This window comes from Peromyscus leucopus, chromosome 6 (genome assembly GCF_004664715.2).
Source record: "Peromyscus leucopus breed LL Stock chromosome 6, UCI_PerLeu_2.1, whole genome shotgun sequence".
Lineage (NCBI taxonomy): Eukaryota > Metazoa > Chordata > Mammalia > Rodentia > Cricetidae > Peromyscus > Peromyscus leucopus.
Window position 1 is genome coordinate 61,565,492 of NC_051068.1, and position 71,793 is coordinate 61,637,284.

Genomic DNA, 71,793 nt, shown 5'->3' on the forward strand with positions numbered 1-71,793 from the left:
AGAAGTACAGCCTCAAAGGTTCAACATCACTGTTGTGTCCAGTCACCACCTCTGGGAACACAGGTCCTCCTGCAACTGCCCAGGGACTTAGCAACCCGGGACTGCCATCCATTGACAAAGCATACCTCCACTGTTTGAAACAGCTGGTTCTGGGTTGACTAGGGGGCTCCTGAAGGAGCAAGGCGACGTTGTTGAGTGTGAACAACGTTCTTTAAGTTCGTGCAAGACATAACTTAAATGCCTCCACAGTTTGTCACCATCAGCGTCTATCTTCATGCTCATGATCAGCTGAGCCGGGCTGCCCTACGTTGGATTCTAGATTTCTCGTTGGAGTCAGTATAACATTCTGGGGCTCATGTTGGCAGCTCCCAGAAGGACAAGGTCACAGGTACACAGCTGGGAGAATTCTTAGCCTTCTGCCCACACTGTCTCTTCCACTCAGAGTTCAGTGATGAGAGCAAGACTGCAACAGCCTGGCCCAACGTGAAGGAGCCAGGGCCTGGAAGAGCTAAGGCTCCACAAGGGGATGCATGAACAACGGTCATTTGAAAAGGGAGCACCAATCCACACCCTGAAAGGGGCAGCGTTTTCCAAAGAGAGAGGACTTATCATGACATATATAAGCCGCTGACTCCTTGCCGCTGAGGAGAGTTGCAGCTGACCTTTGGGTGCTGAAGCATGTTGTTGCCACCAGGGCTGGGCGGCCTGGGTGGCTGTAACGGAAATGATCACACTGCCCGACTTGCAAACGGGTGTTCTTAGTTTCAGATAAGCTCTGCACCTGTTGCTTCATGGACCGGAAAGGACTCACCTCACAGCTCCTTCTGCTCTGTTTGTTTATTTCCTTCCTCTTCCCTTGGTTTCACAACCGTGAGATTCTGTGACCCACCGTGGTGTTTATGGTTTTAGGCTACTTGGCTTCCTCCTTTCTCTCACTTTTATTTTGGTGTGGGGGAAAGCTCTAGATCTTGGTGATGATGGGAGGCTCAAGAACCTGGCTGGGGCCATCAAGATGGCCCAGTTTGTGGAAGCGCTTGCTGCAAAACCTGAAGATCTGAGTCAGGTTCCTGGGACCCATATGGTGGAAGGAGAGAACTGACTCCACACTGTCCTCTGAACTCCACATGTGGGCTATAGTGTGTGCTCCTACACACACACACACACACACACACACACACACACACACACGGATAAAAATATTAAGAGGTGGAGGTGGAGGAGGAGGAATCTGGCTGGCAGGTGTTTGCAGTAAGCCTGTCTAAGCTGAGGCCTTCCTTTCCTCTGGAAACTCTTCTCTGATGGCCATATAACATGTATAGAACGTACAGAACCTACAGAACCTATAGCACCTATGCTGAGGCTCTGGGGTCTTAGCCAGCCCTGTCATTGTAGTGGGTAGCTGTTCCAGCTTTGACCTTGAAACACTGCCCCTAGTGTGGCAGCAAGTAACTGCCACACCTGCCTATGACCCGCTCCTGGGGTGTGGCCAAGAGGGACCCCTTAAGACCTGAGATGTGTATGTGTTTGCTTTCTTAGCTCCTCATGGTCCTGGAGGCTGGATTTGCAGACCAAGTCAGAGTTCCCCAGAGAACTACGCTGGACTGTACCTCATCTCTCCCGGATCCTGTAATTGACCCCTTATTGGCTGTAAGTTACCCCTGAAATAAACCTCTTTTAATTACCAGATAAACTACATGGAATTGCCTCATTAGTTAGAGCAATATGTCATTTCTCCTTTTTTCAAGGTTTATTTTTATTTACCTGTATGTATATGTCTTTATGAGTATATATCACGTGTGCATGCAGGTGCTCGTGAAGGCCAGAAGAGGAGGTTGGATCCCCTGGAGCTGGAGTTACAGGCAGTTGTGAGCCACCTAGCATGGATACTGGGAACCAAACTTGGGTTATCTTAGCAAGTGCTCTTAACCACTGAGCTATCTCTCTTCAGTCCTGCAGTTTCTCAGAAGATCTAGTCAGAGAAAGGAACGAAGATTGAGGCCGCGGACTTGTGACTCTCAGTTCTGTGGACCAACAGTTTATCACTACATCCATTCCTCCCCTGGCAGGAGTTTGCTGGGTTGCTGCAGAAATGACCACAACCACTGCAGTAGGGTGGTGTAAGAGAGCCCACAAAGATGGTATGTGCTTGGGGGCCCCTGGACACTTTGTTTACACCCAAAGTAGCAAGTGACACCATGTGGTCCAGAGAGAGAAAGCCACAGATAAGATACAAGGATAAACACAGAGTTCATTTGGGCTTTTGCTTTTGATCGCCTAAGGTCGAGAGCTCCATTTTGGAAACCGCTTCCCTTGCCGATTCTTTCAATTCCCAAGGCAATCCTAGAGAAAACACTCCTAGGAGAGTGGAGTGTGTGAGTGGACCCCTGAGATAAGTGAAGCTGATTCTGAAACATGGGAAATCAGTGCTCTGGTTGTGTTTGAAAGGGACCCTATCCAACTCATCATTGCAGGATGTGCTGGAGTTCAAAAGGGATGCTGTCAAAAAAAATAATAATAAGTTGCTATTTCCCCACACTTAAGCTGTGACAGGTGAATACTGTGTGTTAAGGGAGCTGCAATACCAACTGCTAACAGCAGGAATGAGTGCAGAACTATTACATCACCTGCTATGTACAGGAGAAAAACCCACAAGGATTAAAAGAATGACTTTGGGGCTGGAGAGATGGCTCAGCAGTTAAAAGCCCTTGCTGCTCCTCAAGAGAGCAAGAATTCTATTTCTAGCACCCATGTCCTGTAGCTGACCAGCACTTTTAACTCTAGCTCCAGGGAATCAGTTGCCCTCTTCTGGCCTTTGCAGGTACTGCACACACACACACACACACACACACACACACACACACACACACACACACACAGAGAGAGAGAGAGAGAGAGAGAGAGAGAGAGAGAGAGAGAGAGAGAGTTAAAAAGAATGAGCTTGGAATTTATGCATTCTTATCATTTTGCAAATATGCCTTGTATTTCTTTAAGGGAAAAAAGGTTCTTTTATTTCTTCTGCAGTGTTGGAGACAGAACCCAGGGCCTCTGGCATGCTAGGCAAGTGGTCTGTCACAGTGCCACACTCCCCGGTATATTTTGATAAAAACAATAGTCATTCACTACTTTCCACTCCCCTCCCTGTGGCTACAACATCCTCCGAAGTGTGGCTTATTTGTGGCACTGCCCACACAAGCACTCTGACATTGGAGGTGTTCCTCGTAGCAGCTTCCTTAATTCTTTCCTCATTTGCCGTATTCCCCAAGCCTTGGTGTCTTTCTATTTTGGAGTTCTGTTGGTGTTGAGGATTTAGCTGGCTGGGATGCCCTCAGCTGCAAATGTGGAATGTGCAATGAAACAGAAACAGGGACTGGGGCAGAACTCTTGCCAAGCATGCACAATGTCCTGGGGTCCACCCTCCCACTGCACACCACACAAACGTTGACAAGAGAAGAAGATGCCGAGATCATTGATCTGTACACATGTTCCAGAGCAGACTTCGGTATCAATCCTAGGGATGCCTTACTTGCAAACTCATTTTAAGAGACGTGGGAGTCGGGGGGAAGACAAGATATAATCAGAAAGGAAACTGAGTGGAAGGAAGCTTAATTCCCTCTAAGAGGTGTGGGAGGCCACGGGTGACTAAGACTGCTGGGGGAGGGGGGCCGGGTAAGAGATACAACAGATAGATCTTCTTGCTGTATTCGGATGGGTCTCACAAGGAGGTTAGAGGAGGGGGCATGTTGGCCCAGCTTGGAGGTTGGAAGGGAAGCTGCGAGGGGGTTTGGGGAGGGAGTTGGGGAGGGGGTTTGTGGAGGGGGATTGTGGAAGTGAGTTGTGAAGCGGAGCTGTGGAGGGGGACTGGAGAGGGGATTGGGAGTGAGGTTATAGGGGGTTATGGAGGGGTTATGGAGGGGGTTGTAGAGGGAGGTTGGGGAGGAGGTTGTAGAGGGAGTTAGGGAGGAGGGTTGTGGAGGGGAGCTGGACAAGGCTTGGGGAGGGGAGCTGGGGAGGGAGGTTGGGGAGGGGAGCTGGGGAGGCACTTATCTGAAAGTCTCTCATCTTGAAAGATCGTCCAGTAAAAAAAACCTGAGCAGATGACAGTCACACACCATCTCTTTTAGTTTCAAGCTCCCTTTAGTAAAGGCAAATGGGGAAAGAACGGCGGCTATTTAGTCCCTGCTTGTTGAGAAAAGGGACACTTTTTTTTTTTTCCAGGAACTAAAAATGAAACTCTAGAGCAGGTTTCTCAGATTTATTTTTAGTGTATAAAAACCCCCTCAACATCGTTAAAAATGCAGAGTTCTGGACTGCTGCCATGGAGATCGTCACTCAGTATTTCTAGGGTGTAGCCCAGGCCTGAACTCTGATAAGTTACCCAATATAACTCTAATGTAGGTGTCCTCCCTAGGAAAGTCCACTTTAAAAAACCACACTATCATAAAAGCAAACTTAGTCACTTACTCATTTGTCCTAGTGCTGAGGACAGACTGGAGCAGACAGGAAGTCCCAGCCTTGGGAAACTAGCAAATCTCAGAGGAACATCAACTTTTGGGGCCAGCTCCCTGATACCCTGCCATGCTGCCCAAGGGCCCCCTGGACCCCAGCTCTGTACTCCATTCCACAGGCCAGCTGCCCCCTTCACCCCTGTTCCCAACTCTTTCCCTTTCATTTCGTGGTAGCCAAGCTGTCCTCTCTGCCTTGGAAGATGTTGTACTGAAGGAGGCCAGGGCTGGGGTCTGTGGGGGAAGCCCCCCCGCCCGGCTGTCATCAATGAGCTGCTGCAGGTGGAGAAACAGTTCCTTTGTGATCCCGGGTAGTGCAACTCTCGAGTTACCACCCTCAGTCTTGGGCCTGAGGTCCTTCTGATTCGGAAGATGTGAGATCTCTCTGGAACCATTCCGGAGACTGGGGCCTGCGGGTCCTCCGCTTCTCTGGCTCCTGACAGCGCCTTACGCTTTTTTTTTTAAGCTGTCCGCTCTCTCCTGTCAGCTCTCTGCTTCTAACCGGGTGAGAACAACCACGCACTGTGCAGGACAGTGCCAGGGCGCTGGAGTCCCACGTGATGCCTCCAAGACCTTTAGCTGTCCAGTGGGAAGGAGGTGTGCGCATGCCCACACAGCGCGTCCACAGCGCCTACAGATCCACGCCAAAGCCACCACACCTTTGGTGGATGCTTGTTAAACTGCAGAGCTGCATTCTCTGCCACTGTTTCTGTCTTCTTGACCAGCTCAGCATGCACCATTGGAAGCAGGGAAGGCAACAGCACTCCAGGCCCCAAGGCTGCTGCGCTGGGGGGCAGCACAGGAAAGCACTGGGCGGCGGCCTGAGCCTCAGCAGCCTGCTTTTGTGGCCACAGGCTGTAAGAGGGAGAGGGAATGCTTACGCTCACCACGCTCATTTGTTTGGCCTGTCACAGCTGCTGCTTTAGAACCAATCAGGGTGGCGAAGGCTTGTGTTTGGGATCAATCACGGCCTTGTGTCGTCGTCGTCGTCGTCGTCTCGTCCCCCCCCCCCGCCCGCCCACTGCCCCAAGTCATAGTAGTCCCTCTACCAGGGGAAGTGCTCCCTCTCTGGCCAAGGTGGACATGGACCAAGCGGCTTAGTCCTCTGTGGAAAGTTCAAGGTGCTAGCATCAGGCTGGTCCAGCTGGCTGTAAAACCTATAGTCCCGTTTGCCCAGGGCAGCTTAGACAGCGAGAAAGCGTTCAGTACCTGCTAATTCGAGGTTCAGATTGTCCCCCGTGTCTTGGCTTCCTTAGGGAAAATGAGCTTTGGCAGGCGTGCTTGGAGCAGTAAGAAAGGGCAGCTTTAGCCGTTGTAAAGAATGCGTCACCAATACCTAACCCGTGCCCAGAGCCCGGGGAGAAGTTAGTCCCCCTCATCCATCTCACAAGGAGTCCGGCCCCCTAGATGACCAGCAGGGCATGTGGGACCAGAGGGCTGGCAGCCAGGATGTAAGGACAGGGACTCCAGCGGTGCAGCTGGACTTGGAAGAAGCTGGCCATGCAGGGTCAGGTACTGCCCCTCCAAGGGCAGAGGCAAGCCAGCCTCATCCCCTGCAACAACTCCCCCCCCACCACACACACACACACACACATACACACACACACACACACACACACACACACACACACACACACATACCAGCTCCCTGCACATGCTGGGGTTTCTTCTCCTCTTGTTGCCCCAGCCATTACCCTCACCTGCCTTCTCTGGCATGTCTTTGGTTCCTGGGGCCTTCGTTGCCCCCTCCCCCTTTCATGCTGCCTTCAGGAGGATTTACAGCCTCTGCTGCTGTCGGTACCCTTGTCTGAGGGTCTGCTCCTGGTTAGGACGTACCAAGGAGCTGCCAGCCCCTTCTCTGGACACAGAAAAATGGTCTGGAAAGCATGCATTCGTGGGCGCGTTTTAGAGTGTGAGAAAACTGCAGAATGTATGTGAGCGTGCATGGGGTGATCATAGGAAGCCGGACATACAAACGGCACTACCAGATCGTATGTGCAAAAGCACTTGGACCTGCCACAGCCCAGGAAACCTCCCTCTTGTCCCCAGCAGCCAGTTCAGAAGACAGCCTGCTCTAAAGCGACGTTGCAGGGCGGTCACTATCTGACGGAGACTCGGATTTTTATCCCACCGCCTGAGTCTGGAGACACCAAGGGCAGGCTGCTCATCGGTTGCTGAAAACAACAGCCTGAACTTGCCATTGTTCCTGTGGCCAAGAGCCTTCCTCGCAGCCCGCCTGCACGCAGCCTTTCCTTTGCTACGCTGGGAAGCTTTCCCAGCCCCAGCCCGTCTGAAGGTTTCTGCCAAAGATCGGAGCCAGCTCCCTTGCTAGAATGAGCTTGGAATTAATTGGCCACTGTGGGTTCTTGTTTGCTCCGTCCCATGGTGTGCGGGAATGTGTGTGGAGGGGGAGCTGTGAGTGCAGTTATGAGGATGTGAGGGAGAGTGTGCACGAGCATGGTGTGTGTGGTATGTGCACCACTGTGTGTGTGCACGAGTGTGTGAGGTAGTCCTGCATGTGTGTAACACTAATGAGTCAGGACAGGAAGCAGTGATGGTGGCAGAGAGTCACCTCTGTAGACTGAACAGATGACTGGAAAAGCCTCTCTCCGGGGAAGGGAGTAGGCAACCTCAGAACCAAAGCCAGACGCCGGCTCACCTCTGTGAGCCCTTGAGCCTGGTGAGGCCTCAGGGCATCTCCTGGATGCCCACGATCCCTTTCTTCTTGCTGTTCCACAGCTATCCTCAGGCACCCGTGGGCCTGCCAGTCACAAAGATCAGGGCCTCGGGGGTGAGGACTGAGGCCCTGATTTCCTGCCGAGAGTGTACCAGAATTTAATCTGAGGCCCTGGCAGTCACTTTCCAGAATGAATGGGTGGTGAGCTGAGAACAAACAGAGGTAAACAGCCCTTTCCTGCCACACAGTCCCTGGTGATTTTAGCTGCAGTGGGCGGCTCTCTGGGCTGTTGCCACTTTCCCGATCAATGATGGTAATTTTCTTCCCCTTAAGATCCAATGCATCATGCTGAGGGTCTTAGTGAGCACAGAGGTCAAAAGAAAACGAGGCGCTGGGCGGGGGTTCTCTGCAGTCTTGCTTTACATTGTCCATCATTCTAACAGGGGGAGACTCTCACGCTACTCAGAACTGACACAGAGCAGCCTGCCTGTGGAAACTCAACCCTCAGCCCATGCCTGGGGTTCGGTGGGAGACCTGTAGTTCAGCTCAACACTGACTGGAAGGAGTCGGGCAGACAGCCTCGCCCTTGTCAAATGTGTGCCTCAGCCGAAGAGCCAAAGCTGTGTTAAGAGGATGTCGATGACACAGTGAAGCTCTGAACTCCCGGGTCCCGGGCCTTCTCTTCTGCAGGTGTGTGTGTCACAGCTGAAGAAAAACTCACTCCCACAGGAATAATTGCCACCCAAACTCTGCGCCACAGTGTCTTGGAGTCAGGGTCCTATTGACTCTCAGCCAGAGTGATGAATAGTTCCTTCTCGGCTGCTTTCAGATCGATCATCCAGTTCCAAACACATCTCTTGTCTCTTGCATTGTTCCCAACGTGCAAAAGTGTGGTGTATCAAGAGTGGCTTCAGTTGTCACTTTAAGATATTAAAACGCATACTGTCAGTCCACGAATGCACCGATTGTCATGTGAATCACCACTCTTTATGGAGACAAGAAGTGAGGTAAACACTGAAAAGCAATGGGCTGAAGAACAAGTTCATGGCTGTGTCAGGGGCTGCGGAACCCAGGTCACTTGGTATGTTCACACCTAGCAGCTCACCTGGGACAGGATGGGACAGAGGTGACACTGGGTATAGAGGAGTCTGATGCTCTTCTTTGCTCCCCTGTCTCTAGGCACCACAACAAACGCAATGAGGAACGTAATCAGCAGTGTGCATCGGGACTAATCCAACCAAGGGAAGGGCTCCAGCGCACTCTAGCCACTGGAGTATGTAAAAGAGTCGCCCCCCCCTTCTTCATTGTTTCCGCTGGGTAGGATTTCCAGCCTTATCCTAATCCTATTCAATCCTGTTTTGCTGGTTAACAGCCCCATAGAAACGCATTGCTGTGTAAAAGAAAGGTCAGGAGGTACAGGTCCACTTCCCACCTGCACGCCCCCTGTGCAAAGTCTTCCTTGCAAAGATATTTCTCCCGGGGAAGCAAGGTGCAGTGCTATCCGTAGACCCAAATGGGGCCTCTGGGGAGCAGGCACTGGAGGGCTGAGGTAGGGGAAAGAGCAATTTTCCAGTGTTTTTTTTTTTTTTTTTTTTTTTTTTCCAGTTTTTTCAGCCGTGTTGTCCATCCCAACAGCCATTCAGTGCGTGAAGTTGTTCAAATTTAAAATTAAGTTTACTTCATGCAAAAGTTCACTTCCCACGAGGCTCAGCCCAGTGCCCAGGACAATGTGGCTAATGCCTATTCCCAGACAGCGCTGATCTGAGACAACGCCATCAGCACTGAGTTCAGGTCAGCGCTATCCAAGGCTCTGGACAGCTCCAGAGATCGGCCAGAGAGATGTGCAAACTTGCCAAGTTAGAACGTCTTTGTGGTCCAGGCCCCCTCCAGATGCTGAATGGCACCTGAGCAACGGCCTGGGTTTCTCAGGGACAGAAAGGTGGAGGCCCAGACTCCCGAGGGCTAGGGAGGTGCTAACTGAATCAGTGCTGGGCCAGCAAGCAGCTCCTCTGTTGCAACCCTTGCCAGTCTGACAGGCTCCTGCAGAGGAGTTACATCACTTCCTAAAAATCAGGCAAACACCTCTCCTTCAAGTGAGCACCGACCCAAAGGAGCAGGAAACAGGAAATGTGCGCGTCGGAGAGAGACCGGGGCTCCGCAGCATCCTGAGCGCGGGGCGAGCCAGCTGACATGACCGCGCTGTGTGTCGCCCTGGTCTTGGCCCTGGGACTCGCGCTCTGTCACTCGGACCAGGGTAAGCGACCTCCAGCTGGGAACGAAATACGGAAGCCTGTGAGTGCCCGCGGCTACAGGACTCTTTCGGGAGGGTTTCCCACCCAGAAAACCTAATCTTTTCGGTGAAACTTAAAAGCAAAGAAAATGAAAACTGTCTTTTCTGGGAGGGCAGGGCTGGAGGATGGATCTTGCTTTCCTCGCAGCCTCTCGCTTGTTCTAAACCCCCGGCTATCTTGGCCTTTTATGATCCTTGTAATTAATCAGCTTTACTGGGCATATTAAGAAAACCATAAACTTTTTGGCAGTTCATGGAAAAGAATGTTCCAGTCTGCTAAAAGACAGAAGTAATGATTTCACTTTAATAGCTGAGAACTCTGCTGCTTCCAAAAACCTCTTGGAGGAAAAAAAAAAAAAAAGGCAAACAACTAGGGTATGGAAGTGTACTCCTGGAAAGGATTTGGAAAAAGATGTAAATAGGAAATAATTATCAGGCATCCATTCGTCCACTCCCTAACATCCAGATAATTCTTTGATCTGCTTTTCTTTGATCTTGGGACCTTGGGGGGGGTTTTCTTTGCACCCATTGTTACTAATGAACATTTGCTCTAAGGGCTAGTATGACTGCAGGCAGTCAAGGTATTGGGCGAGACAGCACCACATCTCAGTACTTCAGGCTGAGCAGCCGTTGACCGGCTCTCTCTGCAGTTGCTACAACAAGCAACACTCCCTCAATGGCCTCTGAAGGTTCTGTTAACTTGCCCTTTGTAGATACACTTGCAGTCTCTGGTTTCTGTGGATGGGTAGATAATGCCTGCTTCTAGGGAAGGGCTGTGTCTAAAGCAGAAGGAAAATGTGCTATTGTCATTTAGATAGGGTGGTGACATCAGACACTGATGTCACAGAGATGGCAGCTTCCTAGAGGCTGGCAGGTACGTCTCTCCCAGTCTCTCAGGCTCTCTGGCAGGGCACTCTGTGTGGTGTGCCCAAGCGTCTGAAGCAGCGTGTGAGGGGTGTGTGTGTGACCTTCCAAGTGAGATGGGAAGTCCATACTTGTGTAGTGCACTGTATGTGCACTTGTGTAGTACACTGTGCTTTGGAGCTGGGGGGAAGCTGGAAGGAGCCATGAGCATATGCAGGAAAAAAATATTCTCTTTATCATTGAATTTCCTAAACTCTGCCAGAGCTTAGCATATACTATGGACTCTGTAATTGTTAGTAGATGTTAAATGTTAGTAGATGTTAGTAGATGTTAAAATGACTATGAGGCTGATCTTTAAGAACCACAGAGCTCTGAAAGCAGGCGGTACAGAGGAAAATCCGAAGTCAGAGATGAAAGCATGCTTGCAGTGCTGTTCAGAGAGAGTCTCCATAAGCCACCATGCTGCTTGGGGCCTGTCTGTATCCTTACCGCCTAAAAAGTGCAAAATACCACTTGCAGAAAGCTAGATGATAAAGGCTGCATACTTGGACATTAGTCCAGGGAGAGGCCATTCCACATTAAAGCTTAGTTTTTAAAGCAATCAATGCATATCCTTTTGAGCCAATGGTGCTTAAGAATATGAATTAGAGCCCAGGTTATTTTTTATGTCTTTAGTTATTAAAAAATAAATTGTCTGTGGATGTTTAGTAGAAAAGTCCAGACTCCTGAACAGTGCCACTCTCTCGACGGCAAGCATCTTCTAAGGTCGACCCCAAATGAAGCCTTTGTAACAACAAGCATATATAGTATTTACTCTTGCAGGAGGTCGGCCTCATTCCCTGTGTGTCAGCCTGTCTTTTGATGGACAGCCAGGGTCAGAACTGAAAACCATCTCAAGTGAAATTATCCCCAGGGAAACAAACAGGAGGCAAGTAGGAAAATAGCTTTCCTTGGATTTTGACCAAATCAATGAGCATAGTTGAAACGAACTCCGGACAGCACATCTCAGCCAGTGCGGGATCTTCAGGAGGCTGGAGTTGAGGTCTGTATACAGGAAGGCCAAGCTTTGCGGTTCCTGCATGTTAGTAACAGAATGGTATTTGCTTGCTGTGGCCAAGACCTGTCCACGGGAAAAGGAACGGTAAGAGCCAGGTTTATTGTGGGTCGCTGTAAGGGAAGCAGGAGCTGAAAGAGGTGTAGCGTGATTAGAGGAGCTGGGGGCTAGCAGAGTTAAGAGCAGAATCAAGAAGAGCAGGATGTTAGAGCCTTTAGGTGAGAGGCTTTGGGGTGTGGGAACCGGGAGAGAAAGGATGGCCATGCCCAGCCGGGAACTGACTCCAGGGGTGATTAGGGATATAAAAGTACAACGAAAGAAAAGAGAGGGAAGAGAGGAGAGAGAAGACTAAAAAAGAGAGTACAGAAGAAAAGACAAATACTGGTGCTGGTGGTGAATGCCCGAGATCCCAGCACTGGGGTGGGGTGGGGGCTCAGAAGGACCGAGGTCAACGTTTAGTGGGGCCATACAGAGAGACCCAGCCTCAACACCAATAGCAACAGAAACCACAGCCAAGCAGACCCAACCCAGCAGGGGATGGGGCTCAAAAGAGTCTACAGTTCCAGGTTCCGGGAAACCGGGAGGGGGGGGGCCTTTCGGGATGAGTTCAGTTCTGTGAAGACACCGCGTGCCCCGTACTCGGCCCGCCTGCTACCGTGTGCACCACCCTCACTCAGAGGCTGCCCACGATGTGGGGAAACAGGAACTGTGCACAGCGATCTGCAGCTTAACCCGCCCACTGAGCTTTTGATTCTAGTGAGCACTATTTGCATTTCTAGAAAGTCTAACATATCTGTGTTTTCCTGAGTTTTTGCTTTAAGCTTGGCCTCCTGTTCTCTTTATGTCTGCTGTTATCTACCGGATGATTTTCTTCTAACGTTCGTAGGGACTGAATCTTGCTACTTGCTACGTGGCTTCCCAGTCATGAGCAAAGTCTCGAGGACGCTGAGGGCAGAGCCTGGGCATGCAGGGAATGGCTCACCTGTTTAACTCCAGACTCTCTCCATCAACCCCTAACGCCTTGAAAGTGCAACATCCTCCTCTATACGACACACGAGGAATGAAGCCAGGGCTGTGTTGAGCTTAGAGGAAGGTATGACTGGACCTCAGGCTTCACTTCAACCACGGGACAGGCAGACAGTAGGACTCAGTCTCTGAGAGCTGCATGAGGAGGGTGTCAGCACCTCTGGAAAGATGTGAGCCATCACAGCAGAACCAACAGTGAGGCCAGTCAATAACCAGGAATAACCATAGGGACAGGGAGGTGGCCGGTGAGAAAGGTAACGATTGCTAACAGGGTCGGGGTTGTCCCAGCTGACATGAGGGCTGAATACTGTTATCCACTCTGACATACCCTTTAGGCCATGGCCTGGTGTTGTGGCTGTAACTTTTGACACAGTTATTGGAGAGGGGTTCCCTAAAAGCATTGCATAGTCTCTCAGATCCCTGGAGCCCAAGTCTTTGTCTGAGGCAATCCGCAAAACCAGGTAGGCTCTGGGTTTTCATTTCCTCTACAATCTTGTTGGTATTTAGGGTTTTTTAGTTGTTGTTTTGTTTTGTTTTCATGAAATAGAGTCTGTCTCTAGCTCAGGTTAGCTCAAACTCACAGTCTTCCTACCTCAACTTTCTTAGTGCTGGGATTACCTGTGACCTCTGCCCCTCCAGACATGATATCCTTGCTTTCTTGAGATTTCTTTAGACATTTAAAAGCAGCTTCTCTTATTTCATCTGGTATTTCTAGCTGTTGCCCACTGGGAACGTTTTCTTAAATGGATCGGGTTGCTGGAGAGGGGAGTTTTTCTGTGCAGCCTTTCTGGAGGGTGGCTTGGAAACGTTCTTACTCTGCCATCCTGAGGGTTTAGTCCAGATCACTCAGGAATGTGCAGCAAAGAGACCAGGCCAACAATGTGGACTGTGCCATTTGTAAAACTAGGGGAGAAAAGAAAATCTAATGTCCATCCGCAGAAGAAGGGGGAATAGAGATTTGGGAGTAAGGGATAGAAATGATGTCAAGTCTGGCCACGGCTGTTTTGCTGAGCATTCTGTCAGTGCAATAACATAGCCGAGGAAGGGCTAGGGATAGAGCTCGGTGGCAGAGTGGCCCAGCACGTGTGAAGTCCTAGTTTAAACCCCAGTCCCAACCAACCGACTGATAAACAAAAAGACACAAAACCCAAAACAAACAAATGAGCAAAACCAAAGTAAAACATCTGAAGAAGTGAATTTCTACGGAAGAAAGGCTTATTTTAGGTCACGGTCTGAGTCCAGAGTCAGTTGGCCCATGTTGTCTTTGGGCCTGTAGTGAGAAGACACACTATGGCTAGGAGTCTCTGGTGCAGAAAACTGCTCACTGTGGGCAGCTGGGAAGTGGAGACGGGGAGTAGACTGAGTCCCAGCATCTCCTCCAAGGCCATGCCTGCAGTGACCTAATTTTCTTCTACTGGCCCCCACCTACTAAAGGTTCCCTCACCAGGTGAGAGTGCCACAGCCTGGCAACCAAGCCTTTAATACATGAGATGTGGGGACACATTCTAGAGCTGTACTGCAACAATATCTGTGGTACTGTTTCCTTCAGACGAAAAGCATGACAAAGCCTGGAGAGACGATGGCTCAGAAGTTAAGAGCTCTTTGCTTGTTTTTTTTTGGTTTTTGAGACAGGATTTCTCTGTGTAGCCCTGGCTGTCCTGGATCAGGCTGGCCTGGAACTCAGAGATCCTGGTGCCCCTGTCTCCTGACTGCTAGGATTAAAAAAGGCATGCGCCACTAAGACCTCCCGATAGAGCTCTTGCTGTTCTTGCAGAGGACTGGAGTTTGGGTCCCAGCACACAAGTCAAGTAGCTCACATTTACCTGTAACTCCAGCTCCAGGGGATCTAATGCCTTCTTCTGGCCTGTGTGGGCACCCAGCCAAACACAACACAACACACACACACACACACACACACACACACACACACACACACACACACACACACACGAATAAAAAGAAAAAAGAAAAAGAGAAATTTAAAAAAGATGATCCAGGGCCTAGCAAAATCTGAGTAATGGGGGCTATTTGGGATCCATCCTACCCTCACCCCTGCTTTTTACCCTGGCCGTGGAGCTTCAAGTAGCCTTTATAGTCGTGAATGTTATATGACTGAAGCCAGCCCTCTTCCTTGGGTCTTATGATGCTAGTTTTTGTAGGTCTCCTTTTCAGTTTGGGATTACAAATCTTTCTTTTCCAGCTGCTCACTTCACACTACTGTTGCTCCCTGCCCCACTTTGGCCTGCTCCATGTTCCTGGGCCGGCATACCACCGTGTGACTTCCGTCCCACTCTTAGGCTGAGGTACTTCCCGAATACTCACCTCTACCCAGGGCATCTCCATCCATCTGTAAACTTGATTTCATCCTCAATTCCCCTTGGGTACAGCATGGGTGCGGTCAGCTGAGCGCGTCGGGAAACAGGACTCATTCTGTGCTCCCTGGTGGCTCGCACCCACCCTGCATCTTATCTGGGATACCCTGCTGACATCTTAAGCAGCCTCATTAACTCTGGTATCATTTCCATCCCATCTCACACAAATTCAGAGCAATCATTCTGCAACACAAATGCAGACACCTTCCTGTACTCACCCGCTCGGTGTTTTTCTCCCGGGCTAGACCCCACATGCTCTGACGTCATGACAGGACACCATGTGAACTGGGCTTGAACTCTTGTTTCACTTAACCCTCATCACTTCCCGCCGTTTGCCTCATGGGGCAGCCACTCAATGGTGCCAAGTTGTGTGAGAATACTGGGCTTTTCTGTGTGCCCGGCCCTCAGCTCTGCCACCTTCTCCTGTGGTCTTTGCTCAATGGACTATTCAGACGCCATCATTTGTGAGGATGTCCTGAGTGCAGTCCCATACCCTCTTTGCCTTCCATACCCTCATGACTCTCTGTACGCGAACACAGTCCAGTTTTTGTTCGTTGGCCCCATAATTCCCGATCTGTATGTTATTGTCCTGACTTAGTCATTGCCCTGGGAGGCAAGGGCCTGGTCTGCTCTCATTTACTCTAGTAGCCCAGATTTAGTTCAGTGCTTGGCACTGGTCCAGCAGACATACAATAAAATGTGGTGCCTGACTGGCCGGGTGAATGAACGACATGAAATTTATCTTGTAACCTAAGACTTGCTATAATCAACGTCTATACTAGTAATACCTGGCTCAATATTATTTCTAGCTTATCCAGTTTCCTAATTCTATTCCAAAATGTTAATTATCCTCAATCTTAGCCAGATGTAGTACTGCATACCTATAATCTCAACAATTGAAAAATTGAGGCAGGAGGATTGTTGGTTTGAGGCCAACCTTGGCTACCCAGAAAGCTCTCATCTCAATAAGATGGTTGACACTAAAGCAACAATCTCAGGGCTGGTGACGTGGATCAGTGGGTGAGCTGCTTGCTGGGTGATCATGAAGCTGTGCAAGCATGAAGCTGTGCAAGCATGAAGCTGTGCAAGCATAAAGACCTCAGTTTGGGTCCCCAGCAACCATGTAAAAGCCTGGCATGGAGGCATGTATGTCTGTAACCTCAGCGATGGCAGGTAGACACAGGTGGACCCCAGGGACTCGATGGTGAGCCAGCCTCTCCAAAATACAAGCTCCAGGTTCAGTTGGAGATCTTGTTTCAAAAGATAGGTCAGAGTGATAGAGAAAGACTCCCAACATTGACGTCTGACCTTCACACATACGTGCACTGGTGAGGCACACACATGCTTACAACATACACACACATACAACACAACAATCTCAACTCTTCTAATGTGTGAGAGTTTCCATTCTGCATCTTCAGCTCAGAACAGTTATTGCCTCCTCCACCTCTGAGTTGCATAGAACAAACCTTTGTACTCACCTCCTTGAAATGGAAAGAACCTCGGACCCAGAACATTTGCATTGAACATTTTTAGAAAGGACAGTGGTTACTGGCATTTTAGGGGGAATCTTCTGCAAGAACCACACTGGGTATAGGTTCCAGAGACATTAACCTTCAATCTGGTAAAAGTTGTTTTGAAAACTTGAAATAAAGTGTATGGAACATGAAGCGGATGGGGAACTCTGCCTGGGTTGGTGAGGCATCACAGACATCATGCCTGGAAAATGAAAGGAGGTAGAGGAAGAGAAGGCCTCAGTGCCGGCCTCTGTCTCCTGTCTCACTGCTTTTTGAGACAGACTTTCTTGTACCCCGGGCTGGCCTCCAACTCACAATGCAGCCAAGGATGACTCTGAACTCCTGATCCTCCAGCCCCCACCTTCTGAGTGCGGGGTTTAAGGCATGTGCAGTTTCATACAGGGCTGGCCCACAACCAGGGCTTCGTTCAGGCCGGGAAAGCGTCCTACCAAGCTTCATCCCCCACCTCCGCTCTGTTTCTTTTCCTTACAACAGAAGTCGTTGTCTGTCTTGGTTTTAGAATTTCTCTGTTTTAGGTCAGTTAGCCCTCATCTTCCTTATTCCTGCTCCCTCACCGCACTTTGAATTTCAGAAATCAGATCCCTGTGGTTGTCAAGGTTTGCCATCAGGATGTTTTTGTGCCAGGACACCAGTGACTGATTTACTTAAAAATTAACTTACTCTCTCCAAAAAATTGTGCATGTTTATTTATGATTAATATTGCCAGATTTAGAAAATAAAAATCCCAGAGAACCAGTTAAATGACTCTCAGACAGCGTAGCCCAGAGCTTATTACACAGACTAGATTGGTGGCAAACGTGATTTTCCTGCCTCAGCTTCCTGAGTGCTAGGATTGCAGACAGGTGCCACCATGCACATCTGCACCTTTCCCAAGTGGAGAACTCAAACGAGAGTCAGCCTTGGGTTCCAGGAAAGTCTGGTTAAATCTAAGCAAGCTTTCTCAAAAGAAATAAATAACAACAAAATACTGAAAATGAAAAAGGCATCGGAACACTGTGGGTCTCCTGTGTGCCTGATCAGCTCTCCACACCTGACGGCGGCTTCCACACTTCTTCCTCGCCTCTCCTCAACTGACTGTGTATTCCGATCACATCTTCTTCAAGGACATGTGTCAGGGCAAACATATTGAGTGACTTCTGTCACTTCATAAAAGTTATGGAATCCACGGAACTCCAGAGTGTCCAATGAAAACAGCAATGCCTCTGTGCCAGAGGGGAGGGATCGCACGGCCTTCACATGGCAGGATTTTAATGAAGCACCCCGTCTCTCTCACCCCCGGGGCACAAAAGCCAAGGACATAACCTTTCATCACAGGGGAGTTATCCTGATGCTTTAAGCTTTTGTTGCCCATATTTTGTTTTCTCAGTCCTGGTAGCTTTTGAAAGAAAACCACTGCTCTGTTCCTCTGTGAGTAGGGACATACCACTTGCTTCCAGGAGGAAAGTTATTAGAGTGAGGAAGGCATCCACCTTGGTAGCCAGGAAACAGGGGGTGACTAACAATGCCACCCCAGCCCCACCTGCCCTCCCTCTTTGGCAATTCTGGCCATGGAACCCAATGCCTCACACGTGCTTCAAGCACTCTACCACCCAGTAGCAGTCCCAGCCCCGTGGACCTATTGAACATTTCCTTCAGTCATTCAGTCTGCAAACAGCTATTTATACCAGACTCCCGGGTGCCAGGAAAGTACCAAACAGCCAAAGAGCAGACCATAGAGACATGCATGGTGGAAACCATTTCAGATAATACACACACACACACACACACACACATATACACACACACACACACATTAAGATAGGGTTTCTCTGTGTAGCACTGGCTATCCTAAAACTTACTCTCTAGACCAGCCTGGCCTCGAGCTCGAAGATCCTCCTGCCTCTGCCTCCCAAGTGCTGGGATTAAGGGCATGTGCCTGGCATGGATAGTAATAATTTGGTGCTGCTTTGTGGGCAGTGAACTGGGAAAGGGCAGGGCGCTTTGGGCACCGTCCGAGGTCCCTGAGCAAAGCTGCCCCACTGGTACCATCCCTCTACTTGGCATAGCATCTCTATGTATCACACACAGTCATCCTCCATAACCAGGCTGGTACCAGTTAGGTCTGGTATGGCCATTTGTTCCTGGCCACCCTACAATCAGGTTGCACAAATACTGAATTATTAATTCTTTAAAAGTAATCACTAGGAAAAAAATATCAACCGCTTAACGGTGTCTACACCTATTCACTTCGTTCCTAAGGTTCCTTTCTGCATATGATCCCAACACACTTAAACTAATAAGTCTGTCACCATGAGTAATGGCAAATTAAAACACTGTCCACTCATTTATGATTTAGCTCGGTAGGTCCCAGCCCAGCGAGCATATTTACTAGAGTTATCTAGGAAGAATTTAAGAAATACTGTTGGGACCAGGGCTATAGCTTGGCAGTGGAGTATGTGTGTCGCAGGAGCAAGGTCCTAGGACTGATTCCGAGACACACACCCTGTTACCCAGGCTACATCTCTAGATAGCATCCAATTAGCTGGTGAAGCTGAGGGACAGTAGCTGTTGGGGACAGCTGATCATTATTGACCACAAAATTACTTAGGCAACAATCTCCAGACCAATGAACTGTCTTGGGATCTAACTCGAGCCCACTACATCACGACACTGAGAGAGGTATCGGAAAGTCTATGCTTTATGAGCCTTCCCATATGGTTCCAGCAACTATAGACTTAAACCACTATTATGCTTAATGCCGTCAGTAGACCTCTTTGGGAGGTGCAGGTTCTAAAGCCAAGCACACATCTCTCCAAGTTATTCAGAAAGGGGGGTGCTCTGTGCTTGTGTTCCTCTCCTAACATACCCTGGCCAGCATCTCCCAGGGGCTCAGCCTTCAGTGATGACCTTCAGCCATTGGGTTCTGCTGATAGATTGGGTACTAGGCTTCCAGGGCCCTGCCTTTTGATTCTTGTCAAGTTTATAGAATGAAGATTAGAACAAGGGTAAGCTGAGGTAGCCTAAGGGAGGCTAGAGGTGAGAGACTTTAGAGGTTGGTCTCAAATTTGGCTGCAGCCTGTGGTCTGCTGGTGAGCATCAAAGCCTTTACCCCAGCCTCGGCTACAGACACCATGGGTTGGGGTGAGGTCTGAGCATCAGGCTTTTTAGTGCTCCGGCGGGGGGAATGTGCGGCTGAGACAGAACTGCCAGAGGTGCCCTTGGATTTTAACTTTGTTGTTTGAGATAGAATCTCCTGAAGCCAAGGATGACCTTGAACTTGTGATCTCCTGGCTCCACTTCCAAACAGCTGGGATTGTAGGCACGCTTAGTTTCTCCAGAGCTGGTTTCACCCAGGGCTTCATGCCTGCTAAGCAAGGGCTACATCCCTACCCGCCCCCTGTAGGTTTTCTCTCCTGTTTTTTTCTTTTTCTTTTTTTTTTTAACTTCTAACACAAATTGGGCTCTTTGCTCTATGCAGATGTCAGGGGTGACACATGGGTGCAAGTCTTGGGTTTAGTTTCTTAAGCATCCTCAGATTCACAGAAATGGTCAGTTACTCCAGAGCAGGAGAGGGAGCACAGGGCACCTGGTGTGCATCGTCCCATTTCATTGTCTACGTTATAAGTACCTAAATCATTTGGGCACACACTCTTGCAGAATCAATAAAGGCAAGAACAGGGCATCTGGCTGATAGCATCTCATGCTATCCTGAGTTAGGAAACATTCCTTTATCAGTGCTTTATTTCACAGGACATCAGCAGTGTGGTATTCTGTCGGTTGGTACAAAATACATCCCCATTTCAAAACCAAGAAGGGTTGGGGTGTAACTCGGCGGTAGAGCATATGCTTACATGTGCAAGATCCCCGGCACGACAGAACCAAATATTCTTCATCCCCAGCTCTCAGCACCAGCTAAACAGCACAGCAGCGACCGCAAAACCTACATCTTGATTACACATTTGTTCCACTTTCAAAAATGAGAAGTTAACTGGCTTGCCTCACCAAGAAGCCAAGTCATTTCCACTTAGGGGCCATCCTCAAAATGGTGATGAAGGCATCCATGGGGTTCAGCTGCCGGAACTTCCAGATCTCACCTCGTTTCTTCCCCCACGCATGAAGATTTTCCCCAGGACCCTCACCAGATGTCTTCACGGAGTCCCAGCTGTGTTGGCATGAAGAGTGTCAACATACATTTGTAAGGGAACCTGCAGGACTCCCTGGCGATTTGGGGCTTAACAGTCAGATGATGGAATAAATGGAGCTCCGCTTCATCTTCACGTGACTGATGGCTCCTGTCACCCGGGGAGTTTGTAATGGAGTCACTTGAGATAACCATGACTAGGCCACCCAGGTTACTCTGAAAGCTCCTGTTAGACCTGCAGACGGGTGACAGGCATGGTGATCTCCAGAGGCCTACTGCACTTCACTCATTACTTCCGGATTTCCTCTGCCTTGTGTTTGCTCACACCTCTCCTTCCCACACCCACTCTGCACTCACCTCACCCCCAGCTTAGCCTATTTTATCCCCATCCCTATCACTCAGGTCCTGGACAATATCCAAATTTAGACTATAAATGAGGAAGTCATGGCAGGCAGATGGGACTCCTGGGGGCACAGCTAAAAAGCAAACAAGGATGGGTAGGAGACAAAGGTAATAATATCAGATAGGCCCCCTGGTGTGTGCGTACTGTGGGGCCAGAAACCACTTAGCTTTTCACACTTCACTTTTACAGTTTCTCCTGCCTTCAGTGGTGCTGGGGAAGGGCAGGGAGAAGGACTTTGGAGGGTACTTTTGGGGAACAGATTCTAAAATGGAAAGGACTTTTACCAGGACCCATGGTTATGAGCATGGAGTGGGGAACTCCTGCATGCGCAGGGTGTCTGAGGTCAGAAGCAGAAAAGCTGTAAACCCTGGGGAGCTTAGTGGTGCCCACAGCTAGACTCACTTCCTGAGGATCCTGGGTCCTCCCTCAGGGTGCTAGACCCTGTTGCTGGGGACAATGTCACTGATACTCACCAAGCACAGTCAAGTGTTCCTTAGAAAAGACAAGCGTTTACGGGGTGCATGAGGCCAAGGAGTGGTTGAGGGGCTCCCCCATGGCCATTGGGTTAAAAGCAGCTTTAACTCAGTGGCTGTGGGAACAAAACAAAACAACCCTGTAATACTTTGGCATTGAAGACACGAACCACCCTGCCAGCTGCACTCGTTTTCAAGAAGAAAAACAAACAAACAAACAAAACAAATGCCTTGTGTATCTTTAGAAAGTAGCCCAACTGACTCCCCAGGGGAGACCTTGCCTTGGAGGAGGTGGGAATAGGGGGTGGATTGTAGGGGAGGATGGGGGAATTCGTGGCTGATATGTGAAATTAAGTTAATTATAAAATAAAAATATTAAAAAAATAGAATGTAGCCCAAGTGACAGGATCGCTCCCCAGGGAAAGACAATCTCGCCCATTCATCTGCAAAGTGTGGACAGCAAAGCTTTAAAGTTCAGGTTAGATGACGTCGTGGGGTGGGTGGGCTATGTGTCTGTGAGAGGGGGGTTTATCCTAGGACTTAGCATACAATAAGCCTTCCTTCAGTGCTGGGGGATGTCTTTCTGTATGCTGTGAATATATGTGGCTCCCATTGGATAATAAATAAAGCTGTTTTGGCCTATGGCAAGAAAGCTTACAGTCAGGTGGGAAATCCCAGCAGAGATACAGAGAGAAGAAGGTGGAATCGGGGGAGACACCAGCCCACAGCCAAAGGAGCAACAAGATGCCAGCAGACCAGTAATGCCATGACCATATGGCAACATATAGATTAATAAGAATGAGTTGAATTAAGTTGAGAGAGCTAGCTAATATAAGCTGAAGCCATAGGCCATACAGTTTGTAATTAATATAAGCCTCTTAGTGATTATTTTATAAGCAGCTGTGGGACCATGGATGGGAGATATTTATCCTGACCACGGGGGTCCAGGCAGGACCAGAGAAATTCTGGATACACTTCAGCTCATCTACTGTTATTTATTTGGCATGGGGAGGGGGACGGGGGGCACCATTCATGAGATTCGGCCTGGCTAGGGCGGGGTGGGGGGGGGAGATATGTGAGTCTCTGAAAATGAAGGCTGCATAATAGAGAAACAAAAAGGGCGGGAGGGAGGGACTGCAGTGCTCTGGGGTACAGCTTAGTGGTACAGCACTTGCTTAGCATGCAAGTGTCCCTGAGTGCCACAAAATTAATTTAAAAAGCAGAGAAAGAGACAGAGGCAGAAAGAACTCTCAGCTCTCATTTACCTAACTAGACACTGGAGAGTCTGATGGAAAACATGCTTGAGCCTGTCGCGGTGTGCTGGAGGGAGAGACTGCCGCCCCTTTACACTCCACAGTGCCACCAAGGGCCACCGGAGACTACGCAGCCCAGGGCCGCCTGGGACACTTCTTTCCCTTTTTCTTCCTTCCCCTGCCTTATTGTCAGAAGCCTCTTATTCTTGCCGGCCTGTATCCTTCCCTGTTTTCTCTGGGGCCACAGGTCAAGTGGGACTAGGATACTAAGTGTTCTACTGGGAACTTGGTTCGTGGACTCCCTTTGGAGAGAAGCTGCAGCGATGCCGTGCATTCGGGCAGAGCTGCCCGTGGTGCATCGGGGTGAGGAGTCGGAGAGAAGCTGCAGCAAAGCCATGCATTCGCAATGCTGAACTGCCTCAGACATTTCTTCATCTGCCTTTGTGCCAGAAAGCCACCCCCTGTTCTAGGCTGAGGGACAAGAACCTGGGCATCTGACTCTCTGCCTGCTGGCCAAACTCCATGATTATCAGCATCAGATTCCCTCCGACTAGCAGGAAAATGCGTTACTAGGTTACAATCTCAGGTTCCACCAAGTCTGTAGGGATGCAGATCTTCCCTTCTTCATGTATGTGAGCTCTGATCTTGAGCAAGCTGTGTGAACTCGGTCCCTGTATCTAGCTGCAAACACAGAAAGGATAAAGTGGAATGACGCGGTGAAAGGCTTGGCTCTTTGTGTGTGTGTGTGTGTGTGTGTGTGTGTGTGTGTGTGTGTGTAGTTTCAAGACAGAATTTCTCTGTGTAGCCCTGGCTGCTTTGGAACTTGCTTTGTAGACCAGGCTGGCCTCGAACTCACAGAGATCCATCTGCCTCTGCCTCCTGAGCGCTGGGATCAAAGGCATGCGCCACCGCCGCCACCGCCACCACCACAGGGCAAGGCTTGGTTCTTAATCAATTCTCAAGAAGCAGGAGTGTAGTGGCATATACCCGCAATCCCAAAACTCTGGAAGCTGAGGCAAGGGGATCCTGGTTGGAGGCAAGTGTGGGCTACGTAGCAAGACCTTCTATAAATAAATAAATAAATAAATAAAAATAAATAAATAAGTAAGTAAATAAGAAAATTAGCCTGAAATAGGTGACTGCACCTACAGCTGCAGTAGGGTGGGCAAAAGAAAGGAAAGCAGTCCTGGGACATAGCTCAGGGGTAGAGGACATACTTTGCATTTGCATGCTGCTTAGTGTGGTGCTCCCGCCCCCCCAAAAAAAAGAGGGGGTGTGGGGAGATAACATGAATACCTCTGGTTTCCTTCTTTTCACACAAGGATGCTAACCTCATCCCGAGGGCCACATCTCCTAATACCATCACATTGGAGACTAGGGATCTATATAGGAATTGGAGGGGGTCCACAAGTAGTTCGTAGCTGTAGGTAAACAGTTGTTTTCATTGTTGTAGTGTGAATCAGAGGAACTCACTGTCACGCAATTACAAAGAAAGATGAACTTTTGAGCGGCTCTGTGCTGTCCGGCTTGGTCATCCTGTGGAGCCATGGCCTAGCCAGAGTGCAGCTTAAAGCTGCTGACCTCTCCCTGGGCATCACATCTTTCTCCTTAGAAAAAACGTTTCACCTAGTGATGTGTCATCGGCATGTAATATTTTTCCTCTGTTGGACCAGGGTGAGTATGAGGCAGTTCCACACCATGACAGGACAAAGTTCCTCTGTTGTGGAATATCAATTTTAAGATGTGTTACGTTCGTTTTTTTGCTGTGGAATATTTGTTTAATGATGTAAAGATGTGTTCATTTCTTTTTTTTTAAACTGTGTTCTGTCATAGTTTATTAATGATGACTAAAAGATGAGCAAAAGGAAGTGAAGCACATGTCCAAAACCAAAAATGATATGATCATTCTTTTATGTCGCATTTGTTTAACTCTGTGAAGCTGTGTTGCTTTGCCTGTATAAAATACCTGATGAGCTGAGAGGCCACTATCGAGGCAGGAGAGGGATAGGCGGGGCTGGCAGGCAGAGAGGATAAATAGGAAGAAGGAAGATAAAGAGGGGATCGAGAAAAGGAGAAGGAGAGGAGGACGCCAGGGTCCAGCCACCCAGCCACACATCCAGACATGGAATAAGAAGGAAAGAAAGGATATACAGAAATAGAGAAAGGTAAAAGACCAGAGGCAAAAGGTAGAAAAAAGCCGGTTAGAAACAAGCCAAGCTAAGATGGGGCATTCATAAGTAAGAATGAGTCTCTGTGTATTTATTTAGGACCCGAGTGGCAGGCCCCTGTAGAGCAAAGAGTTTAAAAAAAAAAAAAAAAAGCACTATATCCCTCCACCCACATCATCTCCACTGGAGCTAGGTGAGGTCCTTTCCCACTCTGTGTTGGGCTTTTAAATTGCACTCAAGGTCAGACAGAGTCATCTTTATTATACTCTGAACTAGGGAATGCTCCACTGTAGTGGTTTTTCTTGTTGCTATGACAAAAGCGACTTCAGAAGAGAACAGTTTATTTTGGGTCACAGGTCAAGAATTCAGTCCATCATAGCAGGGAAGGTATTGTGACCCAAGAGGGAAGCAGCTGGGGATACTGGGTCCACAGTCAGAACAGAGAGGGGATGAATGCTGGTGATCAGCTCACACTCACCTTTTTACTTATCTGGAGCCCCTGAATATGGAATGGTGCCATCCTCAGTGGGGAGGGGTTCCTCCCACCTCAATGAACCTCATCTAGAAACTCACAGACACGTCCAGGGTTTGCCTCCCTCTCTATTCCAGGTTCTCTCAAGTTGACAGTCCATGTTAACCATGACACCCACCAATGCATTTTCCTAAACCGCTATAAATGGTGGGTTTTCTTACTCTCCAAAGATTACCTTGAGAATCTTATTTCACAGATGAGATAGACATCGTGTTTTTATTTAAAATCCAGGAGGATATGTCAGACACTCTCAAGGGCAGACTATGCTGTGCAAAATGTAAAACACAATACCGAAACCCACGTCATCTGAATATCAAAGATTCCTTTCCATGGATAAGTGCCCTTTATTAAAAATTAAGGCAGAATGGAACCAGGCAGTGGTGGTGCACACCTTTAATCCCAGTACTTGGGAGGCAGAGCCAGATGGATCTTTGTGATTTCGAGGCCAGCCTGGTCTATAGAGTGAGATCCAGGGCAGGCACAAAGCTACACAGAGAAACCCTGTCTCAAAAAAAAAACAAACAAACAAAAAAAACAAACAAAAAAACTTACGAAACCATGACCTGTCAGCTTTATCTCCACGGCAGTCTCGATTTTGTTCATGTTCAGGCACTGATGAGGAGTTGGAACACTCAGGATACAGCACCACAGAAGAAGAAATACTAGACGAGGAGACAACAACGAGTGCTTTGGCTGTCGGGACCACGGAAGTGTCAGCCACAGGCACAAATTCTACTTCCACTGATGAGACTGTCGATCCCTCAGGCCAGCTGCAGTTTGTGTCAATGGTGGTGGTCCCCCTGGCAGTGCTGGTCTTCCTTCTGTCCGTGATTCTCATCGCCATCTACCTTAAAAGCAGGAGACCTAAACGAGGTAGGTGACTGGTGTGTTCCTGTTTGCAGACAATTGTTTTACACCTTAACGAGCCGCCAGAAACAAAATGCTCCTTTCTTTTCTTTTCTGCAGAGCCTTCTAGCCAAGGATCTCAAAGCGTCTTGCAGACATGTGAGTATCTGCTTGGTGGTGGTGGTAATAGTAACTGACGAGTGATATATCTCACTGACGTCTTCAAGAAGTTAATAATGCCATATTCTGTGTGTGTGTGTGTGTGTGTGTGTGTGTTGTTTTAATTTTCAGTCTACATTGAAATTATAATAAACTGCTGTTATCGGAGCATGTTCCAGACCAGGGTCCTGGAGAATCTTGGCCACTAGAATAATTTGACATTTCACCTTGTGGGAGGAAAGGGTCAGGCAGGTGACTTGTGAGTCAGATTGGAGTTCAGGACAAAGGCTTGAAGGGTTCCTCACTCTCCCGTGAAAAGGCCTCCTTTGTCCACATTTCCATAATGGAAATTACTTTCCCCAGCCCACATTCCAGGTTGACCTTGAAAAGGGCAGAGAGAAACATTCTTCTTGTTCCCACGAGGCTGCGTCTATATGGAAATTGTTAACTGACTCAAGATGGCTGACTGAAACCAAGATAGGTAGCTCCCAGTCACAGGTGCGCTCTTCAAGTACAGGAGAGGAAGAGAGGAGTACTAGAATTCAGGGGCTGTCTGGGTCCCAAGCAGACTTGTGCTAGTAAGCTGTGACAGACTCCAATTTTTGTTTGTTTGTTTGAAATTATATTTGTGTGTGTGCATGTGCATGTGCGTGTGAGTGTGTGTGTGTGTGTGCAAACACGCACACACATTGGTGCCCATGCGGAAGTCAGAGGACAGCTTGCAGGAATTGGTTCTCTACTTCCACCGTGTCGGTCCTAGGGATCGAACTCGGGTCGTCAGGCTTGGCATCAGGCATCTTTGCCTGCTGAGCCAGCTCACTGGCGCCGGCTTTCGTTTGAAATGGAAGCTCTTAAAAGTCATTTCAAGCTTCACTTAAGGGATAGGAACTCCCCAAGTAAGAAGCATAGGCAGGCTCACATAGAAAATTTATCCTGGGTCCTCCAGGCCTACTCACAGGGCACCTTGATGTCCGTGCTTTCTGTCCCACACCGGGACAACCACGGAGCTTCGGGCAGGTGCTGTAATGACTAATGCACAGCCGACAGATGAGGGAAATGGAGCTGGGGAGGAAGTACTACCCTCTTCCTTCACAGAAGGAACTGGAAAATAGACAAAGGAGGAAGAGAAAACTCATTCTCCACCACTTGATATTTTAGAGTAGCCTAGCAACAGTAGTCTCAGGGGAGCTTCTCTGTAATCTATAGTTAAAGCAAGACCCAGTGGGGCTGCCCAGACCCCGCTGCCCTTGTCGCCCAGGCTGGACTTCACTCCTCCACTCAAGTAGTCCTCCTGCATCCGTCTCTAAAGTAGCTGTGGGCTACAGGCATGTATGTGACTCTGCACCTGGCTCTGTCCTTGCCTCCTTTCTCAGCCTGGGAGGAAGCAGGAGTTCCCTGTGAAACCTCCATACCTAGCAGAGTCCAGAGCTGGGCTCAGGCTTCGGAGCTCTTTGAACTCTGGGGTTCAAGTCTCTCAGTCCCAAAGGCATTTGCATGTGAGGAGCAGCCCTGCCCTCAGTCTGGGCCCCTGCATCCTCTAAGCATCCCACACTCAGCCACTGTCCAAGCACCTGCTGGTCCAGAGCCTGACCTGACTTCCTGGATACCAGAGGCCTGGGGAAGACCACCGCTCCTTTTGTCTGGACTTTCTTCTGGTCCCCTTCCTTCACTGACCAGTTCTTGGGTTTTATGAGGTTTGAGCAATCCCTCCTGGGGCAGACTTCATCTCTGCCCACCTCAGGCTTCACTCTGGCCTCATCTGAACGCTTGCAGTTTGTTTTCTGTTCTGTTTTGTTTTTGTCTGTCACATTATGCTCTCTTTGAAGTCCAAAAGAACCAAGGACTCGGCTTAACCCTCTTGCTTGACAGACACTGTGGCATGGAGGGAGAGAGGCAGCAGAAGCTCACTGCTTGGCTGCTTAGCACTACAAGTCCTCTGACTCAGCTTCCTTACCCGTACAATTGGTTAATTCAACACCCACCTTGTAGAGCTGTGAGAATTGAGTGATGTCATTTAAAAATGCCTGGATTATTAAAGCTAACTATCTACTTACTAAAGACATTTGTGTGTGTGTGTGTGTGTGTGTGTGTGTGTGTGTGTCTGTCTGTCTGTCTGTCTGTCTGTCTGTGTGAGCTTATATGCATCAGGTTTATACAGGTGCCTCAGAGGCCAAAAGAGGCCAAAAGAAGCTATCAAATCCCCTGGAACTGAAGTTACAGACTGTTGTGAGCTATCTTGTAGGTGCTGAACCCTGATCTTCTGCAAAAGCAATAAATGCTCTTAACGGCTGAGCCATCCGTCGTTCCAGCCCCTTCACTTACTATTATTATTATTATATGTTTACCTAACATAATCTTCAGTCTGTAATATGTTTGCTGCTTGATACATGCTGTTGAATGAATGAATAAATGGATGTCAAGATCCTTTTTAAAGAAAACTTTACACTCTTAGATATAAAAACAAAATTCCAAACCTGCATGGTGAGGCAAGCCTCTCATCCCAGCATTCAGGAACTGAGGCAGGAGGATGTTGAGTTCCAGGGTTATCTGGGCTACAAAGCAAGACTCTGTCTCAACAACAACAAAAGCCAGATTTGTGCATTATCTCTTCCACAGATTGGCACATTGTCTTAGCTTAAATATGCCTCATTTTAAGAAAATATAACACAGAAAACTTAGAATTCTGAAACAATAGATTTCAGAAGAGTTTTTCCCCATGTGCATATGAATGTGTGTGTGTGTGTGTGTGTGTGTGTGTGTGTGTGTGTGTGTGTGTTCATGTATACGCTGCTACACGTGTGTGCAGGAGAATGTGGACATGTGTGTGGAGGTCAGAGGCCAAGCTGGAGTGTCTGTTTCAGAAACGCAGTCTCTCTCCTTTGAGACAGTGCCCTGCCCTGGCTAAGAGTTTAGTCTGCCTGGCCAGCAGGCTCCCGGGTCCTCTTGCCTCCACCTCTTCAGGGCTGGGATTGCAAGCGTGGACCCCCACGCCCAGAATTGCGGCAGGTTCTGGAGATTGAACTCAGCTTCTCATGTTTGTGAGGCAGGTACCTTACTGACTGAGCATCTCCTCTGCCTCAGAAAAGTTTTTGATAGAGATCTTTATTTGATTTTTTTTCTATACTAACCACTACCTTCATGTAAATACAAATTCCCTTTTCTCAAACTAAATGCTGAAAGGTTAAATGCCTCTTATGAAGTCTACTCATTTGCATTTAGCATAATTAAAGTTCAAAGAATATTTAAATACACCAAGTTCCACTTAAATACGTGGGTTTTTAGGAAAAATAAAACTGTCACACTAAGTTCGACAGGCAGCCTCGCTTTGTGGGACAGGTGGACACCTATGTACAGGAAAACCCCCAGGAAATAGAAATATACATCCTGTTTCCGTTCTGTATGATGGAGCCTGGACCCTTCCTCCACATCCAGGGAGTAAGTCTTTACATTTGACAGCTGGAGAGGATTTAACCAACACTTTTTAAAGTAGCCCTTCGTTTGACTGGAAACTATTCTATCAGTGTGTGCTGGGAGGGAACTCAGGGCCTCGATTGCACTAGGTGTACACTGCACCCCTAAATCACCTTTTTCCTTTTCATATCCAGGAAAGGGGGACACTGTGTACTGGGACAGTCTGCTGTCCTCTATCCTAGGCCTCCAACATTCTGTCTGCAGTTGTGATTTAATACCTATAAAGGGTCGTGAATGCCTCTGTATCAGAAGCATAGGCAAGCACATTTGCGTCTTTTTCACACTGTCAGAATTTACTGAATTACGATAAATTCACAAGGTGGTAGTTTGTTTGGCAACAGGTTTCCAATTAATCTTGCTTTTCTTGATAGCCAGTCAAAGCAGGCACAGGTTTTATATTTTAACCCTTACTATAATATTAATTTTTAGCCACATATTATATATCATACAGTAAAACAATAAATCTGTCTATCATTTATCTATCTACCATTTATCTATCTACCCATCTATCCATCCATCCACTCAAGTTCCTGAATGGCTACAGAGGGCTCTGAGAGGCCACAGCAGAGCTCCAGGTGCTCCAAAGAGGACCAAGAAGCCACAGCTGGGAACCTGACAGGTCCACACAGAGTCTCTGCAGGATAAAATAGAAGTGCAGGTTGGAGCTCTGCTGGAGATACTGCCACAGGTCAGGCTGCAGGCTCAGAGTTGAGCTGCCCAACTGAGGTGCAGGGGAGGCTGTGAAGGTAAAGGGCAGGACAGGGAGGGTCTAGGATGGACAGATGGACAGACAGACAGCAATTCTAGTAGGCTCTATCTGTAGTTCTCTGCCTATCAGTTCCGTCTGTCTGTCTGTCTGTCTGTCTCTCTCTCTCTCACACACACACACAGACAGACAGACAGACAGACACACACACACACACACACACACACACACACACACACACGAGTTGCCAGATGACAGTTGGGTAGAGTAGTTTCAGTCACAGTGTCAACCATCCAGTCTTTGTAGTTCAGGTGAGAAACTTGTGCTGTTTCTGCAGCCTGGTGTGTCAGGTAACTCCTCAGGCCCAGTTTCCCTCCTATGGCTCAATCCACCCAAGTGCAGCTACCGTCTCAACTTACTTTGATCAATTTATACAGTGGCACCCTTTCTACTCATAATAAGTTATTTTTCACTGGGTGCCTTATGGGTAGTTCTGGATAGGTGGTGTCATTCCGAGGACCACCCAGGTCCATGGTCATCCTCCGCCTCAAAACGAAGGCAAGTTCCTCTTGCAAAATGTAATCTCTAAGGGAAAGACAGTCTGGGGGAAGAAAGTCCTCACTGTTTTAGACAGCCTAGAGTAAGGTAGGGTGGGGCACGCCTTTCTCAGCGTTTGTCTTGATGTGTTAGGTGTCTCTCAAAGAACTGCTGCGAAGTATGGGCAGGAAGTCTTCCCTTAGAACAGGCCATGGCTACCGGATGCCTGGCCCTGCTCAGGGAGTCTCCTGCTCCGTCAGGAAAGTCAGGAAAGCAGGTGGCCAGAGCCCCTGGGGCTCCTTCCCTCAGCCACTGTGCCAACAATCCCACCATCCATGGCACGGAAAGAAGAGGAGCTGGCCAGGGTCTCGTCAAGATACGTGACTGGAAAGGAGAGAGCTGGGGAGGGGGGGGGGCATGACCTGGCAGGCTGGAAAGGGACAAAATGGAACCCGAGGGGGTGGGTGCACTGAGTCGGTGGCTATTAATAAAGAGATGTAGGCCATGTGGAGTGGAGCAGGCAGGACCTGATTGCTGAGGACAAGTAATTGGTCTCCCCCCCTGGCTTAATGCTCCGATCTTGTCCTCTCTCCCAGATGTGTTTCTGTTGCCATGGTGGCTGGGGCAGAGGTAATGGCCCTGGCGCGGGGAAGATGAGGCCACAGAAGGCTTTTTGCTCTTTTAATACTGATTACAGAGCCTCTCATTTGGTGTATCTGGAGCACTTTGGTAATGGATTTTTAAACTTTTCCATCATCTGCATGCAGGTCAGCTCCCGCTCACCTCCACGCCTGTGGGGAGCCCAGATTAGAGAAAGAAATCTGTGCTCACCGTGGGGCCATGGAGTCACTTGCTCCCTGTGCTCACGGTGGGGCTGTGGAGTCACTTGCTCCCTGAGAAATCAGTGGGGAAGTTAGTAAGCAGGGAAAGGGGGATTGGTCGGAAGTGGAGGGTGATGGGGTGGGGGTGGGGGGGCTCCACAGGATTCAGTCCCCGGGCATTGCAGAAATCAGGGGTGGTGGCCCATGCTTATAATGCCCGTGCAAGAGGCTCAGAAGTTCAAGGTCAACCTCAACTATATAGCAAGTTTGAGGCCAGCCTGAACTAGGTGAGACCCCCTCCACCTCAAATAACAACAACAACAAAACTGTAGGCCCAAAATGTGTAAGATGAAGCCATCCCAGCCTCACCTCAGCTCCCGGAGAGTCAAGCATCACAGGAAGCTTCAGATTCTATTCAGGGGAGGAGAGAGACCCACAGTGCCTGCAGGGCAAGCAGTGATGGCATGAAACCCACCCTCCTGGATTAGCCATGCCACTGAAGCTTGCCAACCAGCAAGATACACCAGCTGTGCCACCCTGAGCTCAGTTCCAGGTGCCCGCTCAGGGCTGTGTTTCCTCGCTGATGACTGTACCTCGGCAGGCTAGACACGAGGTGGCCTCTGATTGTCGGGGTCAGGAGCATCTGACCTATCTGGGGACCTGGACAAAGGTTTGCCTTCCAAAGCATCTGTCTGGTTCACAGGGCACCTACTTGCCATCACTGATTCCCTTCTCAGGGGATGTTGGTCTCCCTGCCAAACTAAACAGAGTTCGCTTGGGCCAGGCGGCGGGCTATGATCCTCGCCACCTGTTCATCTGGAGTCTAATCCGCATTAGAGCTGTTTTGTCAAATGGTACCTGACTCTCACCCCAATCAGCAGCCATCAAAGACAAGCTGGTTGGAAGTCCCACTATTATAATAATGATAGGTCCCGAAGACCAGATGTGAATTTAACTCCATTGCTAGACAACTGAGATTAAAACCTGTCTAGTGAATATTTACTAGGCGTTTGTTAGGAACTGTGCTAGCAGGATGGGGGGGCTGGGGCGTGCCACAGTGAACAAGGTAGATGCTATCCTGGCCCTTTGGGAGCTGTGCTGTAGTGGGAGAGCCAGACGGAAGAGAATCAAGCAGATGGCCTAACAGGTGAGACCCTGGCCAGTACTGTGAAGGGAACAAGTGAAATGCAGAGCCGGGGACCAATGGGACAGACGGGCCTTCCTGAAAGAGAGGTGGGGATGACTGACTGAGAAGTGGCGCGATCCAGCCATTCCAAGAGCGGGGTGAAGGGGACTTTCAAAGGCATCCCTTGATGGAATCACCCATGTGGCAGTGTTCAGAATGGTGTGTCAGGAGGACAGGATGCTGGAACATTATTTTATTGAAGGGCATCAGGAATCAACCCCTTGATTTTGTTTGTTTGTTTGTTTGTTTGAACACTTCCTTTCTTTCCTAACCATGCTTTTCCTCTTCACATGGATGCAAAAATAATGAGGAAGGTGAGCACTCTCGGGGAGCACTCATCTCTAAAGAATGCAGAGTCCGTGGTTCTGTGGGCATTCAGATCTGGTTTCCCTGTAGCAGTCGGCGTGGTGTGACTGACTTGGAGGCTAATGACTGCTCCTTTAGAAGTGTGATTCACGGGCCTCAAGGTGCCTCAGTGGGTAAAGACCTTCAGTTTGATCTCTGGAACTTACATGGTAGAAGGAGAGAACCAACTTCCACAAACTGTCCCCTTCTCCTCACTCCAGTGCTGTGGGTCGCCGTGCACAAAATAAATGCAGTAAAAACAAGTTTTTAAAAATGTGATCACTTGCTGCTGTCTCCTTCCCGTTGCTAAGGAGCCTCCGGGTTGTTGCCGTAAATCCCCGCAGGTGACCAGAGCTGGTGTGACTCCTGTGTCTGTTCTCTTTCAGATGAACCAGTTGGTGAAAACCTGAAAGTGTGAGTGAGCCCTCCCGGCCTGTCCTCAGTTCCCCTGCGGTGTGGGCAAGAATAGTTGGGGGGGGGGGTCTGGGTGGTTTCTTGTGGCTAGTACCCCTGGACATTGACAGCGCCCATTGTCACAAGGGAGATGTATCTAAGCCTCCAAACCTTACCCAATGTTCTCTGCTATTGTCACCTACCAGAAAAGGGTTTTCATCTGGCTGCTACCAGCACCAAATGCACGGCAGTTAAATATTCCGGCCCTAGGCGAACACCAAAGACACGGAGTGATGCCTCTCCTGCCCCTCCCATCAGCTTCCCGGAAGTAGACCCTACCTTCTTCATCTCCCAGTGCCAAGCCCACAGCGCATTCAGACCTGGGGTCTTTCCTCCCCAGCTCCATCCATCTTGACCAGAGCTTTTGGCCCTATCCATGCCCTTGAAGCCTGGGAGATATTTTTTGAGAGCGGCAGCCTCATTCCTCCTAATTAGAAAAGCCTGGGCATTGAAGGAGACCAGATAAAAGTACCCTGATGACTGTCCTCTTGATCTGGGTCATTGATTAAAACTCCAAGAGAAGCAACACTAGGCAAGATCGAGAAGCTAAACGAGGCAGCCACTGAGCACCCTGGCAACCACGTCCTTGGTCTCCAGGGAGCCGATTCTCTTTCAGTTCACTCCCCGGCCCCTATGCTATCCAGCTCGGCCTTAGTGACAGGTCAGGATTTCTTGCAGACTTTGCCTTTCTTCCTGTTTGTTTGATATGCCTTTGATTAGGGCAAACCCGGGGCTGGGCTGGGGTATCAGATACTGAATCAGGTTCTTTCTAACTAGTCAGTGTTCTAGACTCTTCCCCAGATGAAATGCAGCCTATGGGGCATGTTCCTTTTTTAAAGCATGCCTTTCTGCTCTCCGTCTAGCCCTATTTTTGAAGAGGACACACCCTCTGTTATGGAAATAGAGATGGAAGAGCTTGATAAATGGATGAACAGCATGACTAGAAACGGTACGTGGAATCCCAAAGCATTTGTTTGCCTCTCTGGTGATGGAAGGTTGGAAGGCTGCCTTGGCTTCACCAACAGCTCAGTAGATCTGAAGTCATGCTCCATCTGGCACAAGGTCTGAATGGTCCTTACCTGTCCAGTTTAATCATAACCATTGTATCTGTTGTGACCACTTGTTTTTAATTTGTACACAAGTTGAAATGGGACTTTTCAAGGGGAGATGGTGCTGTTAATTGTTGCTTTCTGAGCGTGTGTGGTATGCGTGTGTGTGTGTGTGTGTGTGTGTGTGTGTGTGTGTGTGTGTGTTGCTGGGAATCCAACCCTAGCCTCTCACATGCTAGGCATGTGCTTTACCTCTAAGCTGTATCCCCAGCCTTCATCCTTTTCCTCAGAGATGGAAATCTGATATCAAATTATCTGGGGGAGGAAATCTGACATGACCTTGTATTTTCTTGAATTTAGAGACTTTCAATCTGTATGTGGTTAGACAACTTCATCAAGTGCATTTTACATGAATCACTGTCCCATACAAAAGGTGTGAGAGCTGTGTGCCTATTTAATCAGATAAAAATAAGACATGGTCTTAGTAGCCGAAAGGTAAACAAATGGTGGCCAGTGGGTGTGGAATCTGACAAGATGACCCTAGAACATCTCTAGTCTGTAGATGGTTCTGTCAGACAGGACTACTGTAGACAGTAATCGGGTGTTTCCAAACAACAGTTTTCAAGTCTTCAAAATGGTATTCTTTAAAAATCAATACATTTTTCTTAATGCTCATATGAAATTGATAAAAATCCACTATTTATATTACTATGCTATTTGTATTTTTATATGCTACATCTGTGGTGTGTGTGTGTGTGTGTGTGTGTGTGTGTGTGTGCAGATGTGTGCAGAGGAAAACATCTGGTGCTGCCCTTTAATACACTCCATTCATATTCCTTTGAGAAGTTTTCACTAAACCTGGAACCTGCTGCTTTTTGGTTAGATAGATGGGACAGCAGGTTATCTCTGCTCATATGTTCCTCCTGCATACAAACGTGCACATGAACACATGCACACACACATGTGCACGCACTGTGAGTGGACTTGTGGACATGTACAGCCACACTGACATTTTTACATGAGTGCTGGGATTTGAACTCAAGTACTCAATGCTTGTGCACTAAGTAAACATTCTCACCTACTGGGTGATCTCTCCAGTTCAATCATTTGTATTTTTAAATACAAATTTATTTAGTTACCTACTATCTTACTTATGTGAATGTATGTTCACATTTGCGTGCAAGTAGGAGCATTTATGCACGTGCATGATGGCCAGAAGAGGGTGTTGCACGTTCGGTGAGAAACCCTGCCTCAAAAAATAAGGTGAAGAGCCATAGATCAGGACACCCAATGCCAAACTCTGGCCTCCACATGGGCATACATGGGTATGCATATGACACCCCAGGAATAACAACACACACACACACACACACACACACACACACACACACACACACACTGTGTGTGATAGAGGAGAAAGAAGCTCCCTAGAGAAGGTGGTCCCTCCCCACCTTCCTGATGCCTCTGCTATAAAGTTGTTCTGTAGATGCTTCAGGACCCGAGGCACAGCCGTTTTATTCCTGTGTCTAGCCTTCAGGAGGCATATTCTGGCTTTCAGAGCACAGTGGACTTCAGGGGACCAGCTGAGCAAGCGATGATGAATGGTGCCCTTTTCAACAGGGGCACAGAACACCACAGTCTCGTATCTGTGTGATTCCTGCTCCCACCGTTTCGAGAGCCCCAACATCATTAATCTTTGAACCTCTGGAACTCCCAGTGGGGCCGCTTCTTCACAGGCAGCCGCACAGAGGGTATAGTCCGTGCTCGGCGGTGTCAGTTGTGTGGGTAGAAAAGGCAATTCTGGTGACTAACGTTGCGTTTGTTTTCTCCTGTCTTAGCCGACTATGAAGGTTTACCTACTTTGAAGGAAGAAAAGGAACCAAACCTCAGCCCAAGGTATGTCTGGTTTCTCTCAGAGGTCAGGTAGAGCGGAAGAGGGCCACAGCCACAGCCCAGCACTTACTCACTTGCTCTATGCCTTGCAACTCAACCTGTCCGTTTATGTGGAGGAATGTGTGGTCAGGAAGCATGTTCTGGAAAATACAAAATATCCCAGTAGCTCTTTATCCTTAGATATAAATTGGTATTGGCATGTCCTTGATGTTTCAAAGAGATACCATTGAGCTGGCCTCTGTTTCAGTCCTAGAACTTGCTGATTATACCAAATTGAATGGTGAGGTTATTTGCCTTGGATAGACAGATGTTTGGTGAGGAAACAGGTGGAGAGGACAGCCCCAAAGAAGGTGGCTTTCAATAATTGTGATTAGGAGGAGTATTTAAAAACAAAAACAAAACCAAGCCAAAAAACAAAGAACCCTAACCCACTAGGTCTGGATTACTATCAGAGAGAAATTAATTGAAATTTAAAAATATATTCCATTCTGCCACTAGGTGGCTCTGCTTGATAGAAAATTTTAGTGCCTTGGGGCCAGGTGTCATTTATTAGCCCTGGATGGTATCATTTAAATGATACTATCTTTGTGAGCAGGGAAATCAGTGAGTTTGGGGGATTTGCGATTAGAGAATTGTTTGCTCAGTATGTGGAAAAAGCTAGAAATATTTAAAGAGGGGACTTGCTCTTCAGAGCATGACTATGTTTTGGGGAGGGGGTCACCAGGTTATCTGCTGGGGTGACACAAAGATGACCAGACAGCAGAGACATTGAGCTGTGACAGTAATTGGATCACTTGCCTTAGAACATACAGAATCTAGCGTGAAAGCACGGTGAATACCCATGAATACACAAGTTATCGGTTCACTTGTCTTAGAAGCTTCCAGATTGCAGTCACATGTCACCAGGCCGTCCCCGAGGCCACAGCGCTGCAAATAAAGATGTTCTTAGGTTTTCCTTTGGGGTCTTTGTCTCAGCCTATTCCGCAGAATCCCGGTACGTTACCTAATAATTCACCACCCTGCATCTATCTCAGTCATGGACTAACACAGTCCTATGCAGGCCAGCCTCAGCCCTGACCCTGAAGTCCACGCTTAGAGATTAAGTTCAGTTACCTCTTGGGGTATTTATATGTTCCAGTTCATCTCTAGTTCAGAAAATACTCTGTCTCACTTAAATGATAGTAACAAAAAGGCAAAAGAAAGAGAAATAATGCCATTGTTACATGACCAGGGACATCACAGAGGAATCTTTCCCACATATCTTAACCTTCCCCTCCTAACAAGACGGCGCACAGGTCAGTACAGATCCCCCGCAAACTCCATTAACATTTTTGCTGCACCCTCAGTGTTGAGAAGGGTCAGTAGTTCTGTGCACCTGAATCTCACTCTGAATTACTGACATCACTGCAGAAACCTGCCCTTACAGAACTGTATGCTAATGAAATTTTATTAAAAATCTTGTTTGTTTGTTTTTTAAATATAGAGAGGTTGGTTTCAAAATAAGCTGCCTATAAGACAAAAAAAGTCCTTATCTGTTTGAAGAGTTGTTCTATATGAACTGATCATTTTGCAAGTGAGTATCCAGAATCCTCTGTGGGCCTGGAACCATGTGGCTCCTGCCAGGGCTTCACCCCGCCCCCTGTCTGAGCAGCCAGCACTGGAGTTCTAGATTGGCTAGTCTCAGCTCTTGACCACATCCCTTCTCGAGACTTCCACAGGCATGTGATGGTGAAAGCAGAATGAATTTACAGGGACTCTCACATGCCCTTCTCCGCCACTCACTCACAGCCCAGCTCACCATCAACACCTCCCCACGGGTGACACATTGGTTACCACAGGTGCTATGTCACCATCAAGTAGCTGTTGGCACTGACCCCTGAGACAGCCCTCTTATCGGGTGACCTTAATGCTTCAGAAAGCAGGGGACAGCGAATACGGAGGGGGCTTAATGGATGGCACACTGTCCATCCTCCTGATGAATGGAGACTTCTGGAATCCATCTGCAATGTTGGTCCTCTTTGGATGTCAGACATCCTCTGGATTCCGGGAAAGGGCAGCCCTGTCAGAGTCCCTCCCAGCCCTTGACTTTCCCTGTTCTCACTGACTGCACTGTTCTGCGCCCCTTCCATGCTCTCCCCCCTTCTCTCCTTCTTTTCTCTCTTCCCTTATCCCCCCATCTCTGCCTCTGTCATGAGTTGGGATCTTACTGTGTAGCCCAGGCTGGCCTTGGGCTCATAATCTTGCTGTCTCAGCTTTCTGAGTATTGGGATGATGGAAGTATTGACAAAGATTGACATTTTAAGTATATATGTGTGTGTGTATATATACATATATATGTATATATATGTTATTTTTAGGGTATATTAATTTCACAAAATAATAGATGTCATATTTTCATATATCCATATATTATACTTTGATCAAACTCCCGTCACTGTTTATTAACTCTTTACCTCAGAGTGGACATTTTACTTGAACTATGGAATCTAATTTCTGGTCTAGGAGTATAAGAATGGAACCCTGGACCTTGTCCCTGCTAGGCTGGCGTTCTGCTACTGTGCAGATGCTCAGCTCCCAAACAGGATTTTAGTAAGGACCTGCTATGTATAAAATATGTCAAGACCTTTGCAGTTAGGTTGTCATGTTTAAAAAACAATGGTAGGAAAAGACAACAAAGGAGTTTGAGGGAGAAAAAGTTCTCTATTCTTATTTCCCACCTAAGTGGCCTTTCCCCATAATCCCCTGTTACGTGACTTGCACCAGACAATGGAATCCTTTCAGGGCATTCAGAGCATTGGAGGAGGACAGGGGTAGAGGTAGCCCAGAGTCGAGAGGCTCTCATCACCAACGATGCTAGGCTTTGCCAACACATGATGTTAAGAACAGATCGGTTTGGTGGGTTTTATAATCAGCTGTTCAAAGTCTCTAGAGAAAGCACACTCCTCCATTGTCTGACCCCACCTGTACCACACCCCCCTCTCAAATGCCACTAGATAGTGGTACAATCCAGACAGAGTCCACCTGGTCCTGGCCGATCCAGGCTAGTCAGCCTCTGCCTTTCTCCTGAGTCGTTTCTAGTCAGACATTCAGTGCTTCTGTCTGCACCTCGGACTGCATGAGCTCAGATAGGGAGGTGCAAATGTAGCCAAGTGCCCACTGTCTGCTCCCACCTCTGTCCACAGGTGGAGAGTTTCTACTGTGCAGCCATGCAGAGAAAAGTTAAGGTACTGGCAAGTGTCTGTGGCCACTTCCAGTGTTTCCTTTGGCAGTTTCTTCCCTCTTTCCCCGTCTAGTCCCTTTAAAAAAAAATCATTAAAAGGGGCTGGAGAGATGACTCCATGGTTAAGAACACTGACTGCTCTTACAGAGGACCCGGGTTCAATTCCCAGCACCCACATGGCAGCTCACAACTGTCTGTAACTCCAGTTTCAGGGGGACCCAATACCCATGGTAAAACATCAATGCATATAAAATAAGAATAAATACATTTTTTAAAAGATTTTAAAAAATTATTAAAAGTATCCTTCAAATCAGCAAATATTAAGAGTGAACTAGCCAGGTATAGTTTACACATGCTTTTAATCCCAGCACTTGAGAGGCAGAGGCAGTCGGAGGCAGGCAGATCTTTAAGTTCGAGGCTAGCTGGGTCTACAGAGCAAGTTCCAGGACAACCAGAGCTACACAGAGAAACCCTGTCTCAAAAAAAAAAAAAAAAAAAAAAGAAAGAAAGAAAAAGAAAGAAAGAAAAGAAAAGAAAAAGTGAACTAGTTTGGCTCAAATCTAGGTTCAGTATCACAAGGGATACAAGTGATAGTTTGTGCCCTCCAGACAGGTACCCAGAATGACATTGTTAAAAACAGGTGTGTGAGTGTGTGCATGTGATCGTGTGAGCATGTGTGTGTGTGTGCGTCCTCGCGTGTGCATGCGTGCGTGCGTGCGTGCGTGCGTGCGTGCGTGTGTGTGTGTGTGTGTGTGTGTACCAGATTATGTCTCCACAGCAGGTAGCACGATCTCTGTGTCCTGGGCTGATTCTAAGCCTCATCTCAGTAACTCCACCCAGGCCAGGCCTCTGTCGGAAAGAAGAGACTTGATGAGAAAGGGGCTTGATTTAATTGTTCCGTGACTTTGTGCCAAACTGAACTCTGTACTCTCTGAAACTGAGTCAGAGCATCACGGCCTTCCAAGGGCTTGATGACGGCACATTGCCATCTCCAGAGATGGCTGTGTTAGCTGTGGCCGTCGCTCAGTGTGGCCACAAGATAGATGGGTCAGGAGGACGGGATGACCGTCCAGTCTGGACACACTGAGTCGCAGCTATGAGGTGAGGTGTTGGAGCCGAATCCACCCTCATTCTGCTGGCGGCGTGCCAACTAAGTGCCTTCTTGAAGGTTGTTTAACGGTTTGTCCGTCTGTTCCTGTGTGTGCTGTGGAAAGGTGTTCCATGTTCTTCATGTGTTTACGTAACACCCCGAGACAAATTACTCATTAGTGCTGCTGTCGGAAATAAGTTGCTAAGGCTGCGCGCATGCGCATCATGGCAAGCAGGGAAGGTTTACAGAGGGGCCACTGCTGTGTCGGTTGCAGCTCAGGGGCAGCTCGCCAAGGTAGTTTTAACAGGGAAAGCCAGGGTTTGCTAGAGTTAAACATGCATGGCTTCTTCGATCATTTCCCAGAGATGATGGATAAACCGGAGGCAGCAGGGAGCGCATCGAACTAAATACAAGAATGGGCCTATGATGGGGGACCACCTGGGTCATTGGGCTGAGGCTATGGGGGGCTGTGGAGGGCTGTGGAGGGGTCTGGGGGGCTGAGGGGAGGAGGCTGCTGACTCACTCGCTGGCCTGGTGGACATGGCACCACACGGAACACCGGGAGGGCAGATGCTGCCTGGGAATGGCCGGATGTCTCAGCAAGGCAGAAGCAGCAGCTTGTGTCTATGCTGGGTCTGTGTCGTCCCAGAATGATGTTCCAGAGGTCGTGAGCACTCTGCTTTGGAGGAGTTAAGTAAAGGACACCACTCAGCAAAATGCTTCTCCTTGGAAATTTAAAGTGTGCTTCTGCAGACGTTTTCTTAAAGCCTTTGAGTGTTTGAGGCAGTGTTCCAGATAACTAGCAAACATTCGCCAGTGCTCAGTCTGCAGAATAAGCATTACCAACAGGCATGTATCTAAGTGCCAGGCCTGTAACATGGGGTTTCACCTGCATATCTCTCTCTCTCTCTCTCTCTCTCTCTCTCTCTCTCTCTCTCTCTCTCTCTCTCTCTCTCTCTCTCTCTCTCTCTCCCTCTCAGTATATGGTACTCGGGACTGAGGCCAGAGCCTCCCTCATGCTTTACCTCTGAGCTACACCTCAACCCCTCATTTATTCTTTACAACAACCCTATATCCTATATAATTATTAGGTGTGTTTTGCCGATGAGTTCAGACAAGGATGTTAAAGCTAAGAAAGGTTAACTTGCCCATGGTCACGCAGTAAGGGAGTAACTGGGCCCTGATTCAAACTTCAGCCAGACTGAGTGTTTCTATGTTAAGAATCCATTTGTTAGTGAACCCCAACATTGTAACTATCATAAAAGCCACCCCAAAATGGGAACCACCCAGCACTAACACCCACAATAAGATGCATGAAATCATCGTTTTAAAGGTTCAAGCACTAATTTACTGGAACAGGAGAGGGTACAGTAGGTGGGTGAGGGTACAGTGGGTAAATGTGCTTACTTTTGAGCATGAGAGCCTAAGCTTGGATCCAAGCATACACCATAAAAAAGCTGGGTGTGATCCCACACTTGACTTTAACCCACAGTCACACTCATGGAGAGGTGCTGTCTTAAGAGCGTAAGGCAGGGAGTGACTGACAGGACACCCAACACCCTCTTCCAGCTTACACACGCCAAGCACCTACATTCACCAACATAAATGCACACACAAACACTCAAGCCCCCCCCCCATACGCACAAATTTATTTACTTATTAGTTAATTTATTGTTTGATGCTGGGGATTGAACTCAGAAACTCTCACATGCTAAGCACATGCTTTCCTGCTGAGCTAAACCTTCGGTCCTTTTACTGAGGGACGTGAAAGAGTTGACCAGATGGAAGCCATAGTGTGCTGCTAAATCAAAGACAAATGAAGGGACTCTAACCAGCCCGGGTCTGGCAAACACGGCTATGGCAGGCCTTACCCTTCTCCCTGATCCCCTCTGCCTTGCTAAAAACCATTAGATTACACTCCTAAAGTTAGAACCCAAGGTCTATTCCCTTATTTGGCCGCTTCCTCCTCCTGAGGCTGACTACTAAGGTCCAGCTCTCAAAGTATTGAAATCCACCAATCAAAAGTTCCCTCTGGCTCACCTAATTAACATGCCCAATTAAAATGAAACACCTCATCTTAACTTGGAATTTCTTCTTTTACCTTTATAAAATGCCATTTTCCCATGTGCACATCTGTCTCCTCTTCAAAGAGGCGGTCCTTTCTTCCCTGGGACAAAGACCCCTGCCCCCTCTCTCCCTGGTTCCCTTCCCCTTCTCCCTCATCCTCTGTCTCCTGTCTTTGTATCTTGTTCTCTACCCTTTGCTCCCCTGGGGCAAATAAATCTCCTGTGTGCTGAGAACTTGGTCTTGGGGGTCCTGAGCTGATACTTTTCCTTTCAACAAGAATGTGAAGTTACCATTTCAAGTTCAACCCCATCTCTTACAAGTCCTGGTGCACATTTCATTTGGAAACCTGACTGTGCACAGATAGCCAGGATGTGAGCTAGGGCAGGGTGCCAGAAAACTCACAGGGAACACAATATGCTTAACACTGTTCCCCTGGAACCAGGTAGGCATCCTTAATGGAGAGCTGGATGTGATCGCTCACACCTGTAATCAGCACTCAGGAGGCTGAAGCAGGAAGACCACTGTAAGTTCAAGGATATTCTGGCCTACAGAGTAAGACCCTGTTTGGAAAAGAAGCAAAACAAAATAAAAGCCTGGTGTGGTGGTACACATCTGCAATCCGAACACTTGGGAGGCAGAGGCAGGAGGATCACACAAGTTGAAGGTTAGCCTGGTCTAAAGAGTAAGTTATAAGCAGCCAGGCTAATGTGTGCTAGCGTTCTTAGGAGGTGTGAACAGCATATACCCGCTCCAGATAGGGAGCTTGATGATAAACCGAAGTAAGGATACCACAAGAGTTCAAGCTGGTGAACCAATGAGTTTTGTTAGGGTTATTTATAGGAGCAGAAATGACTCAAAGACAGCTGAATCCCCAAAGCCCACCCCGGCCTGGGTGACAGCTCACAAAAGCTGGGAACCTGGAGCCCCCTGCACGGCCTGCAGGCCGCTCGACAGGTTGGAACGCAGCTGATCTGAGTGTCTTCCTGTGTCCTTTCTGCTTTACAAGCTTGAGGAGGGAGGGACCTAGTGAACCTGGTCAGTTTGGGGGACTTCCTGAAGCTTTTGTTAACATTCAGTCTTGATAAGCTTCCCTGCAAGATGGACTGTTTCACCTCCCTCTGGACCAGTCTGCTGTCTCCCTCCCCTTTAACGTGGTAGGCCTTAACTGGCTTTCCTCCAAGAAGGAAGGGTGTTTTTGTTCGTTTGGTTTTGGTTTTGGTTTTGGTTTTTCGAGACAGGGTTTCCCTGTGTAGTTTTGGTACCTGTCCTAGATCTCACTCTGTAGACCAGACTGGCCTCGAACTCAGAGATCTGCTTGCCTCTGCCTCCCGAATGCTGGGATTAAAGGTGTGTGCCACCACTGCCCGGCAAGATGGAAGGTTTTAATCTCAGAAGAAACAGCCACAGAGTGAGACCCTGACTCAAAGAAAATTATATCAAAATTAAAAACTGAAATGTTTTGCAGTTATAGATAATGAATCAAATTATTCTTACCACCTGAATCAATATAAAGACAACTGACCTATTTTAAATATGAACAAATTTTATCAATAAGTAACTTAGCTAGAGAAGACATTGAAATTGCCAATAAATGTTTGAAAAAGTATATTCTTCTTAGTAATAAAAAAGTAAACAAAAGCATAGTAAAGTAAATATAATAGCTTTCTCACCTAGAAGAAGGACCATTTACCAATGGGCCTGGAGGCATCCGAAATTCCTCTTGCAGAGACTTGTTGCAAAGGGAATGATTGGAAGTGTTCATAAAAGCTAAACATTAGAAGTAGCTTAAAGAATTAATTATAATAAGCATTGGTTAGAGACAAGTTTTATTGTTGGTTTGATAATCTTTTCCTAGTTGTCCTTTCTTTCTTCCAGCCTTCCTTCTTTCCTTTTTTTTCTCCTTTCTTTAGTACTGGAGATTGATTTTAAGGCTTCAGTATATGCCAGTCAAACACTCTACTATTGTATTACATTCCTAAGCCTCAATTTAAAAATATCTAATGGGTTAATGGGTGGCTATGTAGCTACTAAAATGGGAGAGAAGGGGGAGATGGGGGAGGTCCGAATCTGTAGGTTGTAGTGCTGGGAATTGAACCTTCTGTGTGCCGGGAAGAGCTCCACCACTGAGCCGTACCCCACCCACCCTGTGTGACCTGGAGTGGGAAAAATAGATTACAGAACAATGTGCATAGTAAGATCCTATTTTTGAACAAAGGAGAAAATATCTTTAGAACAGAAAAATATCTGAAAGAATAAGTGCCAACGTATTAGCTATAGTGAAGGTTCTGGTGTTTTTCTTCTATGTTTTGGGGGGCAGGTTTGCTGGAAGTGGAACCCAGGACCTTTCATATGGTAACCAAGCATTCTGCCACTGAGCTACCTCCCTACCCCTGTATTTTCCGATTTTTTAAGAACAATGAACATGGACTGGTTTGACAATAATTTTGAAAGCCATTTCTGCTAAAACCGTCGGACAGAGCTCAGTGTCACAGATGAAAGAGGGTCTTGCAGGATAAGGCCATAAAAGGAAAAGGTCCCGTCTGGAGACCTCTGTTCCACAGAGATGGGCGTCTGGCCCTTAGCTATACTGTCGTGGTGCCACCCTGTTTCCAAGGAATGAAGCCTCGCTCACCAACTTTGAGGTTTTCAGAGTGACATAATTAAAGGTTTGTTGGTACCTAACTCTTAGAGAAGATTCCTTCTTTAGTGTGTAGGGGTATTGGTGATCAAACCCAGGGCCTGGAGAGTATGTGTGGCAAGCAAGCTCTCTGTCACTGAATTACACCCCCAGAGGGAGGAAAATTCCATTCATTGTCCACATTTAATAAGTTTTGTGTTATAGAAGCCATTTCTCTGTGTATTCCCTGCACCAGTGCATTGGATACAGTTCTGCCCTCCTCTCCCTTTTCCATGTTTCCCTTGTTCCCATAGCGCGCGCGCGCGCGCGCGCACACACACACACACACACACACACACACACACACACGCGTATGTGTATATACTGACTGATCTATCATCTACTGTGACTGTTTGTTTTCCTGACAGTCTCACTGTTTCCCAGGCTGCAGTTGCTGGGACTACAGGTGTATGCCCTAGCTATCACACAATGCTTTGCTGAGCATCTGGAGGACCAGTCAGAAGGCTGCAGTAGACTGCAACCACCTGGGAGCCAGGGAGAGAGAGCACAGCTGTTCACTGTGCTCATTCATGCTCTTCCTTGGAGACAGAGTTGACTGACCATAGAGATGCACTAGAATGAGAGTAGAGAGGACACCAAACCCAGAGGAGAAGCAGGAAGCAAGAAGCAGGGCTCCACCTGCTCTCCAGGACAGGCAAGAGGAGCCCCTGCCACACTGGGAAAAAGCTGTGAAGTCAGATATTGAACAAAGATAGCCAAGCTAGAAACAAACAAAAAAGGCATGCATTAGCCAACAGCATGGTCATGTTCAAATACCAGGTCTCTAACTTGTAATCATTCATACCCCAAGATACCCATGGTGGAATTCTAAATGGTGCAGAGAACATGCCCTAGCCCCTCTGTGGGCCTGACAAGATGCACGGTTGAAAACAAGCCAGGACCACAAACCCTTGAGGGAAAACAACACATGTGTGTTTTGTTTGTTTGTCTGTTTGTTTGTTTTTAAAAAGACATTTGGCATGTATTCATAGGGAATGGGATTAGATTTAATTAAAGGAGAGAACCTCCAACTCCATCTGGTTCTCTCCTGTCACTGGGGAGGCATTTAAGGAGAGCTAGGGATTGTCTCTTGGTGTACATGGATTTCCTCTTCAACAATGGAACATAAAATTCAAATTGCCCCTTATTTGGGAATTCGTAAGATAAACAGTGTTGGCTTTCTGATTGTTTAGACTCACCTCTGAAATCCAGGGATCACCTTTCCCTTGCTTCTTGGAAACGTGCTATTGTTCTGTTCTGTATTTCTTTCTTTTCCAGTGACAACGAGTCCTAAATCTGAGCAGTGTTGATGTTTTCCAAGAGCGCACTCCCTGAGGGCACTTGCTGGGCCTGCCAAGGGAAGATGAAGAGGAGACACATTTAATTAATTTCAAATCAGTGTAGACACAAGAAGCTTTTACTGTTTCTTCCACCACCCCTCTTCAGAAGATGACATCGTGGACTTGGAAGAAGGAAGGACTGAAGTCCTAGGAAAGGTCTGGCCGTCCGCCATCGCACTCAGGGTGCAGGAGCGCTGAGGTGCTGGCTTGTCCCCTCCTCACTGCCTTCTCCCCCCTCGTTCTGATCACCCTTAATTTGCTGTCACTGCTCTGCTTCACCCCTGAGGGTTCAAATCAGGAAGCTGGTCCTCTTCCAGGTCACCTCACTATCTAACAGCTTCGGATAATGTCCTCTCATTATTTGTGTCCTCTGACGGGTCAGCTCTGTTCATCTGGGGACTTTTCTCATGTTACTTTATGCCATGGAAAAGACACCACACAAAGCCAAGTGTTTCGTAGCCACCCCGTCCCAAGGAGCTGCTAAGCATGTTTCTTACCTGCTAAGAAAACATAGCAAGAAAGTGCACAGTCCTCACGGGAGATCCTAGGGTGGGTGGCTCGTAGACATGCACTCAGCCACACTCAGTCACGCTTAGCCACGCTCAGCCACTTCTCCGTCACTTTTGGAAACTTTGTGGAAGAAATAGCAATCTTTAAAGGGAGAAGCAACATTTTCCTTCTCCGCTAAGATCGCCTCCATTTGCAACATCTCAGATGCTGCCATTCCCACCTCGTCTCATCCCGCAGGCCTGGCCTGTGCTGTGCAGGCATGGGGCATGGAATGCGGGCAGACTGAGATCATCTGTCACCCTTCTGCATCATGGAGATCTTCAAGGCCGAACAAGATATAGCTGTCCCCGTGGCAACTGTGGCTCACTGTGCTCTCCAGTCTCTCCTGCAGGATACAGCCCTTCCTGTAGGGCTGGGAAGAGTCCCAGTCCTCAGCACAGCACTTCACTTCGAGGTGGCTATCAGGTCATCAGAGAAGACATTCTACATGAGATTACTTGACATCCATGTGCTAAAAACAACGGAGCAAAATGCAGATGGCTCCGTGAACCTCTTCTCTGTCAAGTCAGTCCCGTGTAGTCCTTAGTGTTCTAATTCTGACCTCAGGAAGGCTGTCTAGCAAAGTGAGTCCTCAGCTCTCATGGGATGCTTGGTATTTTATTCCAGGAAAAGAAACAGAATGAAAATTTTATTCTGCAAACCACATATAAACCGAGGGGAGATGAAGTTAACAGAACTTTTTGCTGCTGACTTTGGGGTCTGTGTTTGAAAGGCTGCCTTCACGCTCCACGGAGTGCCTTCTGTCTCCCTGGGACCCCTCTACTGAGCTCTTACCTTCTGAGCTCTGCAGATAATTTTATAGGCAGAGCTGCAGGCTACAGTGGTTTCTCTATCCAGTGAAAGACTCTCCTTGCTCTCCCACCGTCCTGGGACTGTGCAATGCTCTGACAGAAGACGGTGTTCAACAGTGTATCCTCAACAGGTTTGTCTGTCATGTTCCCAGCGTTCTCACTGACACACCTCTGAGTTCCTGCCCCTGTGGACACTCACAATCGATTTATAATCTTCTCTGGTTCTCAGACATTCACCCGGCAGATGCCACCTTCTGAGTCATCATTCCTTGTCTGTTCTTCTGCCCATAACTGTTACTTTAAATTTGTCTCTTTTTCTCTGAGAAGTCTAGTTCCTTCTTTCTTGGACTGTCTAAGATCCTCCCTGACTACCCAGGCCTTTGACCTGGATCTAATCCTGTCCAATGTCAGACTTCAGAAGTTCTCAGGAGTATCTGAGGTCTTGGACTGTTACTTTGGATAAAGCAGTGTTCCATGAGATGATAATGAAATTCTCACTCAATATGCTTAAATAACCTCAAACCCCCAAAGAAACAAATTCACCAGCATGATGTCGAGTTTACCTCTGAGAAACAAATTCACCAGCATGATGTCGAGTTTACCTCTGAGAACTGTGCGGACTTCTCTAGCTGCACAGAGCACAGGAACTTTCTACAAAGCTAGTTTGCTCTTGCAGGACTCATGACATGAGCATGGATCAAGCAGTCGGTTTAACCCTAGGAGCCTGAGTCTTTTTATTACTATACAGTCAGAGCACAGCATATGCAGCATATGACAATTCCAAGGATTCTTTTTTTACATTTTTTAAAGATTTATTTACTTATGTATCTGAGTGCTCTATTTGCATGTGTGCCTACATGACAGAAGAGGACATCAGATCCCATTATAGATGGTTGTGAGCCACCATGTGGTTGCTGGGAATTGAACTCAGGACCTCTGCAAGGGTAGCCAGTGCTCTTAACCACTGAGCCATCTCTCCAGCCCTCCAAGAATTCTTAAAACAAAATATTTATCTTTTGCATTATTAGTAGAAAAAAAAAACCATCAATTTGTTCTAGCTGGATAGCCAATCAGAACAAATCGGATTTTAAAATAAAGACAGGCAGAGAATTTATCTCAGTTGGTGGATTGTTTGCCCAGCATGCACAAAGCCCTGGATTCAATTCCTCTCATTGCATAAACTCAGTGTGGCTGCAGGTAGATCATTCCTCCAAGCTTAAGGTCATTGTCAGCCACATAGTGAGTTTACACTCAGCCTGGAATATGTAAGACCTGGCTCAAAAACAAAAAACAAAACAAAGTAAAAACATTTTAAAGAGACATACTTCGGTGTATTTTTCAAGCAAAGTGGGTTGATAACATTGCCTGGCAGAATTCCTTTGGAAACTTGTTTCAATAAATACGTAAAAATCTCCATTTGTGACTCTTTAAAAAAAAAAACTGCTATTGAATTTGTTCTTTGACAATTTCCTATAAGTATGGAGTACATTCTGATCACTGGAACCCTCACCCTCTCTAATCCCCTTCCCACCCCATCACTCTCCCCACATGTCTCCTTTCCACATGACATGCCATTTAGTTTGGTTTTGAGACACATTGAGCTTAACTGGGATTGTCTGTGGGGTCTAGGGTTTGGAATTAGTGGGCTCCTAAGTGAGTATGCAACTGAAGACAATGACTGTCCCTCCCCAGGGATCCATTAGTAGCCAATAGTTTTCCAATCTGTGACTGCCTGTTGATGGGCTGTCTTGTGTAGGCAGTCACAGCCACTGTGAGGTCATGGCTGCACTGCTGTGCCCCGCCAAAAGAGACAGGATTTCACAGCCCTCTCCCTATCTTCCGGCTCTTAGAGTTGCAAGGATTCTTGAGCTCCCAAGCTAAAGGAGGCGGTATTTAACCTGGAGTATCTGTAGAAACATATGTAAGTCCTAGTCTTAATCTGAGAGGCTTCTCTTTGTGGTGAATGACAGTGAATGCAGAGACCGTGGCTGCTCAAGGTGCTGAGACTAAGTGACAGTTGAGTGATCCACCCTACACAGGCCATTTGCAGTGTCCCGATGCCTCTCTCCAGGAGGGCTTTAGTACTCATATGCATGGACACAGTCTGGATCAAGCTTGGCCTCCATGGGTGGCATGTCCCTTTGACTTTCAGAGCTCTAGCATTGGAAATAATACCAATGCAACTGGAAATCTGAAAAGAAAAAAACACCTCCGTGTGATCTCGCAATTGGGGTTTTATAAGACAACAATTTACACCATCTCTGGAAAAAGACCTTCTGTTGAGTAAACAAAATGTGGGTGCTAGTTTCAGCTCCTGTCAGAATTAGTGCAAACTCTAAGCCTTGTGGAGTGATAAGACATGGTTCCCACTGGGAAGACGATGCTGAAGTCATCATTGCGGGGAGAACATTGACATTTTATATCTGAATTCAATTAACACATGTGACTTTTTCACATTCTGAAGACGCTCAGGGTGCATTCTGGGGTTTTCTTTTTAATAGCTACAACAAGCAGCTAGGAGCAGCTTCCCTTATGGACGCATTTCTACAACCACATTGACAGAAGGAAGCCTGTAGCCCATCGAGGACCGGCATTGGTCTAACCTGCTCGTAACCGCATAGCCCGAACAACCAGTTGCCTGGGCCGTTTATCTTTCAAATCTCCCTTTGACATTGCTTTTTTGGCTGTGTTGTCTGGTACTGAAATCCGGTTTCCCTCTTCTTGAGACATACTGCTTCTAGGTACCTGGTGTTTCGTTCTGGGTTGTTGTGGGTCCAGCCACCTTTTCTCAATCGTACGCCATTCTTGTGAGGTGGTCACCAATATCACTGTACAAAAACATGACCTCTGTACACTCTCCAAACTCTGAAGTATGTTGAGAAATTAAATACCCACACCAAAGTGCTTGGTATTGTATGAGGTTAGAAGTATGATTCAGAACTCTCCAACATCAACCAAAGGGGTACTATGTTTCTTGATGATTGGACTGGAACAGATGCGAGGACTCAGGCAGACGCACACTTCTCAGTCCATCTCACACCGTTTTCCTCGGCCTTATAAGTGGATATGTGAACGGTACCCGAGCACACTCTTCAGTTTCCCTTCTTGGGTTCCCAGGTGAAGAGTGGCCAATGTGCAGCCACCATGAAGAATGATTATTGTGCTATTCTCAGATGAAATCTCTGAAATTATAAAATAGTAGCACTCTGAAATTATAAAATAGTATCAGAGGCATGAACCACATAATTAAAAGGCCAGTTTTTGAAATCATGGGGATTGTGGACATTCAGCAAGCAAAAAAAAAAAAAAAAAAAAAAAAAAAAAAAAAAAAAAAAAAAGCAGTACCTCAGTAATAATTTAACACTTCAGTATATGTCCACGTATATCTTGAACTTACAGTTAACTAAAAAATACTGTGTTCAGCTCTTTCCTTTTGCAAGAAGATAAATTGTTTCTTAGGAGGTCAGTTGGGTCAGGTGACCATAGGTTAGAGATGTGCCTCACCTGCCTCTGTCCTAGCAATCTACATATTTTAGGTTGCTGCCCTTATGTGAGAATTGGCCAGTGCTGGTGAGATGGCTGGGGAGGGGTAAAAGCCCTTGACACCAGCCCTGACAATCTGGGTTCAGTTCCTGGGACCCACACGTGGAAGGAGGTTCAGAACTGACTCCTGAGAGTCGTTCCCCGACTTCCACATGTGTACCATGGTGTGCGTGCACGCACGCATGCGCACACGCGCGCACGCGCACACACACACACACACACACACACACACACGCACGCACGCACGCACACATATGCATGTACATAAAATGTAAACAAGAAGTGCTTTTGTTTAAAGGATTGTCCACTGGGAGATGTGTGTGGTTCAGGGGCAAAGCGCGTGCCCAGCATGAGCAAGGCCAGAGGACCCATCCCAACACTAGAAAACTGTAGCAAGGGCAGAGGAATTGTCCCATCGCTGCTGATTAGAACTGATTTGCAAAGCCATCCAAGTTTTAAGAGGAATTGAAATGAGGTCTTCTCTTGTCTTGTATGTCAGAACAATACTTTTTATGATTTGCAGTTTTATCAGGGCCAGGAATACACGTGTGTATGTGTGGGAATTATTCTCTTCTCAGGTTCACTTTTAAAACTTTATTTTAGTTTATTTTTAGTTTATGTGTATGAGTGTTTTGCCAAGATGTTTGTCTGTGCACTGTCCACGAGGTGCCCACAGACACCAGAAGCGGGTGTCAGGTCCTCTAGAACCAGAATCACAGACAGTTGTCAGCTACCATGTGGGTGCTGGGGATCAAACCTGGGTCCTCTTGAAAGGCATCCAACACTCTTAGCCATGGAGCCATCTCTCCAGCATCTTTAGGGACATTTAAATATAAAAGTATATCAAAACACATGGATTTGTATACTAAATTGCTCATTCAGCAGGGATAGGTTGAAAGGAGTTTCTAAGTTAATTTAAGAATGAAGAACGGTGAGATAGGAGAAGGAATGCTTGTCACGACCTTGCTTCCATGCCCACTGATGGGTATCAACACACAGGCTAACACTGTGTTTACAAAATGTGTTGCTTGCAAAAAGCAAAGGGCTCATCGTGCATCTTGCTAAGGAAAATTCATGTAATTTTGTGGCTGTAAAAGAATGGTTACCTTCAGGACTGCACTGCTTTGATCTACATACCTCTTTAAGTAAATGGAACAATCCCAATCCAAGCATTCTTTCATAATGGAATCTGCTTTATCCAAAGTCATCTAGCCCCCAAACTGAGTTTTCTACATCTCTGTAAGATAACATTATTCTTGTCTTTATCCTTCCTTTCTGAACAGTTTTGCATGAATGGATGAACCTTGTTTATGGGAACGTAATTTAAAATATTTTTAATAAAAATGAAAAGAATCCTAGAGATTAAACTTCCCTCCTTCTTAATGATGAACTGTTCTTCATGGCTTTCATTCTGACCTCATTTTCCACGCCTTGGCCTTATACCTGAATGAGACTGGATTGACAGATTCCTAACACGGAGGTGAGATGAAGACATGCTGAATGGGATGCAGGCACAAAGACCAGTCAGAGCATTAACAAACAGTGAGCGGGAAGAGTCCTCCCAAAGGTCAATCAGTTACGGCATCCATCCATCCCAACAGACCCTCGAGTCCGCTGCAGTGTGTTTCCTGCCTATCTCCATTGACTGACTCTAGTCAGCAGTGTAACAGATCAGCCTGAAGATGGCTGGATCCAAACAGCAGACAGCTCCACAGTGAAGAGAAAGGACCAGGACAAAGTCATGGTCTTGACGAAACTTTACTTTGTTACAAAGTAAACTTAGTCTATAATTACCAGTAGCAAATTAAATTGTTTCCCAGGGCTGGAGCAATGCTAGGTAGTGAAGAACACTGTCCATCTTGCAGAAGCCCTGGCTTCTGTTTCCAGTGTCTACACCTGTTAACCCACAACTACCTATAATTCCAGTTCTAGGGGATCCAATGCCTTCTTCTGACCTCTGCAGGCACCTGCACATATGTGGTGCACATGCATACATCCAGATACACATGCATCAATAAAATCTTAAAATAAGCAAACTGTTTCTCCCACATGAAAGATGAGTCTAATTATCAAGAATCTAGATCGTTCTAAGTATCTCACCTTCCGCAGTGCAAGACATCCATCCTCTGGGCTGCTCATGTGCTGACAGGATGGCCTGGAGCTCCAGTCACAAGGAGACAGGAGGAACTGGTCCAAGGGTGAGCCTCCCAAGCAGGTCAGCAGCTGTTAGAGAGCCCGTGTCCCAACGCAGTGAAGCAACTCCTCCCACGGCTCTCTGGCCAACCAGTCTGCAAGGCGGTTAGGCACAGAGGACTCTGTGTCGGTGGATTATGTCCAACAGTGGAGGGTTCTGTTTCTCAGAGCAGGTGTCTGATGAGATAAGAGTCCCGACTGGGAGGTGTTAAGCACTCGGTATAAATCACCTCACTTTAGTCATGGCACTGTGTTTGTAAGGCCACTTAAAGAACCCACGAGCTCAGCTTTGCAGCACCTGCTTCTCACTGGAGTTTTAAACACTATATTGTGATTTCTTTCCAACAGTTAACAGTAGGACAAATGGTTGTCAGTCTAGTCACTGACACACACAGGGCACAGCCTGAAATAAGCACCAGAGGTTGTGGGATGCCAGAGAGAGAAGTCAGAACTCCAGACCTGGAAGTGTTAAATCATGTTGTCCAGGCTGGGTGGTGGTGGCACACACCTTTAATGCTAGCACTCAGGAGGCAGAGGCAGGCAGATCTCTGAGTTTGAGGCTAGCCTGGTCAGTACGGCAAGTTCTGGGACAACCAGGGCTATACAAAGAAACCCTATCTTAAATAATAACATCAACAACAACAACTAAAAGTAAATAAACCATGCTGTATAGACAGCCTCAACTTAGAACAACAGTGATAGCCACAAAAGCTAATTCCTGGGGGCTGAGAGGAGTGGGTAAGAGCGCTTGCTGCTCAAGAGTGAGGGCTTGGGTTCAGATCCTAGCCCCCATGGCCATGTATACCTGCAACCCAGCATGTGTGCAGCACAGATAGGAGGGTTAGTAGGACTTGTTGGCCTCTGGCCCAGCTCTGGGTTCAGTGAGATGGTTTCAGGGGAATAATCCCCTGAAAATAATAATCCCCTCCTCCAGCCTGCACACCTGGACACATGTGCATATACACCACACACACATACAGATGCACACACAGACACACACACAGATGCACACACAGACACACACACAGATGCACACACACACACTGAGAGAGAGAGAGAGAGAGAGAGAGAGAGAGAGAGAGAGAGAGAGAGAGAGAGAGAGAGAGAACAAACTAACAAACCCCATTTCTTGGACCTAGACACTATTAGGAGTATGGAAATCAGGGAGAAAACAAATGCCCTCTTCCAAGAATGGAAGGAAGGAAGAAAGACATTGGGTGCCGTGGAGAGGCTTGCCAAGACACTCTCGGGAATGGGTGTTCAGTGTGAGAATTTGCAAGAATTTAAGTAGTGTAAACTAGCATCTCTTTCAAAGTCACAGTTTGGCTTTTAGAGCTTCCAAGCCTGGCTTGTGCACAGGACTTGTGAAAAGCATGAAAAGCTGGGCTTCATCCCGGCTTCAGGTGCCCTGCCTCTGGATATATTTAACATTCATACCTCCCAAGACAGAAAAGCTCAGTTGGTTTTGGGGTTCGGCCACCTGATACTGCTTAACGGGCCACCTCAAAACCTGGTAACTCAGAGTAACAGTGGGTTCTTTTGCTCACAGATGTGGGGTTCAGCGAGGATGGCTCCTCTTCCACACGGAATCAGCTGAGCAGCTCACTTGGGGCTGCAGGGCTGCACTCTCGGATGCCTTACTTACATGGCTGACTGTGGGATAGAAACCCAGCCAGGGCCTTGGTCCTGCCATATGGGAATTTCCATGCCCTACTGTGTGTCTTCAGATTGTGGCTACTGGATTCCAAGAGCAAGTATCTCAAGAGAACAACGTGGAAATGCGTAACATTTTAACATTAGTCTTGTGGCATGGTCTCTTCCATACCGTATTGAGGTAGCTACAGAGCCTTACACAGGTTCAAAGAAGAGAAGACATAAGCCAGGGCCAGTCAATGAGAGGAGCGTTAAGGTCATGTTGAGAGAAGAGTAAGTATGTATGTGTATGTAGGGGTGGAGGGTGGGGAGGGGGGGAGATGGTCATTGCCAGCATCTGGGAGAATGTAATCTACCAAAACTGGTGTGTCTTCATGCAGCCTGTAGGAAAGCTAGGAGTTAAACTTTTGCGGAGCAGTCAGGGTTATTTGACCTCCCCGGAGCCCAGCACCTATCTGGTTGTCTTTGGCTTGGACCTAGTTTCCTATTCCAATAACAATCTGCTCCAAGTGGTAGAACTAGTTTCACCCACTGCACGAGGCACAGGGCATGAACCATGGCGCGGAAGAACTGGCAGGTGAACGAGACCCAGAGCTGCGCTCCCCTCTCGGCACAGAAGGCCCAGTGCTGAGGATTACACAGAGCATCTCAAGGGTAGGATCAAGTCTTAGTGGCCTCTGTGTCTTGAAAGGTGTGGCAGAGGGGCTCCCAACAACCGTGTGAACACACAGAGTCTGTGTCTGCTCCTGCGGACCCAGGCAGCCTCTGTCTGTGGTGACAGGCACCAGTCTTGCGTTGCTCCGTATCTCCATTTTCTCCCATTTCCTGGTTTTCATTTTCCTTATCTTCCATTTGGATCCTGAAACCATTTTTTTAATTAAATTTTTAAATGTATTTTATACCAATCACAGCATCCCTTCCCTCCTCTCCTCCTGTTCCCTCCCCCCACCTCCTTTCTACACTCCCCCGCGCCCCCACCATCCACTCCTCAGAAAGAGTAAGGCCTCCATTAACAAAGCATGGCATATCAAGTTGAGGCAAGACCAAGCTCCTCCCTGCTGCGTCAAGACTGAGTGAAGCATCCCACCATAGGGAATAGATTCCAAAAAGCCAGCTCATGTGCCTGGGACAGATCCTGGTCCCACTGTTGGGGCCCCACAAACAGACCAAGCTACACAGCTATCACTCTCACAAAGAGGGCCTAGGTGGGTCCCCTGCAGGCTCTGTAGCCTAGAGTCCATGCTCCCAGGAGCTCGGGTCAGCTCTCTGTGGGCTAAAACCCTTCTTTATCTCACTGTTAATTTGTTGGTTGGTTCTCTCCTATCTTGTAGGTCCAAGGATCGAACTCAGGTCGTCAAGCCTGGCATCACCTATCTTTTCCTGATGAGCCATCTGCCAGGCCCTGTCTTTCCCTTTTCTTTCTATCTTCCTTGTTTTTATATTTGAGACAGTCTTGTCGTGTAGACCAGGCTGGCCTGGTTGATTTGCTGTGTAGAACCAGGCCGGCCTTAAATTTACAGAGACCTTTTTGCCTCTGCCTCCTGAGTGTTGGGATTACAGGTGGGTACCACCTCACCTGGATCCATTCCTTAGCTTTGTTGGTTTGTTAAGACAGGGTCTCTTCTAGCCAAGAACTCATCTTGTAGGGCTGGAGAGATGGCTCAGAGATTTAGAGCACTGGCTGTTCTTCCAGAGGTCCTGAGTTCAATTCCCAGCAACCACATGGTGGCTCACAACCATCTATAATGAGATCTGGCACCCTCCTCTGTATACATAATAAATAAATAAATCTTTTTAAAAAAAGAACTCATCTTGTAACTGAAGTTGACCTTGAATTCCTGATCTTTCTGCCTCTGCCTCTTGAGTGCTGTAGTTACAGGCATGCACCCACCACCATGCCTGGGCTATCTTTATTTTAAAATCCCTATTGTGTGTATGGTTTCTCTTTGGTGACCAAAAATACAGTATGGGGTGGGGCAGAGGATGATTGGAACTAATTAGCAATTAGTAATTAATAAGCAAGAGGCAATAGAAGCAACGCACCCTCTCCTCCCCAGAAGGAAAGGGAACATTCAAGACGGAGCCAGAAGATCATTAAAGTAACACTTTTTGCCTCAGCTTTGGACTTCCCTTTTTTGGAGAAATGTGTTTTATTAAAAAAAAAAAAAAGGAGATGATCCTTTTTAGGTAACAGCATAAGCACAAGACAAGAATTTTTTGTCTGGTCAAAAAGAGATTTTTTTTTTTAAGGTACTAGCTGAATGTGGCGGCCCATCCCCATAAAATGACACAAAACGATGGTAAGTTTGAGGTAAACCTGCGCTACACAGCCCGTTCCAGGTTAGCCTAGGCTACATAGCAAGCAAGACCTTGTCTTGAAAGAACAACAACAACAACAAGAGGTCCTTTAAATTGTTCTCAAGATGGTCTTGGTGGCCATCAAATACAGGTGAGACTAAGAGTTAGAGCCAATGGAGCAAGACAGCAACCTGTGAGACCCTTGCATCGCTTACCCCCGTAGCAGTAGCTCCAACTTACTGGAGTGGCCCCTGACTGCTCTTCCCGCCTGTGAGTACTCCACCAACTGCCACAGTTGGATTGTGACAGTCCCCAAAAGCCTGTGAGCTAAAGTCTTGGTCCCCAGGAAAGTGCTCCTGGGAGGTGGCGGGCCCTCTAAGAGGTGTGGCCTAGTGAGAGATGTTTAGACTTATTCGGTGTGGCCTTCAAAAGGGATGGGGACCCTGGCTCCACCCTCACATTTTGATACTTCTTGACCAGGAGGTGAGCAGTGTTACTCTGCCCTGTGCCCCTCACATGACTCGTTGTCTCATCACAGGCCCAAAGCAATGGTGCCAATCAGTCATGAGTTAGAACCTCCAAACTGTCGGCCACACGAACCTTTCCTTTGTATTAGGTGATTACAGCAGGCACGTTGTTGTGGCAATAGAAAGCTGAACACCTGCCCTTCCCCATTCCATTCTAAATGGGCTTGTGTCTTTCCTCTGTCTCACGCTGTCCAGTCCCCCACCTTCAGGCAGCTGAGAGGGATGTACCTGGGAAAGCAGCCAAATGCCTTAACAACATCAGGGTTCACGTTCTGAGTAGAGCTGGAGCATGAGCAGAGAGAACAAGATGGAAAGGTGAGGATAAATGCTCTTAGGAAGCTCTCTAACTCAACAAATTAAACTAAGGTTAGATAAAAATCCTTCTTAAAGGGGCCTGGGAGGCTGAAGTAATGGCTCAGCAACTAAGAGAACTTACTGTTCTTGCAGAGGTTTGGAGTTTGGTTCCTATCCCTTACATCATGCTGCTCATAACCACCTGTAACACCAGCTCAAGAGTCTCTAATGCCCTCTTCTGGCCTCTTCAGGCACTGCACTCACATGTGCATACCCACACTTTCACACACACATAGACGTATAATTAAAAATTAAAAATAAAATCTTTTTTTTAAAAAAACTAAGGTTCTTGTTATTACCAAAGGGGGAAAAGTAAAAACCAGAGACAGGCTAGAAGCAAGAGTCAGCCAGAGGCAGAGTGGAAAAGGTAAGTAAGGGGCCTTGCCCCTGTCCCCCAGGGGGCTGAGCCAGCCAGAGTCTGCTCTAATTGGTCACAGATGCACAGTGAACAGGGGTCAGCCTGGCCAGAGAATGAGACGGATGTCAGGTAACCAATACCTTCTCTTTGTCTAACTTCTCCATCCTTCATGTTTAACTGGGAAAACTCCATCCAGATGGACAGTGATAAACAGACCCTCAGATGCCACCCATGTTCCCACAGCACCATGACACCCGTTCTGATTCCTTCCACAGCCATCTGAGGGAGGAGGCGGTGGCATCTATCCAGAGCAGGTGACGTGAGCCCCAACACTCCATGTGAATAAAAGAATTATTTTTATTTATTATAATAATTGCTCCTTCATCTCCCCTGAGAAGTAATGTGTGTGTTTATTTAAGACTCTGGCTTTCATGGAGGAAAAAAAAAAAACTCACTTAAAATAGCACAGAGCAAAAGAAAACTTTGCTCACGTAGCCACCTTAGGGAAGGGCGGGAAGTCGCAGCTTCCAGGGACCAGCGGAAGTTGGTACAGGGGGCCTAGGAACCAGCAGACCAGAGCACACAGGGCAGCTCCTCCCCTTCATTTTCTGAGACAACTTTCCCACAGCACTGCCACACTGCTGCTGGTAGCTCCAGGGGACTTCTTGCTTTTACCACCGAAGTAGAAATGAGTCACTTTCTCTGCTTCAGACTAATAAAAGTCCCCAGGAGGGATTTGGTTGAACTATCTAGGTTTCAGGTCTTCCGTGGTTTGTCTCCACCAAAACTTACGTTAAAGCGTAATTCCTCAATGTGGCTGTGATGGTTCCTCGTGACTGTCAATGTGACAGGGTAGAGAGTCATCATGGAAACGAACCTCTGAGTGTATCTGTGAAGGATTTGCTGGATTCGGCTGACTGAGGAAAGAACCACCGTAAATGTAGGTGGCACCATTCCACGGGCTGGGATCCAGGAACGAACAACCAAGAGAAAGCCAGCTGAGCAGCAGGACTCATGGTCCTGCTTCCTGCCTGGGTATGCAAAGTGACTGCCTGTGTCCAACTGCCACTGCCACACACCTTCCGGCCACTGCGGACTGCGTCCCTTCACACTGTGAGCCAAAATAAATGGCCTTTCCATCAGTTGCTCCTGCCGGGCACTTTGTTCCAACAACACCTAAAGTAACTGAGACAGTGGCAGGATGGGGAGGCGTGGCCCAGGGGAGGGCTTGATGATGGGACTGCAGACCCCATGAGTGATTGACAGCTTTCTCCTGTTAGTTCCTGCTTTCCCAGGACAGGGTTACTTCAGAGCAAGGGATTACAAAGCAAGTCTACCCCTCAGGATTTGTCTCTTCTTCACACACCCACTTTCCCTTGGGCTCTTCTGCCATACTGGGAGAAACACAAATCCATCAGCACAAACAAGTGTATGCTGGCACCATGTTCTTGAACTCCCCAGCCTCCAGGATCAGGAGCCATGTGGTGGTTTGAATAGGTGTGGCTCCCATAGACTCATGTATGTGAATGCTTGGTCCACAGGGAGTGGCACTATTAGGAGGTGTGGCCTTGAGGGAGGAAGGTGTCATTGTCGGGGCAGGCTTTGAGGTCTCATATGCTCAAGCTACGTCTTGTGGGACGGTCTCCTTCTGCTGCCTATGGATCAAGATGTAGGACTCTCAGCTCCTTCTCCAGCACCGTGTCTGTCTGCATGCTGCCATGTCCTGCCATGATGATAATGGACGAAACCTCTGAAACTGTAAGCCAGTCCCAATGAAATGTTTTCTTTTACAAGAGTTGTTGTGGTCATGATGTCTCTTCCCAGCAATAAAACTCTAACAAGATAAGCCATAATAAATCTCCTTTCTTTATAAATTGCCCAATCTCAGGTACACTGCTTTAGCAGCAGAAAGAAAACACGGAAAGATAATGACTAACCTTGGAAAGCATTGGAGTTAGTAGACTGACGTCAAGTGGTTGGCTGAGTGAATGGGTAGGCAGTCTGGTAGTGGTTATGGGGGAGAGAATGCAAGAGGAAACCATGTTTAAAGAGTTTGAGAGTGCTGTGACCAGACGTCTGGCATTAGGACCAGACAAGGCATTAGGACCAGACAAACACGGAGCCTTCTCCTCTATACATGTCTCTCCTTCCCTTTCCACTCACTTGTCCACATCAAGTTGGAATTGAAAGATGGGCCAAGCATTCTGGATGGCGGATCTACTGATGCTTTTTGTTTCTTCCTTTGTGCGTGTTTAATACTTTCCAATGTCCTACAGTAAGTAACTTTCACTTCTGCAATCTAACAACAACAAAAAAGAATACACGGAGTTGAGAGGTGGCTCAGCAGTTAAGAGCACTGGCTGCTCTCCAGAGGACCCGGGTTCAATTCCCAGCAACCATATGGTGGCTCACAACTGTCTGTAACTCCAGTACTAAGGGATCCAACACCCTCACATAGACATATGTGTAAGCAAAACACCAATGCACACAGAATAAAAATAAACACATTACTTTTAAAAAGAATACCGTAGGACGGAATACCAAATATGGACCAAAATTGAAGGGAGAAGAATCCAGTTTTAGATGTACTATTCCTGCAAGCATGAACAACTCTAGTTAGGTATGTGCACTTTTTAAAGAGAAAAAATCTGAAAGGAGAGGCAGGACCCTTCAAAGGCGTCTTCCAGAGTGTGGGAGGTGTTTCTTACAAACACTCAGGTAGGGAGTGAGGGAAGTCATGAGTAAATGTGTATTACGGGCGTGGGCACAGCCGTGGCAAGGACGCCAGTGCTTCTGGCTCCTGGGACAGCTTTCCCTGGGTGAGACCCGGAGGGATGGCACAGCCTTCTAGTGGTCTGAATGAGAACGCTGACAGAGTGCGGAGAAAACGTAGAAAACGTAGATCGTAGATCGTAGCTCTCTCCCTCTGGATGGTTACTGCCTAGAGACCGCTCTCCTACAGAGACGGCTCCTATTGAGATTAGCTATGCCTGGCTCCTTGTTCCGCTGTAATAACCCTGCCTCACTGTTCAACTGTATGTAATAACCACCATGAGCTTCTGGTGTGCTGTGGCTTCTTCATCTGAGACCCCAGACCATCTGATGCCAGCTTTGTATGTCTGTGCATCTGTGCTACCCTCATTCCCTCACTGCCATAGGTAGGTCAATTGCTGGGTTACAGGCATGGCACTCCTATAATCCAGACCACACTTGAATACATTTTCCCCCAATTCCTTGTGGGAACTGTGGGATGCTCAAGGTGGCTTCTGGGCATCTGCATTTACCTTGTGGCTCTCTTCATCATCTAGGACAGTAGGGGTGAGGAAGAAGGGAGTTTATTGTTAAAGCCCTGAGAAGTTGAATGGGAGCAAAGCAGAATTGGAAAGATTTTGTCTTTTTTTCTCCCTGGAACACATAATATCTAATCACTTGAGTTCCTTTCTTTTACTGAAAGTATCGTTTAATACAAAAGAATATTTTGAAGAGAGCAAAAAAAATGTCCTCCATTTTAAATTCCTTTTCTCATGCATTTCTGTCATTGCTAAAATTTCTGTAACTGACATTGTACATTTTTCATAGAGTTAAAAAAGACATATTGAAAATAAAGTTCCGTTTAAAAAATGTAATAGGGGGCGGGGTGGGGGGAGCCAAAGCATCCAGTTAGAAGTGAGCAATGCTTCCCAGGTGCTCAGTCAGAAGAAGCTTCTCTGTTAGGTGGGTGACTATTGGTAGCAAAGTTAAAGAGCCCTCAAGAGTGGTTAATGGGACAGAGGAAGAGGGAGTCTGTGGGCCATGAGTCCACCCTGCCCCTGCCGAGAAAGGGGTAGACGTGGAAGGAAGCTGGTTCAGACACAGATACAGAACAGACCATCTGACCCTGGAGCTCTTACATGCTCTCCATCTGGGGTGCTCCAACCTTCATTAGAAGGTCACTGTCCAAGCTTGCTATTTTGGGAAGCAGACTCCTGACATATTCCTTCCCCTGGATCTCCTAGCAAGTATTGCCAGGTCATTCTAGCCAGAGTCTACCTGCGGACCCTGTGACCCTGGCAAAATGCGACCGAAGCAAATTCATTGAGAAATAATTGCAGTAAAATTTGGGTTAAAGACCTGGAATGAAGTGGCATCCGCTTTCCCTTCACGTCTTCATTTTTGGCAACCAGCTGAAGATGGTCAGCAGTCCCATCCGGGCTATGATTGCAGAGAAGATTGGGCCGCAGAAAACCATAGTCACTGGTGGTAGGATGCGAAGGACCGCAGCACTCCCGCACCAGGACAGTTTCCTGCAGGCTCTCTTCTCTGAGGCACTGGTGCCTGGGAGTGGACTGGCAGGTCTGTCTGGATTGAACTCTGGCTGAGGAACACATCTGTACCACACCTACTAACAGGGAGGGAAGCTGAAAGGCATTCCAGTCAGCTTCCAACCCAACCGCTCCAGCTGACTGACTGGGGAGTAAGGCACACAACAGGAAGCTGGCAGTACTCCCTGCTGGAGAGACACAGAAAGCCATGCATATTGGCAGAGGGAGAGAAGAGCCACTCCTGCCTGCTCGGCTGTCCCAGCAGAGGTGATGCTTTCATTTGCAAAACTTAGGGGGTTTTGTTGCTTTTGTTTTTTTAATTTACTTTTTGCTTTTGTTTGATTGGCTTTGGTGTTTTGTTTTGTTTTTTAACAGGTCATTCAGATGTAACCCAGGCTGCTCTTTTTAGGCTTTTTGAGACAGTTTTGCTCTAGGCCAGACTAGCCTAAAACTCACTATGTGGTTTAGACTATCCTCAAACTCTCTGGAATCCTCCGTCCTGAACTGGAATTATAAACACAAGCCTCTGTGCCGACTTTTTTTTTCAGTTGTTTGGTTGGTTGATTTGGTTGGTTTGATTGGTTGGTTGGTTGGTTGGTTGGTTGGGTTGGTTGGTTTGGTTGGTTGGTTTGGTTGGTTGGTTTGGTTGGTTGGTTTGTTTGGTTGGTTTGTTTGTTTGGTTGGTTGGTTTGGTTGGTTTGGTTGGTTGGTTGGTTGGTTGGTTGGTTTGGTTGGTTGGTTGGTTGGTTGGTTTGGTTGACTGGCTTGATTTGACTTATGCATTTTGTCTGCTTTTATTGTTCTCATCGGGTGTCTCTGTTACTTGATCTCTCTATGTCTCTGTCTCTGTCTCTCTTTTGTGTCTTTCTCCATCTCTACACCTTCCCTTCCCACCTCTCTTCTCTCTACATTTCTTTCACCTTTCTATTACTCTTTTGATTTCCATTTCCTTTTAATTGTTTTTTCTTCTTTTCTTCTGTTCACTGCTGGATTCCCGTGTCCGCCCCACCCTGTCTGTTCCCATGGTTGCAGATGCTGGAACTGGTTCTGGCTCCAGGTTCTACTTTATCACACCTATTTGCTGCACTTACTGTTCTCCTTTTCCAACTTTCTACAGGGTCCTGCGGACCAAGCCGGACACTTGAGTGGTTCTAGGGGAGCCCTGCTGTTGAGCTACACGTTCAGCTCAACTAAGAGTCAACACACATTGCTCCACCCACAGCCCACTCCCTGAAATGTCAGGGAACTAACTCCAAGAATAGGGAAGATAAAACTTTGAGCCAAGTAGGAGCAGATGTGGAGGGTCTGAACACGCTCCTGGAGATCCATCCCTACAGCAACAAGGAGAAACAAAGAAAACACCATGTGCACCGAGCCCTCAAGGGGCTGCAGTTTACGGAGCTCACTCCTAAAGCCTTCAGGTCACACACATTCGCAGGACTGGGAGTGGGTCACAGATCCCAAGGATTCCACTGTCTGCAAAACATCTGCCTGATCTACTAGAAGCGACCAGTCTTGTAAGACCTTCAAAGAAGGAGGGTCCTCAGGGTCAGATGCAATATGTGTTCTGTCCAACAATAGCCACCACCAAAGAGGAGGGGAAGCGTTCTAATTTCCTAGCAGAAGGAAACACCACACTTCATGACAGTCTGATAGCTCACCACACAGTGTCAGAGAAGGCCCTTCCATAAAGAGATCTAGACCAAACAACATGCGAATCACAGCAGAGAAGTTAAAAAAAAAAAAAAACCCCGAGAGCACAAGGCAACATGACCCCTCTGAAAGTCCACAATCCTATGGTGACTGACCGCAAAGATATTGAAGTATATGAAATACTAAAAAAACTGAAAAAACTATTTTGTAAAGGATGGGGCAAGTCCTAAGAAAATACGGGGGTGGGGGGGGGAGACTGACAAATTAAGGATGATAAAAAAGTCTAAGAAAGAGAAGTTCAATAGAGATAATTATTTTAAAGACAAAAATCCTGGAGATGAAAAGTCCAACACTGTAGGATAAGCATTCTTTTCTGATAGTCCACAGAAATTTCTCCAAAATATATTATATTTTAGATCATAAAGCAAATCACAACAAATACTAAAAATAAAAAAAATAATTTCTCCAATCTTACCAGATCAAAAATGGGATGGAGGCAGACATGCAATGAAAAGAAGAGAACTTCTGCAAACATGTAAAGACTGAATCGTATAATCAGAACCATCTGTGGGGCAGGAAGTGGAAAGAGAAGGAACACTTCCCAGCACACTCTAGGAAGCTTGCATTACCCTGACACAAAACCCAGATGAAAATACACCAAAAAGAATTATAGACCACTATTCTCAATGAACAGAGGCAAAAATCCTCGACAAAACATTTGCAGATGAATTCAGTAACATGTTGAAAGATCACATACCATGATCCTGTAGGTTTCATCCTAGGGAGTCAAGGATGGTTCAACCCACACAAATCACACGTAATAGAGCATATAAATAGAATCAAGCAAAAAGGAATCACACGATCATTTTACTAGATACAGAAATGGCATTTGACAAAATTTAAATTTAAATTTAAACTTCGTGATAAAAGCCTCTGGAGGAAATAAGTTCAGAAAGAACATACCTTGACACAGTAAAGGCCACATCTAAGAAACTCACATACTTTGTATGGAATGGGGAGAACTGAAAGCATTTCTTTTAAAACCAGGAACAAGGCAACTCAAATTCTCTTTTCAAGCCCAGACCAGTCTTGAGTTGAATATGCAGCTGAGGCTGGCCTTGAACTCCTCATCTTCCCACTTCCAGCTCCAAATTCTGAGGTCATGGGCACACACACACACACACACACACCACACACACACACCATGCCCTCTCGCTGCTCTTGTTTAACACAATACTTGAAATGTCCGCCAGAGTAACAAAGGACGATAAGGCAATAAAAGAGACACAACAGGCAGAAGCCAGATGATACGTTTTTAGATGATATGACCCTGTACTTCGAAGACTCTAAAGTCTCAATCACAGGAGTTTTGGATTTCATTCAAGAATAAGGTAAGGAAGGATGGGAGAGATGGCCTGGTAGCTAAGAGCTCTTCCAAAGACTAGGGTCTGTTCTCAGCACCAAGTTGGACAGGTCTCTATCACTTGTAACTCTAGCTCCAGGAGATCTGATGCCTATGGACTCTAAGGACACCTGCATGTATGCATGCACACACACACACACACACACACACACACACACACACGCACGCACGCACACACGCACATATGCACACACGCACACACACTGAAATTATAAAAATAAATTCTTTTAAAAAAAGCCAAGTAGTAAGAAACAAAACCAACATACAAAAATCAGTAGCTTCTTTTTTCACACTTATAATGAATGCTCTGGGAAAGAAATCAGAGACATAATCCCAAACACAGGAACCTTAAAAAGGACAAAACATATAGAAATAAATTTAACTTAGAAGGTGAAAGAGCTCAACAATGAAAACCATAACATATTGTAGAAAGAAATTGAAGCTATTAGAGAAGGGGGAAAACTCCCATGTGCATGGACCAGCAGAATCAATACTGTGACATTAATGTAACCCCCACCAAAATCCCAACAAGATTCTTCACAGAAATAGAAAAAAAAACCCAACAATTTAAAATTCATGCAGAAGCACAAAGGTCTCTGAATAGCCAAAGCAAACCTGAGCAAAGAGAGTGAGGCTGGAGGTATTAAAATACCGGACTTCAAATTACACTATAGAGCCATAGTAACATAGTAACAGCAAGAGCTGTGTCCCAGAAAATCGGACACATAGACCAAAGGAACACCCAGAAATAATCCATGCAGCTGCATACCCCTGGCTCCTGGGTTCCCAGAGAGGTTCCCAGAATATACAGTGGAGAAAAGACAACTTATTTAACAAATAATGCTGGGGAAACTGGGTATCCGCCTGCAGAAGAAGGCTCAGTCCCCATGTCTAACTTGTGCCAAAGTCAATTTAAAATGGATTAAAGGCTTTAATGTAACACTTGGCTGTTTGAAACCACCAAAGGCAACAGAGGAGGCACACTGAAGACACCGGCATGGGGGGTGGGGGTGGTTTTCTGACCAGCTTAGGAATACAGTCCAGAACTGACAAATAGGATCCCATCAAGGGCAAAGGCACAAGAATAACAATGACAAGCATGAGGAGAGAGAGCATCTACCCAGTGGGAACAGAGCTCTGCCGCTGTTCCTCCAGAATTCATACCACAATATAGAAAGAGCACATACCAAAAAGAATAAATATGACAACCAAGAAGTGGGGAAGTAAACACCTTTCAAAAGAGCTACAAAGGGCCAGTGGTGGCGGCGCACAACTTTAGTCCCAGCACTCGGGAGGCAGAGGCAGGTGGATCTCTGTGAGTTGGAGGCCAGCCTGGGCTACAAAGCAAGTTCTAGGACAGCCAGGGCTACACAGAGAAACCCTGTCTCGAAACAAAACAACAACAAAAATGGGTACAAATGGTCAATAAATACATAACAAAAAGTTCCGGGCGCTGGAGAGATGGCTCAGCAGTTAAGAGCACTGGCTGCTCTTCCAGAGGACCTGGGTTCAATTCCCAGCACCCACCTAGCAGCTCACAACTGTCTGTGACTCCAAGTCCGGGGGATCTGACACCTTCACACCAATGCACATAAAATAAAGTTAAATAAAGTAAAAAAAAAAAAAAATTCAACATGGCGGGCAGGGGTGGGGGTGGGGGAAGGGGGGGTGTTTCCCAGCAGTGAGGCACAAACTCAGACGACACCAAGATTCCACCTCAGCCCAATTGGAATTGCTGTCATCAAGAAAATGAGGAACAATTGCTGGCCAGGGTGAAGGAAAAAGAAACTTTATCCACTGTTGGTGGGAACGTAAATTAGTGCGGCCAGCATGGAAATTGGTGGGCATGTTCTAAAAAAAAAACATGAACAGAGCTGTGATACAGTCCGGTTACTACACTCCTGTGTGCACACCCAAAAGAAAACAAAAGCAGCACACAATAGAGGTGCCTGCATAGCCATGTTTATTGTGGCACCGTTCACAGCTGCCAGGTCGTGGATTCAGCCTGGCTGCCACGACACAGAAGACTAGATAAAGAAAACGTGGCACATTGTACACAATCAGGCATGAAAAATAAAAACCACGTTGCTTGCAGGGAAATGGATGGAATTGGAGAGCAAGAGGCTAAACAAAAGAGGCCAGACTCAGAAAGACGAATGTCACATGTTTTCTCCCATATTGAATTCTGGAGGGGAAAAAAGCCATAAATGTAGAGGAGACTAATAAGGAAGACAAAGGGTCTGAAGGAATGGGAAGAGTTATGGATAAGAGAGAGTGATGGATTGTAAACACAGTCAAAGTATGCTATTTACTATAAAAATGTCACAGTGTAACCCATTCTTTTCTAAAATTTGTATATGCTAATAGATGCTTCAGGATTTATCAACCAAGAAAAATCTTACATCATTGGAATTCCATCAGCCCAGCAAAGCACTTCCTATTTTTTAGGGATCCTTCGGAGGTTTTCCCTCTAAGGAAGAAGTAAGAAGTGGCCTGGGAATGAGCCACAAGTGAAGTGACACAGAGAACTGTCCTCCAGGAGCCTGGTGTGGGGACTCGGGCTTTCTGAAAAGACCAAGGTATGGACCAGCGGCTCTGACATGACCAGAAGGATGTCCTAGGTGTCCTTTTATGTTGCTGTGACAGACAGACACCATAACGAGAAACAACCTGGGAAAGGTTGTTTTTGTCTTCCAGGTTACAGCCCATCATTGGAAGGAAGCCAAAGCAGGAATTCAAGACGGAAACTTTAGGTGGAGACTGCAGAACACTGCTTACTGGCTCGCTCGGCTACCTTTCTCGTAGAGCCCAGGCCTCACTGCCGAGGGGTAACATTTTCCATCATGGGCTGGACTGTAGTGGGTAGCCATTCCAGCTTGGATCTGGAAGTTCCAACCCCCATCGAAACTCTGGCAACTGTCACACCTACGAGGCGGGGCCAGGGGAGGTGCCTGGAGACCCGAGAGCTGGATGGGCCAGCGCTCTCTCTGTGCTGGGACGCTGAATGGTGAAGGTGGACTGTGCAGAGCTCCAGAGAACACCGCTGGATTGCGATACACCTTCCCCAGACCCTGCGACCTACCTTTCACTTAATTTGTGAGTTACGCCATTAAATAAATATCCTTTTTAACTACGTGGAGTGGCCAAAATAATTTCTCCAATACTGGACCCTCCTGCATCAATTGTCAATTGAGAAAAAGGTCTCACAGACAAGGCCAAGAGCCAGCCTGACCTGGTCAGTTCTTCAGCTGAGGCTCCCTCTTCTCTAGGTAACACTAGATTTATGTCAAGTTGACCAATCGCTGAAGCTATGGGTCAGTGGCAAATGAGCTGATGATCATTCTTTGACAGGGAAGCGCTATGATGTGCTCCTGAAGGTGGCACTGGGATTCTCACTCAGGGAACACTACGTGCGTCCCTGGTGTGAGAGGCACTGAGAGGGGCTGAAACGCCCACAGCGGCAGGAGCCTGTGTGTAAACGCTGACGACGCCTCTTGGCAGTTCACCTGACCTTTGAGGCCAACTTCCCTAAGTTCTTTGGGCAAACTGCAAGAGTCAATCCAGCCACGTGCTGTAAGAGGGTGTAGTGTGTGCTAAGGTTGTGTAGTGCTGGGTTCTGATTTTTACATTAAGAAACTGACAGTCGTTGAAAAGCACAGCCATTGTGAAGCATGGTGAGGAGCTGGCTGTGTTCTGTGTATCTAGAGGAGCTAGGATGCTCTGCTCTGAACAGTCTGGAAGAGACAATGTCACTCAAGGCCCGGTACTGTGTGGCAGGCCACCAGGACATGGAGGCATTTTTTCACGGTGACGGTGATCCTACATGGACGTGAAGGAATGGTGATAAAGACTTAGTGAGTTCTTACTATGATAAGCATCTTCTGTTTTTTTGCTCGTTGGTTTTTGTTTTTTCCTTAAGTTTAAGACAGGGTCTTGCTAAGTTGCCCAAGCTGGTCCTGAACTCACTGTGGAGCTCAAGCTGGCCTTGAAGTCACGACTCTTCTCCCTCAGCCTCCTCAGGGACTGGGAGCTTAGACATGATACGTGATCCACAGTCTTCGAAGTGTGTCATGTGAATAACTCCCTCAGCTCTCCAGGTTACCAGGGCGGTTATCTCCACTTCACAGAGGGATGAGACAACTTAGCCGTGGTCACACAGGACTGAAGTTTGAACCCAGATATTCCCTGCTCAAAGTCAGCCCGCCTGTTCCCAGGCTCACTTACAGGAACACCCTGACAGTGACTGTGTGTGTGTGGACACTCCATGCCCACTTCTGGGGGCATCATTTGTTTGTTGCTCTCTCTAAGCCCTTTATTCGGGTAAGAGCCAAGAGTAGAAAGGATGTGAGAGGCTCCCCTGCTAGAAACTACTTCAGACAGAGAAAGTGAGGGGAATGACGGGTTCCCCAAGGAGCGCACACGGCCTTGTATTACAGAGGAGGCCTGTTTGAGATGGGTCTGAAGGGACAAAATGGCCCTTCAGGAAAATGACATTCCAGCCCAAGGAGGAAGACCAGACAGGAAAAGTACAGTACAGTGTAGAACCGGCAAGGTCAGGCAGGGGCCTGGGTCAGCAAGAGAGAGCTCATGCCTGCAGGCTCACAGGCAGCCGGGGCTCCCTGTGGAGGCCTCGGAAGTTAGCTTTTATATAGACGGGATGGTGGGCTTTGGGGGACCTGGGGAGTTGGCATGGAATGGAGGCCACTGGGTTTGGGAATAATGATCCTCAAGGCTGTCTGCAGCGAGGACAAGAAGGCAGATCGAAGAGACATGAGAGGAGGAGAAAGGAAGGGAAAGGAGAGACAGGGAGATTCTGCGGGTCCTGCCCGCCAGCCCTTAACCACAGCATCACCCTGCACTGCTTTCCCTCTGGCCCTTGAAGAAGCCCCAAGTCATGCTCTGAGCCCTGAATTCACCTCTTGGAATGGGCACCTGGTGCTTCAGCCAACGTCCTCTTTTAACGTCGTGGGATGCACTCTGACCCTTCCTTCTTCGGC

General features: G+C 47.4%; 1 protein-coding gene across 1 annotated transcript; it reads left to right on the forward strand.

The window, feature by feature from the left end:
* The first annotated feature begins 9,201 nt into the window (after positions 1-9,201).
* Positions 9,202-47,641, forward strand: Tmem154 (transmembrane protein 154). The gene is made up of 7 exons (XM_028894283.2): positions 9,202-9,433; positions 25,882-26,145; positions 26,239-26,277; positions 33,730-33,757; positions 34,660-34,745; positions 36,684-36,741; positions 47,071-47,641. The coding sequence occupies exons 1-7, from the start codon at positions 9,370-9,372 to the stop codon at positions 47,084-47,086; spliced, it is 555 nt and encodes a 184-aa protein (XP_028750116.1). The 5' UTR covers positions 9,202-9,369; the 3' UTR covers positions 47,087-47,641.
* Positions 47,642-71,793: the final 24,152 nt, after the last annotated feature.

Coding starts and splice junctions, on each gene's coding strand:
- Tmem154 (XM_028894283.2), top strand. CDS start 9,370: ATGACCGCGCTGTGTGTCGCCCTGGTCTTGGCCCTGGGACTCGCGCTC. Junction 9,434..25,881: donor GCTCTGTCACTCGGACCAGG/GTAAGCGACCTC, acceptor GTTCATGTTCAG/GCACTGATGAGGAGTTGGAA. Junction 34,746..36,683: donor GAACAGCATGACTAGAAACG/GTACGTGGAATC, acceptor CTCCTGTCTTAG/CCGACTATGAAGGTTTACCT.